Genomic DNA, 72089 nt, shown 5'->3' on the forward strand with positions numbered 1-72089 from the left:
TCTTACCTCTGCTTTCACATTGTGGAAGATTGGTACCTTTCCTGGCTAGCTCATCGACTCTGAAATTTTCTTCAATAACTCTATGTCCCGGAACTCATATGAGGCTGACCTTGAAGACGGTGCTAATACCATATACAGCTGTCAGGCATTTCTGTGCAACCTTTGATATTAGCATTACCATGTTCATTGATTTGATGGCCGCTTGGCGATCCGAGAAGGTATACATCGTAGTTTTCGTTACAGTATGCGTATTAAGGTACACAGCCACCTCTTTTATAGCTAGAATTTCTGCCTGATAAACGTTGCAGTAATCCGGCATTCGAGCGGATAATTCCAATCTTAATTTTTTAGAAAAAACTTCAACCTTGTTGTCTAGCTTGGATTCATCCGTGTAAAAATTTATTTGCCCCCTTCTCCACGGTCTTGGTGTTTGCTACTCTCTTTTTGACGGGACGCAGTACCTATAGTATGGAGTATAGAAGCGTGGCCGCACCGCGAACGTGACGATTGGTCTGACTAAATCTATGTATATGCAGAATACCATACCCGCTCTTAGACCCCAACTCTTACTAAGGTTCTCCGACACTGTCCTCTCGATTTATTTTCAGCACGACGTAAGTTTTCCAAATGAGCTTCATATCTAGAGTTACCCCTAGATATTTTAATTCTATGAGAAGACTTAATTTGTCTTGCTGGGGTTGACAGCAAGATCCTGCAAAGTGCATCACTCATTCATCTTATTTAAGATTCTTTGTTTCTTTTTTTTCTGATGACATTGTACAAAAATCCTTTGCGTAAACTGGGATGTGAAAGGAGTCTTGCCTTTCTATTAATAGGGAGTGCACGAGACAAGAGGCTCTGAGGGCATCCTCTCCCAATCTCTGCCATGGTTCGAAGGCTAGCTTCACCCTCAGCAAAGCTTAACAGCCAGCAAACTTCGAGATAACATGAAGTGAATCCACCTTGTGATTTTTTCGTCCACTCCATATCTTCCGGCCGCAGACCACATACTTAGTGCGAAAGTTAACATTGTCAAACGCCCCCTAAATATCAGAAAAGACTTCCATTGTATAACCACCTACTTCCAGCCCCATTTCGATCTATGTTACAAGGTCATGTATACCTTATTCACAGAACTTTCCGCTTTGGTATGCATGTTGGTGAACACCAAGGCGCTGTGCACCACCAAAACCCTTGCTTTATCCAATACAGTTTTCGACAGATTGAATAAAGACTACCATTATCTCTTCCATACGACCTCGTTTAAATGAGTAAACCATTTTGATAAAATTTTTTTAATAATTTTTTTATTTTTATTGTGTTTTTTTCATGGTTGTTGGTTTTATGCAATTTTTTGCTTAGTTTTTATATTCAATTTCATTCTTAATATTTTAGTTTAATATTATTATTATTTTTATATTAATATTTAAATTACCATCATACATACATATATGAATTTTTTCACATCACTGTATATAGTGTAATTTAGCTGTATACATACTAGCTTTATATGCTATTTATGTCACTATTGTGTATACATATATGTTGGTGTATGTTTTATTTTTAGCGCATTTTCCTGTTACACTATGCATCTTTAATGTGTTCGTTCGTTTTCAGGAAAGTATGACATATGTATCTGTATGTATGTATGTATTTAGGTGAGTTAAAGTGTGTGTATGTCCTTTTTAATATTTATTTTTTTACGTTTTCTTTTATGTCTTGCATGTGTTTTGTTTTTTTTTTTGTTTTGTTTTGGTACAACTATAAATGGAGTGAGGAGGGGAGTTGTTTGACACTTTCATGTGTCCAAAGTATTCGGATCGTCATTTTCTGAACGCAATAATTTACACATACAATTTTTTATTGTTTTTGTTTTTAGCTACCTTATATTAATTTTTAATCGTTCATTTACTTGCTGCTAAGACTGCTTAAAGTGAGGGAGGCGCTGCTTTATTACACTGTTGGCTGGAAAAAATGCATACACGGCGTGCTTACTTACATATATATGTACACACATATGACGACGTATAAAGTAGGCCGGGAGCTATAAACTTTATTTGTTTAACAATTTTTTTTTTGTGTGTGTGTCGGACATTTTATGTTGGAAACGTGTTTTTGTTTGTTGGGGGAAGGGGGGTTGGGCAGGCGAGCGTGGTTTGTGGTGACTTAGCTGATGGACATTTATTGTGTTTAGCGCCTATTTTTTTAACTACTCCCTCCTTTTTTTCATTTACTATTTACTTGCCTGTTTTATTTTGCATTCATGTAAGACATTGCGTGTGGCGCATATCGTTATCTTAATATAGAAAGGCCCTATCTCACATTGTCGCTGAAATGCAAAACAGCCGTAATTGACTAAAATTTTTTATTGCTTTAAACGCTGTGGTATTTATAATTCGATGAAATGCATCACAATCAATCAAAAAGTGAATTTTAGATTTTTAGTTAGTTACGGCTATTTGTATTTCAGCGACAATGGTGAGATAGGACCTTTCTATATTAGTGTAACGATATAAACCCTGCATTGCGTTTCCACCTGTAAAATTTTAATACTATTCAGTGTTTTTTTTTTAATTTTTACTTTTATTTTATTATTATTTTTTATTCTATATTTAATACAGTTACAAGTACACATTTATCTCTGGCTAACTCTGCTTTTACGGCATTTGAAGTTGCTCAACTAATTCTTCTTTTATATAATGCATTTCTTTTTGCCCTTAAGAACTAATATTTAATTCGTATGAAAAACGAAAAACAATTTGTTTTTAAGTAAACGCAAATAAGTGTTTACATCATGTAAGCTATTTTTTCACAACAATTTGCATCTTGTTTGTGGCTGCGTGAAATGATTTTTGTTTTCTTAATTTTGCAAATTGTTCACAATTATGTTAAGTTATCTTCTCTTTCAAAATTTGCTTTCTTTTTATAAGTATGTTTGTTATGTGTGTGTGTGTGTGTGTTTATTGTATGTCATGCTTGCATTTTGCATTAAAGTTACATAAATTTTCTGAGATTTCTCTTTTTCGATTTTCCTTGTATCAGTCATAATTTTGGTATATTTTTTGCATTTTTTCCTTTACGCATTTTGCTTAATTTAAATTAGCTTATTTTTTAAGATTTTTATTTTGAAGTTATTGCAATTTTTACAGTACAGTTTTTGCTTAAATATACAGTTTTTCACTTTGTTTCTTGTGATATTATTTAATCTACAAATTTATTTTAAATTTTCCATTTTCAACTTGCGTCTATTTACTGTGTTTTCAAACGTACTAACTTATGCCCGTGTAGTGTTGTCGTCGGGTATCGGATACCCTCTTCGCAAGCTATACGGCCATATATTTAGTTTTACGAAAAGCATTGAGTGTACATATCTCATTTTGATTTTCTCCATTCTGCGCAGGCTTGCAACTCTTACTCTTACTCTTCCATGTCTTTTGCTTAAAAAATATGCTTTTACCTTGCTATTCGTAAATCATTTTTTGTTTCCATATTTTTTTAAATTAAAATTACTAACACATTAGTTATTCACTATGCATTTTACATAGCAGTTTTACTATACCTTCTTGTTTGCATACGATTTTCGGCGATTTACTGCAACTAGGTTTTTATTTAGCTTGTTAAGTTTTTACTTCCACGCGCCAACTGTCTTCAATTTATGCTTTTAACCTGTTCACTTAGCACCTAACAGTAATTAAGGATATTGGGGGTGTATGTCTATTTTACAAGGTGTCCTTATCGTAGCTTAAACGTATTTATTCTATTCCTAATAATTCCTTAATTGGATAACACTAGAGATGCGATTAATCAATAGTCAATAATAATTGGCAATAATATTAATAATGCTCTCAATTCAAAATTTACACATTGCCATAATTAATATACACATCATGTTGATAATAGTTAATAAAAAATGCATTAATGCTAATCATAAATCGTTGATAATATAGTATTTGTGTAGATAGAATAAGAGTATTAAGTTCTAAGTTGCGCAAGTAGACTCAGTACGATAAGTATAGGATTAAAAGTGAATTTAAAAAGTGTTTGTTAGGTAGGCGATAGCTTTTGAGCAGTCACATGTGCGGGGAAGCTTTCACGTAGACCTAAAGCAAGGAGTTGTTTGGGCTTTCAATAAATATACATTCCTAACGAATGTAGGAAAGTATCAGCAGTACATATTTCGAGCTTTTACATTTCTATGATACCATTACGAGAATTTACTTGACGGAAAGAAGCTTTAGAATATTTTTAAATTCCCCAAAAGCCGGCATGAGCCAGCGAAAATACCTAATCCCCTTCATACTTGGGATATAGATTGTTTCTGAGTGAACTAGGGTTTCTACATTAAAAAAAAAGACACTGAATGCCAAACCTGGCTTATCTCCAAACCAAATTTGGCAAAGGATGACATATTTAAAAGTGACAGTGAAGCCAATTAATATAAGCTCCTCAGGCGGCTGAGATTGCCAAGCTTTTACTTTGAACGGCAGCTTTCACTTTGTATATGGAAGCTTTCACTTTATCTCGCTTTTCCTTTTTGTCTGAAAATTAAAAAAAAAATCTTATGTTTAAGTTGAATAACTTTGCCTGAAATCAGTTGCATTATTTTTCAACATTTAACAAAATAAAGAAGGTTTTCGAACTTTGGTGTGTAGATATACATATGTATGTATATACATTCACCGTTTTCTAAGTAGTACCTTGTCGCCTGCCAAAAAAATAAAAAGCAGAGCTCCCAGTTTAAGATGAAAATTTATACAGTTTTATTATTTATCTTTGTTTCTTGTCCATCGTAAGAATTCTCTTACAGTTCACTTATTAAAAAAATATCTCATTTGAAAAATGTGAGAGAATTTGGAAATAAATCGTGTTTTTTGGACTGTAAGCTTCTATACAAACAACAACTACTACCACAGTGTTAAAGCTTTCTCGGACCAACACTTCTTTTATCTTTTTCAAAGCTCTTTTTCAAAAAGATCGTTTATATGCCTTTTAAGCTTCAGTAAGGAGTTGAAGCTTTAAATTTTATTATTTTCTCAGATTCCCACACATTGACCATTTTTACCGTCCTAATGGCTATGCTAAGAGCTATTAGGAGGAAACGGGAAAACAATATATTAAGTAAAAAGCTTTTATGGGTTAAAAAATATAGTACGATAAGCTCGTGAAAAATTTGAAATTTTCAACAATTTTTTAATTTTTTATTTGCAATGAAAGAAGAACGCAAACATTTAACAGAATTTTTTGCATTCAAATTATTTATTAATACTAAATTTAAAGCAAAAAGTTATACAGTTTTTAAACTACATTTTTCAAGTGTATTAAACGACTATTTTTTTATGAGATTTATAACAGTAAAATATAGATAAAAATTAAAATAATTTACAAATTTAAACACTAAATACGCTTGATAGAAGACTTGCATGACATACGAAATTAAAAAAATAAAATTAAGGGTCTCATACACTTGAAAAACTTTGTATAAAAAAATTCAAATTAAAAATATATATAACTCAATATTGTTTACTTAAAAAACGTGTACACATTAAAATATTAAAAGTATAAATGGCATTTGTAGACAATTAAATATACTCTTTTACATTATTTTTGTAATCAATATCTTATGTTAACGCCTTTACAATTGCAGAGTAATATAAAAAAGTGTTAAGCGACTTTAAGTGACGAAATTTCTAATACCGCTTGTATAACTTTTATTGTTTCAACTGAAAATAGTGAAAATATAAAATATTCGAGACGAGAGTTTGGATTTGAAGAATAGTTTGTATGTATATCACAATTTTTGAAAAAATGTTTTGCTTTTCAGTGTCATTAAGCTCCTTTGCGAGTATTCTGGAAATTACTCCGAAGTTGTGGGTAAAAGAAAGCGGGTGGGCAATACTCGAAAACGCGTAAATTTTCACGAGTTTTTAGCGGACAGTTTGGCGGCCACTGTGTGCGAAATAAGTGTTGAAAATTTAATAAATGACTTTGTTTTGTTTTGCGAAGAGCGAGAGAAAAGGAATTACTATAATTTAAGAAAAGCTTTCGTTTGGAATGAAAATTAAATACAAATTTTATATTTTAATTGCAAAATGAGTATTTATGAAATCAGGAGTTTTAATTGCATAGTAAATGCATTTGGCAGTTCTAAATGAGTGGTGAGTATGAGTGCATATTTTAAGCAGTCCAAATGACGGAAAAAAATTTTTTGAATAATAAATTAAAAAAAAAAAAATATAAAACTATTGCATTTTTCATAGAACGAAAACAAAGTTTTAATATTTTTCGCAACCATTATAGAGAAGAAAGGAGAAACCGAAAAGTTAGCTTTACAGAGAAGAATTTTGAAATAAAAACTTCAAGTTTAAATACTTTGGCAAGAATTATAAAGAAAAGTTTAAAAACCGAAAAAATAAGCGTAAAAAATTAATTGTGATTCGTTGCGAGAAAATACGTGAAATTTCATCTGCCAGCAAATAAATTATAAAATTTTACTAATCTATGCCTGCTTTTTAACATTTTTAGCCTACTTTTCTTTCTATTTTGCACCAAATACTTATTTTTCTTTCGTTTTGTTTTCTTAACTCTGCAATTATACAAAAACATTCAGTTACACTAAGTTTTTTCATTTTCTTTTTTATTCCTCCTCTCTAAGTGTTTTTGCCTATTGTATGTGTGTATGTATATGTATAATACTTAATTTGCTAGTCATTACTGCACCGTCACATTTACCACTTAACCTTTTAGTTACATGGCTCAATGAACCGCCTTGATTTGTTTTACTTTATACAAAAATTAAATATTTTCTTTCTTAATAATTGCACGCCAAATGGCATAGTATACAACTTCAAACAAAAAAAAAACATTCGAGTGATGTGTCAGCCTATTGCCTTTCTATGCTGATTTCTTTTTGCTGCGGACTTCGAATTTCTGCTTTCCGATTTGTGATCTCTAACCGTCCCCATTTTGCCTTTTTTTCCGCACGCTTTAGCTCTTTCTAAAAAATGTTTCTGATCTTAATATCTGTCTACTTCGCTTAGCTCCTAGAAGCTAAGTACTTTTATTGTTTTATGCTAAATGATTTAGTTTTCGATTACTCAACTGCATGTTCCTTGCTATCCTTTGTTTTTACAATTTTGCTCTTTTCGTTCGATTTTCAATTGAATTTCAATATTCATTGTGTATCTAGTGGTGTATTGATTCTTTTTCACACACATACCTACACTTAGTATTGTATTTTACTCGTACTCACACATATGCTTTTCTAAGTAATACCCACTAAGTTTTTAATTTTAATTTGCTTTTCCCATTTCTAAATGGTAATAGTATTTGTTGGTTGGTAGGTATCGCTAATAATATAAGTCGTCTGTCTCTGTGCCTTTGCTGCGATAATAGTGCTGATCGTACTTGTTGTTATTGTAGTAGTATTCGTCTTGGTAGTTGTAGTCTTCATCATCACTAGCATTAATTTCGTTTAAATCGTGTTGACCACGTTCGTGTATCGGCTGCACGTCGTCGTCGTCGCCATCGTCATCGCCATCACTACTGCCACTGCTATTGCTGTCGTTGTCCAGATCCAGTGTGGTTTTATCGGTTTGCATTTTGTTTGTAGTTGTGCCTATATCCCAATCGTCGTTAAATGCGTAATCATCACTGAACTTATGCCCAAACTCCTCCCCCACACCATTCTCTAATAGCTCGCGCTCCGCAGCAACACTAATTTTTGTCACAGTTATCTCCTCACTACTCCATTTGTTCGCCTTGTTGTCACTCGTATCGCGTACTCACGCACTCAAATCCATTACACGTAATTGTTGGTGACGCGCTTTCGCCGTACGATGTCCATTGCCGATCTTTCTTCGCTTGCGTTTTGCATCGCGCTGGAACGCCACATTGCCTGGATCGTCGGCTAGTTGTGGGTACTTATGTATGCTGTGTATGTCGATGCCAATCCAGCCATCGACATCACCGTGCGACACCAGCTCTTCTTTCTCCTCTTCGGTCCAGTCGCCACGTCCCTGGAAACCGGCAGCAACCAGCTGTTTCTCTAGCTCCCACGCCCGTTCGACTGCGCGCTTGTGCGCGTGCTTGAGTATGCGATGTCGCTCCTGATCTGGATCGACACCATACTTGATAATCACCACCGCATCGGGCCCATGCAGCCGCAATTCCTTTGCTGCAGCGCCACCATGATCGGTCACCTCGTGTGTTGATATGTTGAACATGCCACCGAGCCGGCGCAGTTCTTCGTTGTCGTCGCGCAATTTGAGAACATTGTCCTTGACAAAGTAGAATACATCTTGATCGTGTATACTGAAGTGCAGGTCAAGGAAGTAGGAATTGTTGAAGACGGATGAGACCACATCTTGCACCACGCTGTTCGAACCATCGACAACGCTGACAAGTGCACGTCCGCCTATGCGCGAGAGCAGCACACCCTCACCGAAGACGCCACGGCGGTAGCTGATGCGTGGCAGCAGATTGCGCATTTTCGGTTCCATCTTCAGCAGCGGCTTCGGCACGAAATCAAAGTCGCTGAACTTCTCGTTGGTCTTCTCTACTATGCATTCAAGGCCGGAAATGACGCCGAACTCGGGCGCTAGGGTGTTGGATTTGATAGATACTTGTGGCACATATTGCGCTTCTTTTGTATACTTGGAGCTCTGCATGTTGCGCAAGTCATAGCCGAAGAGTTGCAGCCACGACTCCAAGTCGATCATGTAGTTCTGCGGCTTGTTGGGGTTTACGGGGTCGTTGTTGTGGTAGCGGTAAATGAAGACATCGGTTGGGTTGGACATCTTAGTGGCCAGTGTCTCCCACTTGGGTGTCATCCACTGACCAACTGTGGGATCATAGTGACGTCCCTCGGTGTATACCAGTTTTGTGTTGGGATCCAGCAGACCACCATGGAAGTCAATGGGTATGAACAAGTCTGGATTCGTATCTTTGATGATGCGTCCAAATGGCGTGCGTCTCACATCTTTTATGATGCTGCCATTCGGGTCGAAGAATGCTAGTGGTGAGCCATTTTGATCGGTGGCCACGTAGTAGCGCTGATCGCCGTTCTCCACTACAATTAACATATCGCGGTCATCGTAGAAGAAACGTAAAGTCTTACCGACTTTGGGGAAGTGTACATGCGTCAGCAGCTTCGGTGTCTTCGGATTGGCATAATAGTATTGTGTTACGTTACCTTTGCTGTCGTGCCAAGCGATCAAGCGACTTCGGTCGTCATAATAGTACCACGATTGGAAGCGATCTCTTTCAAAGGCGTGTATCAGCTGACCGCGGTTGTTGTAGCGGTATTTCTGCTCACCACGACGCACTACAAAGCCACGCGCATCGTAGTTATTAAACTCGATTTCACCGACTTGTATAACGCGGTCACCAATGTCGTAGCCGAGATTGATTTTCTCTCCTTGATCCACTATGCCTACAGTATTGCCGTTCTCATCGTACAAGTACTTCCAGTTGTTGGTGCCGAGTACTTCAATTACGTGTCCATCAGCGTTGTAATTGATTTTGTCGAAAGACGTGGATCGGCCCAAGGTCGTCTTCTGTGATTTGATGCGATTGCGTAGATCGTAGTCCAACTCGAGACGGAAGACATCGAAGCTCTTAATGTTCATGAGCACACTCTTAGCGCGGCCATGTTGATCGTAATCGATGATGGTGAAGAATTGCTTCGCGGAGTCTTGGATGACGGTGCGATTGAAGGCATTGCGTGTTATCTTCAGATCCTGCACCACTTCCAACTGACCCAAGTTCTGGCTGTACTTATAGCGCGCTGTGGGCACCTCCTTGTCGTCAATGGACATCTCAATGCCACTCATGCGCGCATTACCATCATACGAGTACTTGTAATGTGCAGAGGCTAGTGAGTTCTTCGAGCCGAAACGTACCTTCTCATCCTTTAGAATGCCAGCGTGATATTTGAATTCGCGACGCAACTCAAATCCGGGCTCTTGCACCTCAACCGATTTAATAAGGCTTGTGGTGTCTTGATAGGTGTAATGCGTGCTCGAAAGCCCAGCTAAAATAGTTTCCAAACGGCCAGCGGAGTCGTGAACAAACGCCACTTTACCAGATTGATGTGGATGTATCTTCGCCAGAATTTGCCCCTCATCGTTGTAAAGTATTTCGAAGGGATGGCGATTGATCGGCGAGAAGTATTGATACTTGAAAAAGCCGAGTGACGTCTGCAGGGAGAATGCATGTATGTGGCCTCGTGGCGTGGTCAAGCTTTGCAGTGCACCAGCGTCGTCGTACTGTAGTAGATAGTCCGAGCGCCGTGGTGTGGTCACCTTCAATGGCAGCGAACCGAACATGTCTTTGAAGGCATAAACCATAGACGAACCATCGCCGTACTTGATTTCATTCAGCCGACCGTTGCGATCAAAGGTGTATGCTTCCTGCAGCACACCCCACTTCCAGCTAACCAATCGACCAAAGCGGTCATACTCTAAATCGACATCAGCATAGTCGCCTGATTGTGGACGGAAGCTCACTGGACGTGCAGTGCGGTCGTAGGTCACGTTCAAAAGTTCTTGCTTATCATCCACCAACACCACAACTGACTGCGTATCGCGGTCATATTCGAGTGTGAGCACATTGTCGCCGTTGACGCGTAGCTTACGTCCCACCTGTGAGACTGGACGCGGTCCTTTGCCTTGCTTGCCTTGCTGTATACGGCGCACAAAGTAACGCCACTCAAAACGATTAGCCAGATCGCCAGCGATTTCCGTACGTTGTTTGGCTGGAACTGGATAGCTCTCGCCAATTACTGGGTTGATTTCAGCCAATATGGCGTATGGCACCACCTCCACCTGCACGGTATGACCCCACGGCGTCAGACTTGTCATGGAGCCATCCATCTCAACCGACGTCTTCGATTCGGCAGCACCATTGCGCACCATGACTGTGGAGCCTTGTATCAGCATCGACTGCTCCTTTTGCGCATTCTCGGAGATCTTCACTTGTGCACCTTTAACGCTCAGATCGAATACCAAGTCAATGACGCGACCGGTGGGTGTGACCGCCGAAGTGAGGCGCCCAAATTCATCGTAGTTGTAGACATAGGAGCGGCCAGTGGAGTCAAGTTTAGTTTTTAGCAAGCCAGTTGGGCCGTGGTACTCGAAAGTCACGTTGTAGTTATCTGGTGTGCTAAGTTCGTGGAGCATCTTCATGCGTGTCATGCGTAGGCGGCATTTCTGACCCTTGGTATTTTCGATGGAGTTCACCTGTGAGGTGTAGTCACGCAGCAGGAAAACCTTATTGCCCGCCGCATCAGTCACAGTGCTCAGTTTGCCATTGGAGGTGTTGACATTGTACGTGAAGACGTAGGTGGTTTCACCAGTTAGAATGTTCTTCGTGGAGACATGCTGACCGAAGCGGTTAAAGATGTAAATTTCCTGCATGTCGGGTGCATAGATCTCATACTCCCGTGACGTGCTCGCCTCAGGAATGCTGGACATAACAGAGCGTATGCGATAGTTTGCTTGATCGGCGATGTGCACGTGACCGTCAGGAGTGACTGAGAGCGCAGCGATTGTGTTAAATTTGGCGCTTGTCGCAAGGAAGTGTTCGGCCTCGAAGCAGTCGCAGCCGCGTTCCAAGCAATTGCATTTCGATTCAGCGCCAGCGAACGGAGCAATACGCCCATCCGTACCAATTACACGCACGCGATTAATACGCTGCGAGTCGCTCTCCGCCACATACAGCTCGCCCATAGGCCCGAATGAAATCGACTGGGGCATGACCAGTGTGGCGTGTGTTGCCAAATCGGAGTCGTAGACGGTAGAGGTAGTGGCGCAGTGCAGAGGCCGGCCGGAGATGACGCGCACACGTCCATCGGGAGTCATGCGTAAGATCATGTGGTCATCGATGATGTGGAGCGTATTGTCCAATGGACTCACGGCCAGCTCGGTGGGCCAACGCAAATGCATCTCCTCCAGCTTCAGTGTGCCCTCGCAGGGAATAGGTTTCCAGTGTGACTTGTGCATGTGATTGCCAATCAGCGTGGTGACTATGCCATCACGATCCACCATACGTATGTTTGTGCCATCGGCGAAGTAGAGTATGTTGTCGCTGGATATGGCGATGCCCTTGGGATAGGCCAGCTTTGCATCCTTAGCCAGCGCGCCATCACCACAATGCGCCTCATCGCCCGGCAGACAACGTTCGCCCGAGCCGACAATGGGTTCCCAGTTCTTTTCAGGTTGCGAATAGTCGTTGGTGTCGCGTACGCGTATGATTTGATGTGACTCTGGATCTGAAATGTAGAGCGTGCCGTCGAGTGGACTAAGCGCCATGTGATAGCGATAGGAAACGCGCGTGGCATTCAACTTGACGACAGTGCGTATGCTGCCATCAGTCATGATGCGGCGTATGTAGTTGAAGTCGCCAACATACAGGCTACCATCAGGTGAGGAAGCTAAAGCGACCGGTGCCAGCAGGCGTTGCTTGTAAGCTAAACCTTCGCAATCGTTGCACTCGAGCGGCCGCTGATGGCCATCACCCATTGTGGTGAGTATGACACGCGGTTTGTTCTTTAAGTAGATATTAGAACCATCGCCCTTTTGTAGGATACCTTCGTGGAAGTTGTAGCGGTGATGAATGTCCAAATTCCAACCACCCACCTCGGATATGGACATGTCGTGACCAGACAACTTGGTGGTTTGTATATCCCAGATGATGTCCTTGCAATCGGTGTATTGATAGCCCACTTTTACTACTGCCGTTGTCACACCATATACACGCTGCCTATAGATGTTCAAGCGATTCCAAGCATAAGTGAATTTAATGCCCGGATCAGCTTCGAAAACGCGTTCGAATAAAATGCCTTCGATTGTTATGCGCAGATGAATCAAGTGAAGCGTTTCAGGTATGGTTTCAGGGGTCAGCTGCAGCTTTATTGTCGAAAGGTAGCCAGCGGCGCGCGACGAATGATACACCAAATTCAAGCCCGTGCCGGGAATCTGCAGCGACTCCTGTATCACCTGCGATTCAGCCAAGATGGCAGAGCGATCCGGGCAAGCACCTTGGAAGCCATGCTTCCACGAGGCCAAGACAACCGGTTTCATGAGATCGTAGTCGTGTGAGAAACACGTGTGTGGTATAGGCACCACATTCTTCTCCTCCGACATGGACATCACCACCACATCAATGATGACCACCTCATTCCAGGGCACTTGTACGATGCGCGACTGTGGACGGAAGGGCGAGCGGCCGAATTGGAGAGTCACAGCGCCACCGCCATTTACCATTAAATCGAACCAACCATCATCACGTGTAAGCGTGAAGCCTTCGAGGAGTGTTGTGGTGGAAACGCGCACACCCACCAAGCCCATGCCGAGTGAGGTGACAACGCGACCGCGTATTACGGCCGAACGGCTGTGGGAAAAGAGAGCGAGAAAAATGAGAGAGTTAGCACACAGCTTTAAGTAGAAGTGGTGGCTACTAGATATTGAAAAATACTTGGTGTAGTAGATTACAATTAAGTATTTAAAATATGTTTAAGAGAGTACGAAATATTTACTCATATATGTACATATGTATGTATGTAGCGAACGGTAATGAAAAATATAATTAACAAGCAGTCGAATAAATAAAAAAAAAATAAACTATGGAACTTGCGCTAAAAACATATTGACATATATTTAGGAATGTAATTGAACTACTTAAATAAATAACGGTAAATTGCTAAATTAACAGCAAATAAGGTGGAAAGAATTCAAACATAGAAGTACACACTCACATGGAAAAAGAAAAAAATGGTTTTTCTCAACACATAAGAGACACAATTGAACGAAGTTTGAACGAGCGAAACAGCGAACGAACGAACAAATTTTTTACAAGGTGTTCGTAAATATTTAAGCGAATTTTGTGTTTTAGTTGCTTATAGCGGTAGTTTTTAAAAAGTTTGGAATATTTTTTTTAGTCTTCTATTGTAACTAAAATTTGATTTGTTTGGGGGATTGCTTGGAATATTTTTTTTTATTCATTAATTATGATTGTTGAAGTGAAGCGCGAAAAAATGTAAAAATTTAAAAAAAAACACGTTAAGTAAAATTACGAAAGAAATGCACTACAAAGAGCTTAAAAATGGCACTACATAATCTCAAAAAGATTTATATAAATGTGAATTGGGGGAACTTAGTAAAAAAATAGTTCCTGATGGGGTTAGTTAAATGGTTTATTGTTAAGAGAAAAAATGTAAAGCGTTAAAAATTGAAGCGATTAAAAAAAGTATTGAAATAATTCTGGAAAATTGTGCACAAAAAAAAAAAAAAAAATTACAAAAGGAGAACTTAAAAATTGAAAGTCAAGTACCGAGTGTTAAAACGATTAAAAAATTACATAAATAAAAATCCAACAAAAAATAAAATGGCACCACATAAACTCAAAAAGATTTATAAAAATTGAGGGAATTTATGTAAAAAAAGGTTCCTGAATGGGTTAGTTAAATGGTTAATTCTTAAGAGAAAAAATTTAAGGGATACAAAATCGGAGCGATTACAAAAAGTGCTAAGGTAGTTGTAAAAATTGTGCACAAACTAAAAAAAAATTCAAAATGTGAAAATTAAAAGAAGTGTGAGTTAAGAGAAACTAAACAATAATTAAAAAATGAGAAATAAAATGGAACAGAAAAATAAAATGAAATTTAATTAAAAGCGGAAAAATAAAATAAAAAAATCAAAGAAACAAAAAAATAGAAAAAAGAAACCAATTAAAATAAATTAAAATTAAGTTAACTAAAATGAAATAAAATCCTATAAAACAGGATAGAATAGAAGGATATATAATATCGATAAAAAGTAAAAAAAAATTCTCAAAAAATTTCTTTAAAAAGTGAAAATGTGAAAAAAATTTTCTACGCAAATATTAAAAGGGAATATGATTTATATAGCATTAAAGTGGTAGACTTATGCCGGATTTCCACTAGGCATTGAATTATAAAAATTTTAATAACAAATTTGGGCATTAAAAAATACCTGTGCGTTAAGAAAAATTGTCATTAAACTCGTTTCCAGATGGCATTTTTTAAATGGCACACATTTTACGTCGTTTCAATGCCTGGTGGAAATTTGGTATTGGAACAGATATTGAAAAAGTTAAAAAATAGTTTCATGTGAAAAAATTAAATGAAAATGAGATGGTTATAGCATCATAAGATTTTGAAAAAAATAAGGTTACTAAAATGATAAACAAAATTTAAGCAGGATTTTTCGACCTTAATAAAGCAAGAACTTAAAAAAAATTATAAATTAAATAAGAAAAAGTAAAAACTAATAATAAAATGAGTGAAATTCCATAGAATAGAAAAATTTAGAAAATCACTATTATATAAAATGCAAATTTACAAAACTGAATAAACCAAAGACGAAAAGCATCAAACAACCATCGAATTGTTTTAAAGAGTATTTTTAAGTTAGTTATTTTAGTTTGAGCGCTTTAGCTTTTGCTTACCTTGCATTGAAATAATTCCAAAAAATGCTGTTAGTGTTTAATGAATTTCGATACGGATTTTGTTGGTTACGATTTGTTTGTTTTGAAATTTTTTGTAGTTTTTTATTTTGAGCGAATCGAAAAATGCCGAAAGGTATGCAAATCGAATGCATTTGAATCGAACAAATCGAATTATTAGTAAAATTGGTTATGTGTTCGCAGTAGTAGTAGTAGTAGTAGTAGTAGTATTGGTAGTAGTGATGTTGGTAGTAGGTTAGTAGTAGTATTTTTTTTTGGTAGTAGTTTGAGGGCGCGCGTGTAAGAGAAGAGAAAAGAGTAGAGAAAATTAATTGCATTAGCTTTGAATTGATGATTGGATACGTTGAAAAATTTGTTTGTGTTTGGTTTTTTTTTTTTCAAAACACAAAAACTAAGACACGTGACATTAGAAATATTTCACAAAAATATATATGTATGTAAACCTAGAAGATTTGTTTTTAACATTAATTGTTTTAAAGCTATAATTTAGCAAGCGACGCCTGGTCGGCGCAATTATTGCGCGCACTTACAGTTTAATTTTGTTTTTGTAAAAACTTTAAAATTCTGTTACCTATTTTTGGGGTGTTTTTTTCAGGTGCAATAACAAAAGACAAACAGTGGGAATTATTTACACATAATTGACGTTTCACTTTTTTCACATGTATGGAATATTATTTTGAGGACGGGAATTTTGAGACAAGGGCACGATAACTTAAAAAGACCAAAATTTAAGAACTGAAAAAAGGCAAACTAGTTATTATTATATGCATTAACTGCAATCTTTTGTGTCTATCCGGATATTTATATACACTATATACATTCAAAAATCAGGTTTTTGGTCAATACAGAATTTTTATTTTTTTTTTTTTTGAAACAAACGAAAATATTTCGCCAATTGCATATTGCTTGAATTAATATTTTTTTCTAGTTTCCGATCAACATATGTAACTAATTTTGAAACCGAATAGAAATTATATAAAATTAAGTGCACAAATTGGCAAACACATTTGAACAAACCTTTCATTGAAAGTCTCGAGTTTCGCATAATTCTGCAGGCTGCTCTCATCAATTAAGAATTTCATGCGTTCGAAGAAAGAAGCGGTAATGGCTGGCGGTTGCTTCCTTAGCAACACATCGATCGGTTTCGGTGCGGATACGCATAGCTGCGACGTCTTACAGACATGGCTGGCACAGCACTCGGGATCCTCGCAGTCGACGAGACCATCTATGATCGAAAAAAAACAAACAATTAAACCAGAATCTGCAATTAATCTGCCTTTACTCACCTTTGTCATTGTCCTTGCTATCGCCACAGTTCAGTTCGAGCGCTATGCCGCAGTCGGGTCCATCCCAGCCTTCGTAACAGCGACACTCCCATTGTCCCTCGCCGCTCACACGACACTGGCCATGCGACGAACAGCCATTCGGGCAACCCTCGATGGTGCAGTGCTTGCCATTCCAGCCGGTCACACACAGGCAAGTGCCATTCTTGCACTGCCCATGCTCATTGCAACGCGTGTCACAGAGCTTCGTATTGCAATACTCGCCACCCCAATCGGGATCGCAGGTGCAGGCATCGCCGACGCAGCGGCCATGTTGACCACAATCCAAATCGCACAATTCTTTCGAGCAATCGTCGCCACTCCATTTCGGTTCGCAGGTGCATGTCTGCGTGTCCAAATCGAAGGTGCCATGGCCAGAGCAATCGGGCAGGCATTGTAGCGCATCTTGATCCATAGTCGCACAGTCGGGACCCTTCCAACCCTTCTTGCAAATGCAAGTGCCATCAGCGCAGAAGCCATGTCCCGAGCAGTTTGGATGCGGGCAGTCAACTAGAGCGGGATGAAAAAAGAGAAAAAATTTAAGAATTTAATACCGGGCAATGAGCTGCTGTAAAGCGCTGCGATACTTTGGGATTTCCCTCTCACTAAAGTGCAGAAATTCTCTAGCAAATCTTCAGTCATTACCTTCCTCACAGAATTTTCCCTTATAGCCGCGCATGCATTGGCACTTGCCGCTCACGCAGTGACCATGTCCATTGCAGTCGGCCACTTCGCATTCATCGTGACGCAGCGAGCACTCTTTTCCCTTCCAACCCGGATTACAAATACATTCGCCATTGATATATTCGCCATGTTGTGAGCACAGCACTGGGCATACGCTCTCGCTGCAGTCGTCGCCACCAAAGCCGGGATTGCATTGACAATGTCCGAGCAGGCATTGTCCATTGCCGGAGCAGCCATTCGGGCAGTTCTGTGTCATATCTTCGGCAATGGCGGCATAGAAGGCGACCTCTTGGGCATCGCCATCATCGTTGTATAGCGAGACGAACCAATGACCGGGTTCCATGTAGCGTGTGACTTCGCGTGTTATCGATAACTGTACGCGCAACATCGATTAAGAGCATGAGAAAGGGAGCGCGTAGGCGAGCGGATATGAGTGAATGAGTCAAAATCATAGGCGCGGTTGCAGCGTAGGGAAGCGCGCAGCGATGATTGATGCCCAGTGATGAATTCAAATGTGTCGACATGATGTTGGTATGTGTTTGTGGATGGTGGAACATTTAACGCATGAATGTGTACAGAATTGTGTGTATGTTTTGGTGTGCGATCGGGATGAAAAACAAGAAAAACACAGAGAAACAGTTTGGTTAATCAAGCATTAGTTGTATGTTAATCAGTTTGAGGCAACATTTAACACTAAAAATAAGACCTTTAAATTAAATACCCAGCTTAATTGATATACTTAAAATAAAAAAAAAGTATGTAAAACAAAAACAAAACTACTCACGTGTGCCGCTCGTGCTGTCCTTGTGCTTGCGCTAAAACCACTTAGCACTTCTTTGAAGTGATACTGCGTATGCGTTGGCAGCGCATTGCGCCTTCCATAGACACCAATCGAAGCGCCACGCGGTATGGTATAATCGAATTTCACATAAGCCGGTTCCGATTGATAGAATTGCATATTCCAATAGCTGTAGGGTTGTATCTCCTTAGTCAACTTTTGTCCCAAAGTAATTTGCCCGAAAGTAGTGCCATCTGGTGGGAAACTGCGTGCTGGAAAAGTACGCGCGCCTACACCGCATTACGCGAGCATTGAGTGAGTGCGCGTGAGCAGAGAGCGAAAAAAATGAATGCGCACAAATTGCAGCAATGAGTGATGGTGTGAGTAGCCGCCGAAGTGATGAGCGCGATGCGAGTAGAAAGACATTTGCGAACACACACATAATGATGAGAGAGAGAGAGAGAGAGAGAAGAGAAAAAGGGAAAACCACGAATTGTTTTTAGACATTTACATGGATTTTTTTCGTTTAAATATGAGCAGATTTATGCTTAAATAATTAAATATAGGCGTAATTTATACAAAATTTACAATTTTTGGGGTAAATTTACAAAATCCAGATCTTCTCTGCTAATGTGTTTTCTGAAGATCTTTTGGTTCTACACACAAATGAAGTATGAAATCGTGGTGTTCTACATATCGTCGTTTAAAGTACAAAACGGCGTATCAACAAAATGCAAAACCGCGTATGTGAGGTTGCATAAATTATTTTCTAGAGAGTAAAAACACTCATATTTCAAAATGGTTCTCTTTTTTATAAGGCAATCGCATTTCTGGGTAGTATATTTCAGGACCACGATTGAGAGAAATAGAGGTTGCGCCAATCACGGTACCGCTATTCCTCTCTCAGTGAATTTGACAGAATCGTTGTTTGTATGACGTCACACTTGTGTAAGTTGTTTACGTTTTCCTTGCAACATTTTTTCTTCTTCTTCCATTCTTGCTCACGTTTTGGCATTTCTCTCTCGCAATCGCACCAGTGTGACATCACACAAAATTTATTCTCAAAAATCCTCTCTGATAGGCGCAATCTTGTATTCTATCATTCTTGTTTCAGGACGAATGGATAAAGATTGAGCCAAGAGCTTGTGTGAGCAAATCCAGTTTTTGGTAAAAATGTCAGTTATGCGGTTTTGCAGAACGACGATATGCGGCTTTGTACTTTAAACGACGATATCATTTCTTTATACTGTGAACTTGCAGAGTATGTCAATTTAAGTTGGAAAACGATTCTTCTACCTAGAAGGTACTACACATTCTGTTCATTATGTCAGAGCTTCCCTTGCTGATGAACTCTATACTTTACTGTGAGCATTCGTACTAGTGTCGATTTGTTTTTCAATAACAGATGAGTATGTCGTTGGTTTTTATATTGTTTAACCTTCATCGATCATCTATATGAAGGGCATTGTTCCTCTGCGCCCTTGGCTTGCTCTTTGCTTTGTTCGAGGTAAGGCCATACATATATATACTTAGGAGAGCGCTTGGTGGGATTGCAAATAGTAAGTTTACATGAATGAAAGAGAGAGGCTTTTTAGCATTAAGCTGCACTGGCAATTCATTCACCTTTGTGTTGCCTAACTCTCCCTGCATATATGTAATTTTCAACCAACTTATTTTGAAACGTAGTCATATTCCTAATATCGGTAGATGTAAATTTTTAGTCTACGTAATATGAAAAAATTACTTTGAAATAGACGCGAAAAACTTTAACGAAGAACCAACGAATTGTGACTGAGCTTTTATTATGAAAATTGTATGTACATGTTGGGTATGATTATGAATAGCAATAGTGAATAGGTGGTCATGATGATTTCAATTTCGCTTTTGGATGATGTCATGATTTGGGTTTTGTTTTCCACTGCCAATTTCTGTACTCCAGGTGATGATTATGGTATTAATGCATATGAGATAGTTAGCAGTAATGAGTATTCAATTCAAATAATTTTTTCTTAAATACTTAATAAGTACTAGAGAATTGAAAATTGTAATACTTATATACATATATGTATAATCTATTAAGCACTCGAATAAGTTCTTGATATTTTTTGGAGTGAGTCCTTGATGTTGGATCTATCGTCTTTTTTTTTGTTTTTGAAGGAAGTACGGATACTTATGAAAGAGTGACTTATATCTTCTGCTTGTTTATGGTAAATATTTTGATATTTATTTCACTAAGTCATTGAGCAGTATAAGTTAAATCAAGTGGTACTAGTAGGACGAAGTTTTACGCATTTAATGTAGTTATGTGTGTACACTAGGATGCGTCATCCTCCATTACAAAAAAAAAAAATCGCTGCTGGGTTTCCATCGGAATTATAAAGTTTATTATATTTTAAGACTTGGCAAAAATACTTTGGTAACATATTAAGATTTACGTGAGATGGAACGTTCTAAAAAAAACCGCAAACAATTTTTTTGAAGTGAAACTTCTTTAGTGGCGGTTGGTTGGGGTTGGGAGTAAATGGGCAAATTCAACGGAAATTGCACACGGAAATGGTGCAACGGAAATGGTTGGGGCTGAAACAAGAGCTTCTTGAGTGTATGCAAATGGTATTAATTTAACAAAAACATGCTAATAAAAGGTTAAAGAATAACACTTAGAAAAAGACCAATACAAGAATGAAAGTAAAGGAGAGTACGTACATAGATAAAGAGAAGGATAAAGGCAAAGGAAAAAATAAAAACAAACACAAAGATGCGTAAAGATAAAGGCAAAAATTAAGATCAAGGTAAATTTAAATTTTTGCTATCGATATTTTTATCGATTTTGTTATCGATATTTTTATAGATTTTCCAATCCATTTTGCTACCAATATTATTATAGATTTTGCTATAGAAATTTTTTATGAATTTGTCATCGATTTTGTTAGCGATATTTTTATCGGTTTTGTTATCGATATCTTGTGGGATGTTACTATCGATTTTGTTATCGAAAGAGTGTAAATATAAAAATTAAGATAAAGAAAAACAGAATAACATAAATGTAATTAGAACGAACAGGGTAGAGGTAGGGATAGGCAGATAGAAAAAAGAAAAAAAAATATATTCTTAAGAAAAATTAGATGTATGTATGTATATTGGTTATGAGACAAAATAGATATGGAACGTAAGTTTCACTTCTCCAGTGTGGCCCAGGCGCACTTACTTTTTTTTTGCAAAAAATCACCTCAGATGATAGAAGAATTTATTCTTAAAAGGTCTCCATAAATATGTTAGAATATTTAATTTTTTCGATTTTTGGAGGTATTTAAAAAATTTTTTTTACACAAAATCTTCAAAAATTTAGTTGGTGGTGGCGCATAGCATCAGGCTGCCGCATGACCAAACGAATAAACGATCTGTGAGTTTTGACTAAGTCTACGCCCTGAGGAGTCCCTCAGTTTGTGTAAAAAATTCCTTCGATCCTCAAGTTTTTCACTTTTTTTAGAGTTTAAAGCATTGCTTAAATAAGAATTCATTTGAATTGAGCACCGGCTATACTTCGCCGGAATATCAAACATAATTGGTTTCAGTGAAAATTCACGTACAGCGACTCAAACAAGTGTTCACATGTTTTTTTTTGTTTTTAAATATCTAAAATTTTATGTTATTTTCTTGTACAAATGTTGTTTTTGCTTTAGCCAAAACCATACAAATCAAAGTTTTAAACCCTATAAAAGTTTAGAAATCCGTCAGAAAAGAAAAAAATATTAAAAATCCACCCGATTTTTCGGCGCTTGAAACTTACTAAAGTTTAATGCGCTATTAAACTATATACCCAAAAATTTTCTAAAGAGTTCTGTTAAGTTGTACGAAATTTTGATGAAAATTTGTTGAATTTCCTAATTTTTTTCGAAACTTTGATTAATTATGGTTTTGGTTAAAGAAAGAAGAAAATTTCTATATAAAAACATTTTTTTTTTAAATTCAAAAACATTTGTATGGAATTTATAATTTTAAAACGCTTATCGGCAGTTTATCAATATGAATATCTTTATTATGAGTATTAAAGAAAATCAACATGTGAATACTTCTTTGAGTCACTGTAATTTTCAAAAATAATATAACTTATTCGAGTCTTCAATAATTTAAATATATGATACTAATAAATAAGTAAGCGATTTTATTTTATAAAGGCTAACTTACATATATAATTTTGTATGCCTTGTTTACGTTATATTTATATATACATATGTATATATTTATGTTTATGTAATTTAACCAACCCATTACCGTACCGTATTAACAAAATTTTATACAAATGTAGCACTGTAATAAATTTAATGAAAGTTATGGTTATTACTTTAGAATTATGAAAAGTTAAAACTTCCTCTACCACAGTGATGGGCAAAACGTTGTACGCGCGCTTAGCCATTTTAAGCTTTTTATGCATTTTATGAAGACCAGTAACGACCATCACATAGCCCGAGGGCAAAGCTTACAGTAAATTTTATATGGGCGCCCCCCACAAAGGTAAAATCTCTCTCTGCCCATCACCGCTTTGCCGCCATAGCGAGACAACTTGTTAGATTTCAAATGATGAGATTAGTAAGCCTCGATGTACACGAATCACTGATATATATATTTTGTTTTAATCTACTTTGTTAGTCTACCAAGCATGTGCCAGTGAAAGAGTTAGTACGTTCCTTTAGTTACCATATACCATAAAAGACAATCACCTTCAAGTATCAGAATAGGCATAACATCAGGACATGCAATTTTGCTGCCATCACCAACAACAATATGATCATCAAAACCAGCGCCATGCGACGCATCAACACCAAGCAAATTAGTAAATGAAGTGGTGGTAGTAGTAGTAGTGGTAGCTGTTGTTGTTGCAATGATAGAATCATCGGTAGCGCTATCAATATTGGTTAGCATAGCAGTTGTGATTGGTAAGGGTGTTGGTGGTGGTGGATGTATGGAATCGTCATAAGTAGTGGTCGAAGCAGCAGTGGTAGTGCGATAATTATTTGTGGCTTGCGTGCTAAAATCGATGTCTGCAGCGAGATCACCATCATCGAAAGCGATCGCTTCTGTGTGTGTCAAAAAATCGCTACATTTGCAAGGACATTCTGGTATTGGTGGCGGTGGTTCGGGTATGCAATATGGACTGCTAGTATGGGAAGGTGCTGCTGGGTGTTCATGCCCTTCGCGATGTTGCTCGTCACTTTTCAAGCGCTCATGAGTGAGTACCTCTTGCAGATCATGCGATTGGCCACCTAACGGCACGGCGACATGCAGAGTATACACTGAGTTGCTGTCACCCTCGGTGGCTATCGTTACATTGACCAGTATATGCTTGCTTGGTGGATCATAATACTCACTCACTATGGGCGCTTTGAGTGGAAAGTGTGGTAGTTTTTCAGCATAACTGGCAGGTGCATCGACGTCATCGGCGCTTTTGAGTACTTCGTTTTCGAACGCATTCGGCGCGGGGTGCATAGGCGTAGGCCGACTTGTGACCACTACCTTACGTTTGCTATATATGTGATGCGCCTTATCACGCGCATTTGTATTACCCTCAATAGTTTTGTAGATTTCATCTTCGCTGGAGTGTGTATCCTCTAGCTTGATGATATCGATGTCGTCCGCAGCAGCAATACGTTGAGCATTGAGTTGCGGGTAGTCATTAGCAGGAGCATTCGAATTTAAATTTGAATGTAAATTGCGTTGTATGTTGTTGTGGTTGTTGTTGTTGTTGTCATTGCTGAGCACTTGTGTATAAGTATTTGTTTTAGTATTACTGTGCAGCGGCATTAAACCGTCATTAAGCATCAGCTCATCATCTTCAAAGTTGCTTTCATCAACAGCTGTTGACGCACTTTTTGTCTGGATTAAATGGGTTTTGCTTGTTGTAGCTTCTATTTCAGCTACATCTTCGGTTGCTTCGCCTTCAAATGTTTCATCTTTCTCGTTACTGGCTTCAGTTTTTTCTGCGGGTTGCGCAGTGGGGGCTGCTCCATCTACTACTTCTATGTCGGTCATTTGCGAGTAGCCTCTTTCTGCTACGGTTTCCGTTTCTGATTCTGTCGCTGCCACTGGCGCTTTAACATTTGCTTGGTCTTTAGCTGCCGCGACATCTTCTTCTACTTCCGCTCCATTTTCATTTCCATCTCCACCCAAAACCTCTAAATCACTTTTTCGTCGCTCGCCTCTTTCGGCAGCTGATTTTCTTGCCACTGACGTGCGCTCATTTATCTCCATCGTTTGTCGTTCATCAGCTGTTAACATTATTGTTTGTTTGGTTGTGGTTGTGGTTGTGGTGGTTGTCTCAACGTCATCAACGCCATCAGCGTCGACATGCACACCAGCAATTGCTGTATTTTGCTCAATCGTTGTAGCGCGTCCATTTTGTGTTTGACTTCCGTTTAGTTTAATTTCCAGTTCTCGTCCAGGCGCTTGATTTTCTTGCCATTCCGCGCGCGTGCTCTTTGCATCCTGCTCTTCAACATATTCTCCGTGCGGCGGCTGCTGTTGCTGCTGTTTGGGCTCATTCCTTTCGGATTTATCAATTTTTATGACATTTGACGTGCCTCCGGACAACTCTAGTGCCGGCGATGGTGGCTGTGGCGTGTGCGCGTCATAGTCGCCATCATCATAGCTGTCAACTAAATCACGCTCATTATTGTTATCATCAGTTGCAGCTATGAGCATATCGCTTTCACTATCACTCAACGCGTCATTTGCCGCTCTATTATGGCGATTGATTTGAAAATCATTTGCATCATCAAAATCATGCGAGTGGCTGCTGCACGTGGTAGTTTCTGGCGCGCTTGTTCTTTCTTTCATTTCGTTGTGCGACTTTTGTGTCGTGCCGCTGCCTATTTTATTATCACCATTTGCGGCGACGATTTTGTCTTTTTCCGCAGCGTCGCCGCATTCGTTATTGACTGACACTTTTTCTGTGCCTTCTTCGGCCACCTCATCCTTTTGCGCTGCCATTGCTGGTGGCCTGTCAATTTGATTATCATCATTAATAATCGCATCAACCAATTGCGCTATCCTCGATGCTGTCGTCAAAACGTGGTCAGGTGCGTGTAGCGCGCGCCCCATTTGCTTTTTAAGTTTCTTACTATGTGCTGGCGCGTACACCTTGCGGCCATGCAAATTGCTCCTGCCTGCCTTGTAGGCTTTTTTCCACTTTTCAACTGCCGCGCCACGCATTTTTGCTTCATGTTTGCTAAATGGCGCGGCTGTTGTCATCGATATCTCATTAATTTCAGTCGTCGCTTTAAATGGACTTAGTTTTCTTCTGTTTACTTTGTTAACAAGCGCCGCGCTAAAGTCTTTTCCTTGTCGCTGCGTGTTACCTTCAACGTAATCAATATCACTATAAGCCACATTATAAATGTCACTGGGGACCAATGTAGACGCGGGCGGTGTTGCCAAGGTAGCGCTTTCGTCAGACGCACGCCCAGCGGCTACGTTTAGTTCTCTTTGAACTGTCTTTGATGGCATTCTCCCTGCCGCCTCGTATAATTTCGCGTCATTGTCGTGCGCCGCGTCCGCCTTCTTTTCTATCAACATTGCCACTTCATTATTTTTATCCTCAAAAGCCTTTGATAAAACTTTGGCAATGGTCGTGAATGTCTCACCGCTATGCTGTTCATCAGGCGCGTCGTCATCATATTCGAAAGCGCTAGAAGATGCTTCTTCATCAGCTTCAACTTCAATGGAGACAGCAATTTTTTTGTCATTATTAGTGCTTTGATTGAGACCTAATACGTTATTGATTTGCAAAGTTTGTGCTGTGGCAACGCCGCCAGGTTTTACTGGCGTTTGATTACTGTTGGGTGCATTCTTGTTATTATTGTTATCATAATCACTTTGCGCGCTGTAAGCGCTCATGTCTAGGACATGCTTACTTTCGCCTTTAACTTCATCTTCGCGCTTTTCCGCCGTCGTCACATAATTACTTTCAGCTTTGATGTCAGGCAGCGCGTTCATTTGACATTTATGTTGCGCGCCTGCTTCTTCTGGTGTTTGACAACGAATATTTGTGGCTGTTAATAGATTTGTCGGAGGCGCATTAACTTCATCACTTGCTGTAGTCTGCGTTGCATTGATATTCGCTTGGATTGAATGCGTCAATGTTGCGCTGTCACTAGACTTACTCACCTCAGCGTACGTCGAAGGTATTTTGCTTAAGTTTCCGCCCTCAGCGTCAGCCGCTGTATCGCTTACTTGCCTTTGTGCGTGTGCATGAATGTCAAAATCTTCCATTTTCCGCACTTCCGAGAGCCGCGCGCTCACATTTGCAAGCATTTCTTCCTCTACTGGTAGCGCTGCCAACTCAATCATCTTTGCGTCCAACTCCAACTCCGGCGCTATGCGCTTTGCGTTTTCAACAACTTCAATGCTGTCAGCGACCTTCTCACTATTGCCGACAGTGCGTGTTGCATTTTCATCATTTAAGCCACCACCATTTTCCCACTTGCGTTCAGTGACTTTGTTATTTTTGCCGTTATTGCCTTCGTCGCGCTCATTCATATCATCATACTCTTCGCGAGTTTTTGTAATTAAGTCGATGCTTGCGAAACTTTGGTCTGTCATTAAACTCCGTCGATAACGTTTTTTGCGCGCACCATGTTGTTGTTGCCGCGACAGCAATGGCGTTTGGAGTTTACGATTTTGCTGCTGCTGGCGTTTGATGTGCTGCTGGTGTTTTTGCCACTTGTTACCACCGCTAGTTGCCACTACCGCTACCCAGTCATCACTGCTTGCGTATTTTTGTTGTTGAAACCCTTTGCGTTGTGCGACAGTTGACAGGTGTGTCACTGCCGCTGTTGCTGGTGCTGCGTTATCCTTTGTTAAGTGCTTCCGCTTTTGTTGGGTTGTTTTGTGCGCGTCCACGCGCTTCCAGAGCGACCATGTGGCGCGCATATCTGCTGCTGGCAGCACTTCATATCTGATGCCTAGAGACGTACAGCGCGTATTTTTTCAGAATTTAATTTGATTCTTAGTTTTTAATTTTTTTTGGTATTAAAATTGTTTCGTGAATTTTCGGAATATTTTTGGATAAAACACATTGCTGCTGTCTACCTATATTTCTTCCTCATTAAACTCTAATGAATACCACTTGTGCGTGCTAAGGGGGAAGGGGCTCTTGCGTTCTCTATAAATTACGCAAATTATCTAAATGATTTTAGACAAGCAGGCGACAAAGGCTTTCGTAGACTTGTCGCAGAAATTATGTGTAAAATGTGTTTATTATGCGATTGTACCAATGAGTGCAGCCCCGTCCATGAGCTCAATGGCGGTTGAAGGCATGTAAGGTGAAAGGAATCAACCAAGTTTTGTGGGGACCATGTGCGCTCTTTCGTGCGCATTTCAATGGTAAATTGTGGTAATTGTTTGTTGTATCACTAGAGACGGCCGTATCGGCTTTATTTTGGCTGTACAACTCTACACAAGTATTTATGAGTGACTGTGGTGTACTTGTTTCTAATGTCTCTAATTTCAACAAAGATTTGATACAATTTAACTTGATTTTAATTCGCAGAATTTTTTGCGAATTACTTTTGAACATTTACTTGTGCGCAGGAATATAATTTCATTACTTTGCCAATGAAATACGAATACTTCACTTCTCAAATTCGTGACTTGTGTTGCGGATCAGACTCCGGCAATACTTTAGCTTCATGTTGCCTTCGAAGAGCAGATATATTTCATTGAAACCTTTTTTATGCAAATAAATTCCTTTGGAAGTATAACGGATGTATTAAACAAATTTATCCAAGCTGAGCAGGCATCAATTCTGACCTGATGCGTGCATGTTGGCTGCAATAAGCATAAAAAAAATTTCGTCAAAATCCTGAGCTAGAACCGACGGGGCTTAGTTAAATTATCACTCAGTAATTTTTGGTTAGGGTTGACACATCCCTCAAAAGTAGGACGCTGCCTTCATACAGCTTGGGGCTGCAGGTGACCAGACGTGACAATCCTCTAATCCGGAGAGTAGTAAAATTTTTAGCCAGATGGTCGACAGCGGGCATCGGCATACTAACGGCCTAGGAGCAACTTTTAGAACACTCAGTTCACTTTGTTGGGCAGTTGGTCATAGGATAAAATGTTTAACAACCAGAACATCAAAAAACAAAAACAAGAAGGAAAGGAAGTCTGTGTAGAGCTCCCTAAGCAAAAGCGGTCCAGCGACAACTCAGGCCGCGATAACCAGGGAAGCTGTCACCAAGCAGAGTGCGCACCAGGGAGGGCAACGCTAGCTATCATTCCGCGTTTGGAAGTCTTAGTTGATCTTCCATGTCTGCAGAGCGAAAACTTAGCGCGAAAGAGACTGCTAAATCAGATTCAAAACTCAAAATACGTTAATACCTTTAAGAAGAAGCAGGCAAAAGTTATGTCTAAAAGGCAACTATCAATAGACGGATTAAGACCAGAAAACGGACGGCGAAAGACCTAGAGACAGTTTAGCTTAGGTGTGGCGTACTGAAAGAGAAACCTTTGAACCCAAATAAAGTTGAGCCTCTGCCACAGACTCTTTATGGACAGCTGAAGGAAAGAAAGGCCGAAATATGTAGCGGGGGAGCTGCTAAGCGCCCCGGGAAATAGGACGAGCCTGGAAAACCAAATCCCTTTTCAACGATGCGTATTGTTTTTGCCTATTAAAAAATCAATAAATGGCAGTGCTTATCGTTTGGATCCCGCTGATCTACCGTAGGGCGCAGTGGCTATCTCACGTGGGTTGGGCCTCAACTGTAGTGCCTCATTTAGGCCTCTTGAAATGCGTTAAACATTGCTTAGTCTTCAGCAGTCGTGTCTTTGAAATTTTTGTCGCAGTGAACTTTGTGTTCGAGTAAATATGGGGGTGTTTTTTTTTTTTAATGAAACTGACCAAATGTGAAAAACTTTTCTTTCACACTTGCAATTACAAGTTCCAATTTTAAAAATTACTAGTTCTTTTGTTTATTTAATATTTATTATCTTGATGTAAAAGTATAGCTCCATTATCTAAGAAGTTCATATATAAAACTTTGTGAAAAAATTATAAAAATTCTGCAAAGTTGCATCTAATTTTTCGACTTTTTAATTAGATTTTGTACTTGTTTTTGAGTATGTAGTTTTATAGCTCATTAAATTTAGTGCAAGTTTGAAATCCTAAGAAATCGCATTGTTTTTTAATATATTTTTTTCTGAATGTATTATGCACTTTTTTGCATAAAAAATTGCCAAAAACCTTTTACTTTAAACTTAAACTTTATTCTACTATAATTTAATGGGCTTTAAAACTTTAAAAATTGAAAATTTAGAGGCAATTTTGCTAAATTTTTATAATTTTTGCATAAAGTAGGAAATATGAATTTATATGGGGTTTGCCAGACATTTTAAAAAAATAATAAATATTAAATAAACAAAAGAAAAACAGGCAAAATTTGTTAAAATGCTGTGGCCCCATTTATTTTTCCACCACTCTATATAAGTACATATACAGGCTACGTCCCATTACATCGACGGCGATTTGCGAAAACTTCAATTAGCATTAAATTACGAAAATTCGGCGCTCATTCAGAAAACTAATTTATTTCTCCTGAACAAGAATAGCAATTGTAAAACGAAATGAAAAACAAAAACTATGTAAATAAATTCGAATTTCACTTTTGCTTTTAGTTTTGCCGTCTTAACTTCTCGCCATCAATTTCCGGTGTACAAGGTGTCTGCATTCAGTTTCACCTACCCCACTTGCCCCACTTAATACTGATTTTCCGCTTACTATTCATTTGCCAGCTAAAAGCGAGTGTTTTATTTCACAACAACAAGAGAAGTAAGCAATTTTTCTCTCGCCTTTGTCGTCGCCAATGTCGTGGTCTATTTATGGTTAAAGAACTTTGTCGAAGCTGTCAACAGCAGACGGCGGTAAATAAATAAATAAAACGACAGTCCAAAACAAATGAATTGAAGTGGAAAAAAGAAGAATGCAAAGTAAACATTTTTGGCTAAACAAAGATATCCTTGTGCCAAATGCAATAACAACAAGAAAAACAACAACAACAAACATAAAACAGTCAAACCAAGCAGTCTAATGGGCTTGCACTTAAAAAAAAAAAATAAAGCAGACAACGGTAGCCGGCAACTAGCCAAGCAGCCACTGAGTGGAGCCCCTTCCCGCGCTAGACACGCGGTTCAAGTGACAATTTTATTCATTTGATTTCGTTTAAACTTCAGCCTGTCTATGCTATTTATTTTATTTTTTCTAACGCACTTCTCAGGGCGCTTTGATTTTCCCCTGCCTCTGCTTAATTTTATCATTTCACAATTATTTTTCGCGATTTTATCATCTTACGCTTCTTCGTTGATTCGTTGTCGTCAGTTATGTACGTCGCTTCATTCAACGCTATAATCAGCGTTGGTCCTTAGCGCTCAAGTGAAACTCATTTAAAAATAATTAAAAGTTGAAAATAATTACCTCCATTATTGGCATTTGCCAGCGATGAGGACAGCGATGATGAGGGTGAAGATGCAACTGCTCCTGGCGTACCAATGGCGGCTACAGCTGAGGACGCTGATGCTGGCGATTGGTAGGCAGTGGATGATGGTGAGGTGCCACCACCAATACCACTACCACCATTAATGCCACTGCCACCCAACAAGCCACCATTACCGTTATGTGCCGCTGAAGCCGCTGCTGCCGCCTGCGCCGCTGCCGCTTGTGATGCCGATATCGAAGATAGCGATGAGGTTGCCGTTGATGCAGTGACCGTGGTGGGTTGTCCGAATTTCGTTAGATCCGTATTAGTGCTTTTGGCGGCCGTCACCTCGGATGCCTCATTGCCGACTAGAATTGTGCGTGGTTCGTCGATGGATAAGTGTAGCACACCGGAAACTGTGCAGAGTTGTTGCAGACGGAGGAGGAAAAGTGGAATAAAATGGAAAATTTATGTGAATAATTGAGTATTAATTGAAATAATTTTAATTGATGCATGAAATAAAACTTAATAAACTCTAGAGGAGAGTGGTAGAGAGCACGGGCAGAGTGAAAGGATAACAAGCGCAGTGTACGTACCATATAGAACTATTGAAATCAGGCCAAGTAACGCAAATACAGCCAAACAAATGTTGAGCGCACATCGCCAACGATGCCAGCGCGCCGCCAAACCTTTGCGGAAGTTCATCGGTGTCGAATAGTGATGCGCGGGCAGGCCGCTCATGACGCTGCGCGGTGGAAGCACGGGTCCCATGCAATTGTTCGTGCTGCGCTCGTAACCTTTGAGTGTGTCTTTTGTGGGTGTTGAGCAGGCAGAGCCGCTTTTATAATCGATGGGTGAACCTTTGTTGATATCTGTAAAGTACATTTTGAAAGTTTAATGAAAGTTTTGAAATTTTTAAAGTTCCATGGAATATTCTTTTATATATATGTACATATTATTTTTTTAAATAATGAATGCGAAATTCAGCGTATGTACATATATGGGAAAATGTTTTGAAATGGGGACTTTTCAACAAAAAAAATTTGTTTTTCAAAATAGTAGCACATCCATAATTTATCACTTGTAAACCTAATTGAGGTACTTTGTAACCCGTGTAACTAGTTATTTTTAATTGCTACTCTATTTAAATCATATAACTGTTTCTTATTAGCCGAGTCAAGTTAGATTTTCAAGATTGAAATAATTCGCATAAAGCTGATCACGTTCACCACTATAAACGAAGTGTGCAAAGTCCTCATCGATCGCATATCTGTAAAAAAAATCATTCAAGGTCAAAGGTCACATAAATTGATTTTTACCATTTTTCAGCTGAACGGTGAGGTTTATAATAAAAAAAATAGGTTAGACAAAAGTGTAGATCATACAATTAGCTCTAAAAATCGTTATGACACTTATGTTCCCAAGAGTCATCCTTTCTAGGATACAACGACTTGATCGACATCCATATTGTAATAATTAATTTAATTTATCAAATACTTTGAATTGAAGCAAATTTTTTAACATGGGCTGGTATAAAAAATTTAGTATTATTTATATGATATTTGTTAGATAAAGAGCTATACTTTTATATAAAAATAATGAACCTTAAAGAAATCAAAAGAAAAGTACTCAAATCTGTTAAATATGTTGATGTGCTCTCTTTTGCCGCTGGACGTATTTTATCATCTGCCACGTGTCATCTTAATATTATTGCTAACTACATGTTATCTGTCCTTTATAAGGAATCAGCGATTTGTTTCGCTATCATTTGTTATTTGTCAACTTTTAATTTGTCGGCTGTCATCTATCACCTGGCATTTTTTCCTTCTCTTCTCAAATTTTCTCTTTGTCATCTGTCAAAATTCATCCATTATATAACCACAGCATACCGCTTAGAATTCAGCTCCCAAGAAAAGTCACAAGAAATATGTATTTTTAATTATTTCTATTGCTTGTATAAGCACTTTGCTTTTGCCGTACATTTTCTTGAAGAAACAAATATCCGATAATTTGTTTCTTGAGAGCTGCAAACTAATTTAAGAAATTTTGATAGAAGCAAATTTTTTTCCATTTCTTGTGGGGCGTTTTATATGAATTTTTCGTTTTTCTTGAGAGCTGGAAACACTTCTTTATTTATAAAAAGCTATTTTACGCCCTCAAAAAAAAAAAAAAACTGTTACCAAATGTACTCATCAAATTCAAATTAAATTGCCTCAGCGGACGGATTATGAGGTTTTTTATGCCAGCCATTTAGGGCGTTTCAATTTACTTTAATGCAGTATTAAGACTATTGCAAAAATGAAAAAAAAAGAAAAAACGCAAGCAAAATCAATTAAAGCATTTGACCATGAAACACGCTATAAAAGTCCCAGCTAGTAGTAGTAATGTTAAGCCGTAAAAAGCCGACAAAAAATAAACACCCCGAAATGTGTTGTAATCAGAACCTAGCCAGTTCAGTAAAAAATAGCAAAGCAAAATGAAACTAAACGACAACTGCGGCAACCATTAAAATCACACCTAATTTTCCATGCTCGTTTTTCTTAACGAAGGAGCGAGAGCTACAACCGAAACCGAATAGCCAAATAAGCAAGTAAACTACAAAAAAGGGAACAAAAAAAAAATAAAGAAACGCGGATGGATGAATAACGAAAGGGATTACAGAAAATAAACGCGGCGCTGTCCAGTAAAGCCCTTTCTCTTCGTGTTAATGTCATGTACGGTGGCAAGCTTATGGGGAGATGGAGCTTGCGACTGATTTGCCAGCTTTGCAGAGCTCGCGCTGATTGAAGTTTTGCTCCTCAACAACCAGGGGTGTGAGATATAAATGTGTTACGTCGACTGCGTCTAGATGACAGCGTCACTGCGTCATTGAGCAGCCATCACAGCCCTATGAGTTAGCTTGTGGCATTTTCGGTGTACGGTATTGCGACGGGGCTGCTTATCGCCTTTTTGACTCGAATTTCATTTGTATAAAAGGATTTGTGCAAAAAGAAAAACGAACTGACAACGAACATAACCTCACCACCACAACAAAAAAAGGACGCCTGGATTTGGGCGGTGAAAAAAATACGACTGGATATATGGATGAATGGAGCATGTAAGGACAAGCCAAGGGCAAGAGCAAGTAAAGGGCAAGCTGAATTGTATGCAAAAATTTGCCAAATGGAGTGCTCTATTGCTCTGCCATATCCTTTTGCATAAGTATACACATTTCGTTGCAAATCAAATGGATTTGCAATCAAACAAAATTTGTGTGGCGATGGTGGTGGAAAGCTGTAGTGCGACACTGGACAAAAGAAAAATAGATAAATATATATATATATATATATATGTATACATATATTGCATAAAGAAAAGAGCTGCAAAATAAAGCACAAAATGAAGGAGTGTCTGCGGACACTCTGAAAAAAAAAGGAAGCCAGGATAATGTTGAACAACAGAAACAAATCATTTGTTGACGCTACGATGATAATTCGATTATGTGATGTGTTGGGTGGGGCAAAAAAATATAAAAAATAAATAAATAATAAGAGAAAGGAAAAGCAAAATCAAAATCAAAAGGAGTAAATCGCATCAGCACAATTGGTAGGAGGAGCGCTACATGGCAGAACCAGCGCAGGATAGTTGAGCTGTTGGAGGTGGTGGTGGTGGTGGTGGTGTCAACTTAACATTTGAATAACCATGTATGCGCTATTTAAGTGTCAAGCTGCTACCGCTGCTGCTGCTGGTGTGGTGCTGAAACGAACACGTGCAGACGGCACTGATTTGTACGACGCAGTCTTAAGACACGCAATGGAAATCCATATGTATGTCTAACCAAACGTATACGTCTGTGTCAGTCTGCTAGGCGTATGAGCGACCAAGTGGAAATTCAATATCGATAACATTTCACTTCAAGCAACAGAACTTTTGCATAATACAATAGTTTAAATGCATGTAATGCGAATAAAGGAATGAGCGATTGGCAGCTTTTAATGCCTAATATGTCTGTAAAAAATAAAGAAGGCGAAGTCTAAGTGAGCAGAGTTAACAAAAGTTCTAGCAAAAAAGGGGGGAGCGCATGAGTGTTACGAGCATAATTAAGTGTGGTTAATGAAATGATAATGAGAATGGCAATGAGCGAAATAAAAATTAAAATATTTGATTTGAGTGGATGGTAATTACATGACTGGCAGTAGTTTTCAAAGGATGAGAATAAATGCTGAAATGATGGAAAGGAACAGTAAAATGTTGGATGTAATGCAGAAAAGATGCAATAAAATGAAATGAAATGTAATAAAATGAAGTGTTGAACGAAGTAAATTGGGAATGGCTTTGAGTTTCATTAAATAAAGTATATAGATTGTAGACTGGGGTGGTCCAAAAATGCAAGTGAAAAAGTAAAGTCGAAATCTTTATGCTCTCACCCCCTAGGATTGTTCTTTACAGAAAAAAAATATACTCCTGAACGACTGACGTGATTTGTGGAACAGAGCCACATAAGAAGAAGAGGAAGAGATAAAGATTAAATTTAAGATTAAGATTAAGATTCAGATTAAACTAACGACTAAGATTAATATTAAGATTGAGATTGAGGTTAAGATTGAGCTTAACATTAATATTAATGTTAAGATTAAGCTTGAGATAATACCATTTAATATGCTGAGTAATACGGGTAATATCATGAAGCTTCTCTTCAGTTGCTCTTTGAATCCGCCCACAATTTTTTTCATCCTACTATGTACAATATGTGTGAATATCCGAATTTATTAACCTGTTTTGGAATGTCGATATAAACGCTTAAAATGTCAGTAGCAATAAAAAAAAAACACTTTCAATAATCCTTTTTGTATGGACAAAACCTTATTAAAAGCTGTTTTAAATATTCTTCTTAGTTGTTATTTATAATGCAAATCCTAGACCACAATCAGCCAATTTGTTTTGCAGAGATTTTTTGTAAAACGGTAGTTTGTGAAACAAATTTAAATTAACTAATTCCCTTAATTTAAGTTGAACTTAATTTGTAAACAGGTGGCAACTCTCTTCAAAATTTTTTCGAACCACAACCATTTTTGCCTGCCACTCATATCATGAAATATGTTTCGATTTTCTAACTGCCTTAAAATAAGTTGAACTTGATTTTTGTTCAATAAAAAATCCTTTTCAAAACCATTTCGATCGATACCTACAGTATAATAATTGATTTAACTTATTAAATAACTAGCAAATATCCAGGTGCTTTACTGCGCTAAAAAAGTATTTTTGTAATATTTTATTTATTTTATCAGTAAGGAAGTAAAGTAAATAAAATTACATATAAAGAGACTATCGACCATAAACTAAATAAAAAGCATATTATTTCAGTAAGCTTTTGAGTTTAACTAAATGTAGCTAGAAACATCGATTTTACGGTTATTTTTTATAAATTTTGTTAGACCAGAAATAAACCAGTATTTTATTTTTATTTTTTAGACGCTCGTAAAATGTAAAGTTAACCCCTGAAAACACCTTTCAGCAAGATAATTCCTGAAAAATCTCCGCAAGTCTGGAAAAAAACACGAAAGACGCCGAAAATCTACGAGAAACCGCTAAAAAATTATGCATTAGTTTATATTTTTTTTTAATACCTAAATGCCGGATTAGCAAAAAATATTGGATGTTCTGAAATATAACTATTTCTTGAATCAGTATTGTCTTTCAAAGCTCCGAACTGTCTCAACAGCTATTAATGTGTGTATGCATAATAGGGTGGTCCGAAAATACACAGGCAACTCAAGTTTTTGGGATTTGCTTGCTGCCATCCACCAGAATTATAGAAAATGGAAAATAAGGAGACCCGTGTTTTTATTCATTTTGATATATGTAAACAATTAACCGCGCCGCCGCGGTTTTGAAGTTTGAAGTTTATTTTTTTCGTAGAATTGCTATAAATTGTTAAAAATATTTTTTGATCGAATAGAATTATTACCCCTCAGATATCTGAATCTGAATACAAAAGACCAAAAACTTGCTAAAACATGTATTTTCTTCATATAAATGTTAACCGTTTTTAAAATTCGGGTCTAATTATTTTCGATATTCTTCAGTTCTGGGGCATACATGTAATATGTATAGTTTCCTTAATATAGTAAATCCGTATCTGATTTTATTTCGAAATTCAAAGTTGTACAGAAGTCGGTAAATTGCTTTCTAAGGACCTAATAGAATTAAAAAAAAAACAACTAAATAATAAATTATTTTCAGTGTTTATTAAAAACCAGTGTCGCAACTGAACAACTCCGCAAAAGAAAAACATTTTTAGATTTATGTTTATTAGCTAGAAAAAGCAAGCCGTACGGTTGGTCTTTTTGGCGTATGTCTATATACCAAATCAGTATTTCAATGCCGGTACACACAAATATAAAAACGCACACACAAACATACTATGTATGTTGTAGGATGGCCTTGCTGGCAGTCAAAACTTTTTGCGATTTTCTTATGAATATCACTTAATATGCATGCATATCAATTTATATACATAAGTACATATGTACTTCAATATAAAAATTCTGCATATGTATATACACACCTATGGATGTACACAAGTGTATCTCACTTAAATCAACCAAATGCAATATCACCACAATAACATGACTTTTACATTTACCAAGCAATGATATATGTATTTCGAGGATTTTTGCTCTCTACCAAATGTTATTGCCATTTTTGCTGCCAATGTCATGGTCTGCGGTCGGGCGAAGCGCACACATACGCGCAGGCATAGTATACGCACGCATGGCAGACGCACATATATGAACTTTTTATATAAAACGATATATTTTATAGCAATACAGTATGACAATTTTTCAATACATTGACACATACATAAATCGTTTTTGGGTGCCTAGACAAAGTTTTATTATTGCACTTCAGCAGCAAACCCATACAGACAATCTACATATATGTATGTACTTATACAAAATATTTTAAGCCGACTACTCAAATACAAGTGCATACAAACGCATAGCAGCACGAGAAAGGACAATATATATGCATACATACAAATGTACATAGTAAGTTCCAGCAAAAAACAAATGACTCAAGTCGATGGCAATAAAATGCCTGTGCGATTTGCTATTTGCAGTAAAGATTTGAATTTGAGTGCAAGGCAGCATTTGAGGCGTTTTTTGTGCTTTGCAAGCAGACGCAGACATTCAAGTTAAGTTTTATTTAAGTGCAAGCGCATTTAGTTGTCTGCGCTGAGTACTTTTTTGATTTTTGTAGTAATTTTGCAATATTTTTTATTTTCATCCCTTTTTGCTAGACTTTATTTTAACTATGTAGTCGGTATACCCATGTCTATGCGCACATTAAGAATAGTATCTCCATTTCTTTTTTTTTTTGGACATTTTGTCGGAATTTCTCAACTGTTGAAATTTTATTGCCAAAACGTGTTCAAGTTACTTATGCATGCGTGAATAATTAAAATCCTACGGCTTTGGCGCATTGCCACTGCAGTGCTTTTTGAGTAATAGTTTTCGCATACACAGACACACAACTTCAATATTTAGATGTGTAGATACAAGTAAAATTTACTACTATTTTTGGCTACGCAATCACTAGTGCGCACACATATGTACATACATATGTATGAATGTATATACATGTGCGCTTGCTTTTGGAACGTTGCTTCGTTTTGGATTGTCTTTCTTTAAAGTTCTAACGCTTACTTATGCAGTATTTGTGTTTCAAATAGTTTTGTGAGTACTTTTGCTTAAGGCCACATTTTCGCACTTTACAATTTGCACACTGAAAAAGGATTAGAAATGTTGAGTGGCATTGGTTTTTTTTTTTGTGTTCTTGAGGAGAATGCTTACAACAAATGCAGATGTTAAAAATTTAGCAAAGTATGTACTTATTTATGTATGCGAGTGTACATATGTATAAAAGGAAATTTTAAAAAGTAAGAAAAGCCAAATTTTCCTTTTATTGATTTAAAAAATGTCTAAGTAAACTTTTAAAGATTAAAGAGATAATGATTTTATTGCAAATAATTTCTTAGCAAATTTTTTAAAATAACTTTCAAAATTGTTTGCTTTGTTTTCGAGATATAAGCGCCTTCTTTCTTTACAGATAATTATCACTAAGTACCACTAATTTCTGCTGGAAATCGTTTCCTAACCCAAAACTTTTACGCTCTTCTTTTCAGGCCTCTAGTAAAAAATTGAATGACTGAAACTAGCAGCTGTCACAGTTGCTTTTACTTGTTTCTTTCTGCCTGCTTTTGCTAGTTTGCGTTTCTTAATATTCCCGATAGAAAAGAAAAGAATCAAAGCTACAATTTTGAACACTCCTTGTCTATAATTTGATAGTTAAAAAAAACCGCAAATTTTTCTGCTAAAATATTGTTGTGGCAAAAAAATTCTCGCTGCTTATTTTTTTGTTTAGCGATTTTATAAAGGTCGGAAATTTTTTGTGAAAAACGAAAACGGCCTCAAGCTCAATAAAGTTATCGAAAATGAATTGTTGGTAAAACTTTTTAAAGGCAAACAAAATTCTACACTTTCAAAGTGTTTTCATTCATATAAAAAAAAAAAATCCAATATTCGATTGCTGAGGAGGAATAGTATATTTCGGTATAAAAATTAAAATATTCCTTTGCAGAAGAAAAATGTTTTTTGTAATGTTTTCTTTAAGTTTCAATGCGTTTATATTGATTTTTTTTGGAAAAATCAAAAAATTGTAAGAAGTAGATTTTTTTGTGAGATAAAAGGTTGAAATATTTTGTCTTAAAATATTCCAATAATTAAGTTAATATCTCGGTTTAATGTTTTCTTATGGTTTCAGTCTATTTATATTTGTTTGAGTTTATAATTTTGCTATTAATTTGTTTGGAAAAATCAGAACCTAGTAAAAATAGTTTTTTTTGTTAAGATCAAATCTATCTGAGGCAAAAAAGTTGGTTTCGCCGAAAATCTTCTTAGTTTTTAGGAATAAATTAAAACAGAAAAGAAATGAAATTTTTTTTCAAAAACTTTTGACTTAAATTAAGTACTTTTTAGGAAAAATATTTTTGAGTAAAAAAAAATAGAGTTTTCATTAATTTTTATTAAGAAATTTGGTTTTTACTGAGGTGAAAATGCAAGTGGATTTTTCCAATTTCAAAATCACTTTTTCGGATAAGTGTTTGGTAAACAAAAAAACCCTTATTTCTAGTAGATAGTTATTTTTATTTTGAAGGATTTTTTCAAATAAAAAATAATGTCTTTTTAATTCTCTAAAAATGTTAAAAAGTGACAGCTGTTTTCTTTATACAATTTTTCCAAAGCAAAAAAATTTTGAAAGCGTTCCAAAATTTTTCACTACCAGCATGGAAGTTTAATAAATAACGAAAAGTTAACGTAGTCAATTAATTTACGGAAACAATTCGTATTTTTTATGACGGAAATTAAATAATAAATTAATGAAAAAATTTTTTTTAAATACCATACAAATTTCTATATCTAATAAATAGCTACGATTTTTCAAGTTTTCGTAGTAGTTATTTATTATATTAGGATATGAAAGCATTTATTTCCAGAGAGGTGAACGGTTTATTGTACATACATACATACTGATGAGCACCCTTCTTTAGTTACATGAGCTTTTATTTTAGGTAATGGTGAGTACTGGCTGTTTTGTGACCAAACTCTTAGCAAGCAAACGCAATTATTTCGAAGGCCGGTCGAGAACTGCACCAAACAAAAAAAGTAAACTAGCAAAAACATGTAATTTTCTTAGCTTTTGTTAGCTCCAGTTTTGCACATTTAGTGCATATCCGGAGGCATACACTATAGCATGTAATTATAATTTCTTCTTCTTCTTCTAATTACTAAACTTTTTGCAATTTTCTCAACTTCACTGCAATTCTGTAATTAACATTTCTACCATATTTTCCAATTCAACTTATTGCAATCCAATGCGCACTAACTTCACGCCAATGCAACGCTTAAACCGAAAAATTATTGTCAATAATAATCAAACTTTCACCACGCACTTCGCTGTCAATTTCCACAAATGAGGTCAATTATTTCTTTATTGGTGCTGTCAATTAAAAACTTTGAAACCCAATGACAGTACCTGACTTTAAATGGCATTTGTTTCTGTAACAATATTTTATTTTTATTCTACTCCTACACGAAAGAGTTTGAAAGTTAGGCTTGGAAAATGAAATGAGCAGCAATGTTTTCTTCAAAGAAAGATGGGCTTAAAATCAAAGGAAAGTAAAAGGGAGAGAGTAAGAGAGTGCAGAATCAGGAAAATTTACAGCTGCCACAATTTATACAATTAGCCGAAGCAATAAGCGAGAAAGAAACTAAAATTTAAAAAAAAAAAAAAGCTGGCAACGTTTGCCTCAAGGAATTGCTGTGCTTGCTGGGAGGTAATTAAAAACTACAACGAATACGAAACTGAACTAAAATTATAAACTTTTCAAACTGCAGTTAGGACAGAAATTGGCAATATTTGCCACATACTCTTGGAATTGCACAGTGCGCACTTACATATACGTATATGTATAATACATACAAACATATGTATGTATGCGCGCAAGCCTGTAGTTTTATGCCAGTAAGTCATACGCAGTGGTGTACCGGCGTAGCTAACTTTTTTTCGTTCAAACTTTTATAGAACACAACTTAAATTAACCATATATAGTAAGTGTATCCAAGCAGCGTTTGGAGAAGGTTGGCGGGATAGCGAAGGACGCGAAAAGCAAGCAAAATTTGATTTACCACTAACTCAGCATTTGAGGCAGCTGGTTTTTCTGTGTGAATAAGCAAAATTTTCGGTGGTTCGGCGCTGCTGCTGTGTCATGAGAGAGGCAGAAGGAAATTGCCGAGTACCACTCGCCATGTGGCGTGGGCGTAACTTAACTGTTAAACGTTCGATTAGCGCAAAAAGAAAAAATAACTTGAACATACACCTGTTTTTACATTAGGGTGCCTAACCCAAGAATTATAAAATTTTATATATATTAAAGGCTTTCGTAAAATATTTCGGGAAAAAATGAAAGTTTACATGAGCTGAACGATTTGTTTAATAAATAAATTTTGTTTTTAAAACTTTTCTTCAAAACTCATCTCGGATTATAAAACCATTTAAGCTTAAAAGATCTGCATAAAAATGTTTGAACATTTTATCAACGGAATCAAATAATTTTTGGAAGTACATATTTTTAAATCGAGCTACCACATGTAAATCTTAATAGTTATATAAATTAAGGCTGGATTTTTCTACTATTCGGATAAACCGAATATTCGAATATCCCGAATATCCGGATAATTAAACAAAAAATCCGGATAACCGGAGTTTTCATTAGGTCTCCGGATATCATATATCTATTAATAAAATGCAACATAGGGCAAATTAACAAAATGTGTAATTTTCCTAAATTTGCGTATAGAAAACTTGATACTTCATGTGCATGAGCGCCGGGTATTGGGAAATAAAAATACCGTTTCCGAATAATTGCACAAACGAAAAGTAATCGGATATCCAAACTATCCAGATTTTATCCGTGTCACCAAATAATCTGCATGGATATCCGTATATTCGAATATGCGGGCCAGTCCCAGCACCAATATCAATATTTCCGAAATATTTTGCCGTTTTTTTTTTGTATGGAGAGTGAGGCACCCTAATGTACATATCTTTCTACGCTTCCCAGCTAATTTAGTACTATGCAATGTAGAAAAGTTGTGCGAAAAGTTTGTGCTAGTGCAAGCAATTAACTATTCGATAACTGATAAAATAGCAGTTGGTTTGGTTTTGATTCTGAAGGTTTTGGTAAATGTTGAATTTGGGGGCGAAGCAAAATTAGAATGGTTGGCAATAATTCACTTTTAAATGAAAATACTTTTCCATTAAAGTAATTTAAGCGAATTGCGCATGCAATAAGAGTTGCATAAACTTTGCTACTTATTGAGCTAAGAGTGCTCTTTAAAGTGTGTTAGTTGCTTAAGTGATTTCTTCGTTTGTGATATATGTATATGTACATACTTCTCAAATGGCAAATACTATAATTGTTTGAAGTTGTATGTTATCTCAATCGCGATCATAGCATCGTGGGTTTCTCTGCTAAGGATACAATTTCGGGACATGTAAATGCTAACACTGGTCACTTCACTGAAAACATAGCATAGCGACTTTTTCCTAACGACAACAATATTTTTTAGAAAAAATTTTTTGCTCTCCTAAAAAGTATCCGACATGGTAGCGACAATATAATGAGCAGCCTTTAATCTCAGTAAGTTTTTCAATTGCGTCCACTCAGTTTGGCCTTAAGATTTTGTAACTTTATCTCATACTTCTCAATAAACTTTCGGTTTTTTTTTGATGGCTTCCCTAAATATTCACTTTTCCATGTCACTTTCAAATTGCTGATCATTACCAAATCCGGGATGTGGCCGGCGAGGCGAGGAAACTTTTGTGGGCGAAAGTCTATCTGGGTTATGTTTCGAATTGAGTTATTAAATATCTCAGATGCTAACTAATGGAAAATATGCAAAAGGCGGGCCGAAACTTGAAGGTGCATACTTTATGATCAAGTAGTAATGCCAGAAGTCTCTAATCAATGACTTTGCATTTCCAAAATTCAATTAGATTTGTATTTGAAGAGTTCGAAATATAGTATAAGTATGTACTTGAATCTAAATTGGAAATCTGCGAGCATGAACTCCACTATTCCTAATCTCCAGCAAATATACTCAGCAAATATACTCGTATTTGCAGCCAACCAAATTATGGAAAAAATGTCTGAGAAAAATTAACGCCATTAAAATCACTTGGTACTTGCAATTCCCAATGAAAAAATTCACGAAATACATATACACGCATGCCAGCAAACATCCTTCATTTCTGCTCACCACCATATCTACCGTATTTATTCGTTTGGCAAAAGTTCAGCGTAGTGTTATTTAATTGCAATTAAGCGTGTTTAACAAACTCGATTGAACGGGGCAGCACAAGCAACAAAACCAACGCCACAATTTGGCTTTGAGTTGAAGACGTTTGCCGTGTTCGGCAGAGCGTTTCACAGCTGATACTCAAGTACAGAGCAGGCAGCTAAGCAGCTGGCACCACTTGCGCACTTTCTTACTCTTCCAAGCACTAAAGCTGATGCCACATAAAACGTTTGCTTCGCTTTACGTGACAGATTCGCTTTGACAGCTAAGATGAATTGTATGAAAATGCACAAAGCATGCCACATAGATCATTGAAGCTGCAGCGCGAAGCGAAAAGATGGCCAACTCCCATCTTTTTGCGCGCTTTGACAATCAGCCGGTTTAATATTTATTTTGTTTCGTCCAAATTCGAGTATTCATGCTGAAACATAAAACTCAATTACATTGCTGATAATTTTAAAGCAAAATATCTTAAATCCACAGCAATTTTGACGAGTAAAAAAGCAGTGCAAAATTGATTTCTTGGCGTTCATTGTGGCATACCTTTTGCGTCTGGCGCTTTGCTGGCAAATTTATAAATGTCACGCAAAGCTACAAAGTTTTATCTGGCATCAGCTTAACGCTATCACTTCAGCCAGCGCTAATTGATGTGATTTGCGGTTAATTTCAAAATGATACGATACGATTCGATTGCGTTTGAGTTTGTGAGTTTGAGTATGGTTTTGCTTTTGCGCGCTTGCATTGGCGAATATCAAAAGAGAATCGCTAAGTGGCCACACTAGTTAAGCGTGCTGTGGCTGTGCTGCCACAATTTAGCACTAATAAGGCGTCTACTAATCGAGTGACGCGCATAATTTACACACTTTTAGTTGGTTGATTTATTTGGCAAGGGTTTGAATTTTTACGGATGATACTTCAAGCACAGGCAGAGTTGCTGGTGTGTACTCGTGCGAGAGGAGTTTTTTCCGAAGCGCAATAATATTTTTCTAAATATCAATGATTTCTTGCAGCAAATATCTTACGCTAATGAAGTCACGCATATATACATCTTTTAATAAAAATTTCCTTCACCAATTAACTTTTGTCGTGAAATTTCAATTTTTTAACGTCCATTAATAAATATAGACCGCAAATTGGCAAAAGGGTATTTGGATTAAAATTGCAAATTTAGCAAAGCAGTGCAAGCAGTTTTAATTAGTGAACGGGTTAGAAAATTCCAGGAAGGCAGAGAGGTAAGAAAAAATTAAAAGCTAAAAGTGTTGCGGAATTTTAATTAGCTTTATGAGGTTTCGGCGCAAAATTTGATTAGAAAAATCATTTACACAATAAATTTTTAAGAATAAGTAATGGAACAGTTATTTGGAAAAAAAATTGCACTTCTAAAAAGGAAAACTATGTTGCTCAGCTAAATAAAAGCAACATTGGCCTTTAGGAAAATATTTGTTGAAAGGCATTTTCTGTTGTGAAATATTTATATTTTGAGCAGAGCTAATGCATTTTCAAAAAATCTTTTAAGGTTCTTATAATAGGGTTGCCGTGAATAATTTTTTGAAAAGAAAATAAATCTCAAAAATATCTTATTAAATATTTCTCACTATTTTGATATAAACTCTTCATATTTATGAATTTTAAAACATGGAAATGGTTTAAATATTTTCGCACGGGGTTGCCATTCACAATATATTTTCCAAAAGTTTTAGTTTTAGTATTTATTGGGAATTTTATAGAATACAGCCAAACTTAAAGTCAGAAATATAGAAATGGATAAAACCATCTTGTTTAGAGTTGCCACACTTATTTTGGCAAGATTATATAATGCACGCTGTAGTATTGTATCGGGGAATTTGATGAATTTTAAACTGAAAATAAGAGCCAAAAGTCAATTATATATATACAAATAGTGTTGCCACACGAAATTTAATTTAGAAAATTTCAAAATTGAATTGCATGAATTAGCGTCAAATAATTATATTTATATTAATTATTAATTAAAAACATGTAACCATAAGTGGGCGTGGCTACGCCCATTTTCCAAAGATTTATAATATCTAAAAAATTATTGTAAATATCAAATTTGAGTGAAGAATCTTTAGTAGTTACCAAATTATCGCAGTTTTCGTATTTCTGAAAATTACCGTTATATGTACGGTGACCATCCGTCCTTTAAAGGACAGCCCTTTATTTTAACCCCCTGTCATTTATTTTAAAGGACAGTCCTTTATTTTAACCCCCTGTCCTTTATAATTATTTTTTTCAAAATAAAGGTCGCCTTTTGTTTTTTATTTCTTAAACTGTCCTTTAAATCGGCTCTGCATTTTTCAGAGGTATTTTTTAACGGAGAATATGAACAATACAAATATCCCTTATAAAATATAATGAAAACTTTCCCCAGTTTGTTTCGCACCCCATTTAAGGGTTTCTATTTAATCGGTTATCTTTGCACAATCTATAAAACGCAGGGAAAGTTGTGCCCACGATGGTGTTGCACGCTGAGTTTCCAGTTCCACTGAAAGATAACAATAAACCCCCTGCTGCACAGTGGTTCAAAATTGGCATTTAGTGTTCGTAATTCACTGGAGCCTTCATTTGAAATTCTGTATATGTGTTCAGAATATCTCATAATTTTTTCGTTATTTCTTTTTACTTTTTGAAATTTCGAAAATTATCTTTTCATTATTTAATATGTAGAAACGAATGTGCAAAAGTATTAATAAAAACCAAAAAATTATTTTCAAGAAATCTTTTCGATAAGCACTGCAACACTAAGCGCCGCTCACTAAGTTCTAGCATTTGTACGGCAGCTGAACCGCTTGTGGTTTAATAAGCAAATTCCGCAAGTCAAGAGCAAAACTTAGTACATCTTATTTTATTTGCGGCATGTGCTTATAATACGAAGCAACAAAAAAAAACAAACAGAAAGAAAAACCAAATAAACTTTAATGCGCTCCAAACAAGTTTCAAGCTCGCGAAACTCGCGATGAAAACTTGTCAAAGAAAGCGAAAAAAAAAACAACGGAAACTAACCAGAAAATAAAACACAAATTAGTAATAGTTGCGCAAAATGATGAAATGAAATTTCGCTCGAAGCAGTTAAGCGGCGAAGAAGCGAAGGAAGCACTATATAAATGCATCTGAGCGAGTGCTCACCACGACGCGTCTCTTCAACTTGCACTCGCTTCCATCCACGCTAATTAAATTAAAATCCTTACGCGCATTTTCCGCGCAAAATCAAGCGAAGAAAATTGTAGCAATTTTCCAAGTGCTACGCTACAACATTTCGCACCACCAACTCTCGAAAGTTACACGGATACATAAGTTTGCGTTTTCGGCTAAGTGCAGGCGAAAAGGCGTAGTAAAACCATCAATGAAAATGAAAAGAAAATGAAAATTTAACAAGCCTCGCGTAGAACAGCAACTCGCAATTAATTTCTACAACAACACATGAAACATGAAACTACATGCATACACAAACACACCCACCAAAGCGAGGCAGCCAAATAGCAGAGCGAGAAACTATTTCGTGGTGTAGCGGCTTAAGTACTTGTTTAAGTAGAAGTAAAAGCGAACGGTGGCGAGACGTATGTACATGTCGACAATAAAATCGCTGTCAAGCGTTCAAATGTTGATGATTAAGAAGGAGTTGAAGTTGTGGTAGTGCGGCGTCCTCGCTGGGGGCGAGTGTGGGAATGCATGTGTGTGGGTGTAGTAACCCAAAGTAGTTAGGCGGGCTCTGCTAGAATGGGCGTGATACAGTACTTATTACACAGCATATTAAGTGCACACTTTTAGGCGCTGAAGCAACAAATATGCTTTTGCCTGCGGGCTATGGCAAGCAGCAAATACATAGTTATGGATGCAGCAAACGGTTTGCAAGGAGTGTGTTACGCGCACGCTCACTCGTTCGCTCATGTGTGCTGCGAGATGAGTTTTAATTTATTTTCCAATTGAATGCACATTTTTATGCGTTTATTGGAAATCGAGTGTCTTAAATTATAAGAGCGTGATTTTTTTGCTTTTTTTTTTTTGGCGACAGCGAAGCAAGTATTAGAAGGGAAAGAAAGCAGTACATATGTATGTACATTCTAGTACATTTTCAGGACTGCAAATAAGTATTTAACTACTAAATAAGACAAGCATGAAATGCTGCGTGTGTAAGCAGCCAAGCGTAGCACGCGCAGGTGAGCTATCTTAAGAATGCCGATTGTTTCATTGAAGACTAATTTACTACCTCAAAGTAAATAAGCTTTTGTTTTGTTTAGGCAAGAAGCAAGCTTCCTCATTCGTTTTTCATGTGTTAAAAAGTTTCTTTTATAATTCTTAAAAAAACCGTTTATAAAATTCGTTATTCATGTCTCCGTTGGCTGTTCACTGAGCATGAAATGTGTGAAAATTATTATTAAATTGTTATTATATAGCTGCAAGGCGTAAACGGATTAAAATTTTGCACCGCCACATGCACAAGAGCTCGCGCCAAGACAACCATATGCCAAGGTGAGAAGTTGTGTGGGAAAATTACAAATTAAATGCCACAGGCGGCAGTTGTTGTTGTGAGGTGTAGAGAGTTGGCATGGAGAGGGATTGTGGATGTAATGCACTGCAAGCTTGTAAAGAAACATTTAAACCGACGAACTAATATCGCTAGCTTAAAGTGAAAAGTTGCTAAGTCTATTTTATAAATTTTACAGGCGAAGTAAAAACTTCTTATAGTATAGCCATTTTCTTCAAGTATTTCGCAAAACTTTGAGTACAAAATTTCGCGCCATTTAAATAAAGAAAAACTCCATACGAATCAGAAGAGTTCCAACTTTATTAAATGGTTTCGTATTATTTTAGCCTTATCGCATTTTCAGTGCCTCTTTGGATTTGTAAAAACTTGTTATTTAAAAAAAAAAATTTAAAACTGAATTTGGCTTTTATTCCTTCTTGGTACACATTTTTTGTTTAAATTTTATAGAGACGTTTACTTTGGTTGCATGAAGTTTTTGCCTGAGAAGACCCCTAGTAGAATCTTTCGAATAATTATCCTCTAACGACCTTGCAAATTTACTTTTTGCGGGGTTTCTTCAAGTGAGGGTCAAAATGACCATTTTAGGCGCGAGCTAATGGGTTAAAATGTTCTACGAAAATTTTTTCCATGAAATTTCACTATGTACATACATCTTTACGTTCAATTTCGCTCAGACATTTATTTTAAAATTTTTTTTTGAGTTTTTTGAAAACTACTTAGGCCGAGACATCGAGTGTTTTACTTCTGGATGAGCAAACTTTCAGAAAATATCAGCAAAGTTTTCAGAATATCCGAATAATTATTGTCGTAGATTATTCGGTAGGGTTTCTAGTACTTTTGCGTGTCCGAATCTGGGGTCCTCCGCGGCTGAATTGTACTTAACCTGGCCTCACTGCCGCCGTCCCAAAATGTGCCATAATTTAATATTATTTCTAAAGATTTGGTGGATGTAGTGGACAGTGCTCCCGTGACGATCAAGCAAGCCGTCCACTGCACTCGTTTCACCTTGGCTCTGGACAAAGTCTTGTTTAGCGCCGACCACAATACGGTGTCCCTGTAGAAAAAGATGGGTCTTTTCACAGCTGTGTACATCCAGTGTACTGTATGTCATTTTATTCCCAATTGTTTGCCTATAGCCGTCTTACAGGTGGGTATTGGCCTTCCTGGAGCAGTCTTCGATGTTTCACTTGTTGCCAAGTTTCTTGTCTAGCATAATTCCAAGGTATTTAACCTCAGTTGAGAGAGTAAGTGCCACCCCGTTAAGGGTGTGAAGTTCGAATAGAGGAGTTTTAAAATTCTTTGTGAAGAGTACAATTTTCAAGTCTTGATTGCTCAAGTTTACGTGTATCAAGTTTTATTTCAAAATCTTTGCCCTATTTAATTTCTAGCAAACTATGTATCTATGCATGCATGCAAATGCCAGCCACAGAAAATTCTTTATAGTCTTGCAGTTATGAAAACATTCAGATGAAGCAATCAGAGCCTCAACGCGTATGAATGTTTATAGTCGTTTTTAGAGTTTTTCTATCCTTCCCTTTATGCCGCAACATTTTTATAACTCCTGCTCTTAACCCCTCTACTTCCTGTATTGCGCCATTTTATGTGCTGTTTTTTTATGCAAGTAGGCGCATAAATTTTTATCGCTTCAGCAACACACAACAAAAGCCAAATTCAAAAAGTGTTAATCAATGAGAAAGCACAAGTATTGTCGTATTTCATGCACCGTTATGGCGCTCTATTGTATCGTACATACATATGTATGTATGTACATATAAGAGTTAACATATCCTTTTGCTGGCCTGTATTTGCCTTTATTTTCCGTTTGCGCGCAAAATTTCTGAAGCAATTCGAGCCGAGCTGAGCTGTGCTGAGCTGAAAAGGTTATAAATTTAATTGATATAAAGTGTTGGCGGCCATAATAATTTTACGCCTTTAAGGCGCTTATCCTTTTGAGTTGGCGCGTGTTCGAGTAAGCGCCTCCGTGTAATGCCTACTACACATGTTCTTTTGTTGCTCTTTCTCTGCGTTTGCAGTCATTTTATGGGGCTATAAAATGCGTATGCGCTTTGTTATAATTTTCAATTAAGCGCAAGCATTTTACATACAAATGTATGCACTTATTACACAAGTGGCGCATTTTGTTTTACAGGCAACACTTTCTTTCGAAAAATAATTTGTTTGAGTTTCACACTGACTCTGGCTGGTAGAGTCAGAGTTACTTGAGTATTCTCTTAGAAAATAGATTCCTCTGAAATTGTAATGCACCAGAAAATCGGATATCGAAATTCTGTTAAATCTCTTCCCTGTCGATCTTCACAGTAAGCCTCTGGAAATATAGAGCGATTAAGTGATAAAAAATCTATACATCTGCCCAGTTAAATTCAAGCTTTCAGATTACGATGCAGATTGCCTCGAAGAACGAACTAACAAACAGAAGATATCTTACAGAACCGACATGCGGGATAACTCGTCAAATATTGACCAACCTGGACGTCCAGAACTTTCATTCTCATTACACACCCTCAGCTGAGGATGATTGTTGCCTTCATCACTGGGTATTGCAAAACACAACTGCAACAAAAGTTTCTCCGTTGCGTAAGTTAACTTTCGACTGTGAAAAAAATAGCCGCCAACGGTTAGCGAGTGGAAAAACGAATGAAATCAATGAGGTACAACCAAACTTGTCATCGTTTATCGCTACTAGCTAATTTTGTTCTTGCTTTCATATACAAATTTTTCGCTAAGCGAGCGGAACTAAACCATAGCGAGCAGAGAAGTGGCTGGTCGAAGGCGGCTTATCTAAAGAAGGGCTGATTTGAAAAAATCGGATAAAGGACCTTCATTCGTGGGCGTAATTGAGATATAATTGGTCTCTCTATCTGCTTTGTCTGCTAATTTTCTGCCATATTGCAATAGTTTATTTAATTTTAAGACAGATTGTTTTCTGCACAGACAGTCTTAGCTAAAGATTTTTGTAATTTTTTTTTTCGTTTCTTTTCATTGACCTTTTTTAGCAATAACACCTCACCTCAAATTACTGCCTCATTCCACCTTATCTTCAATGCATCTTTTAGACTTTTTTATGAATCAAAATTTAACCTTTTTTCTTTATATGCTGAGTTTCTTCTTACAAATCAGACAGAAACGCCGACGCACGTTGCCATAGCTGCCCATAGTCTGCCTTTGATAAGCTGTCTGATGGCTATTTGCCGTACAGGTCTCTCTGGAAACTTAAGCAGCAAGGGCGAGAAGTGAGTTAAAGAAAATTTACACGAAAGTCCTAAGATTGATGAAAAGTCATTAAAAGTCACATAAATCAAGTTATTTCGGTAAGGTAGAAGACCGTAAAGTTAAGCGAAAAAATAAAAAACAAATACTAAAATTGAAGTCAGCGTGAAGAAGTGTTAACCCTCTAAGGACCATAAGTCTACAGTTGAAAGAACTCATGATTTGAATTGTAAAATGTTATAATCGAGGGCTAAACAAAAAAATCCCCATTTAAAAAAATATTTAAAATTTAATTTAAATCATCTAATAATTAATTTTGTGCTAAATTTTCGTTAATTTTATCAAGTTTTCCTATACAATTTTTTTCCAAAACTATTTTTTTACTATTTTTAATTTTTTCCCCAATAAATTTTTTTCAAAATATTATGTTTGCCAAAAAAAATAATATTTTGCCCACAAATAACATACAAAGCTTTTGTTTTTGTGTTTTTTCCTAAAAAATTAAAAAAAAAATTAAGTTTTTCCCCCAAAGATTGGTTCCTCAAAACTAATACTTCTTATTGCCCCTACATTTTTTATCCTGAGAAACTATTTTATTATTATCCAAAAAATTTTTTTCTAATGTTTGGTAATTTTTTTTTTTAAATTTGGGTAAACATATTTCTTTCTTAAAAATTGTTTAAATTATTTTATTTTAAATTGACAAAAAAAATTATTTTGTAAAATTTTGATAAAAATAGTTTTTCTAAAATTTCTTCATAAAAATAGTTAACTCAGCACATGCTAAAAATAAAAAATACTATCGAAAGCTAACACAATATCCATATGAGTGGAATAATTTTTTGGGAAGTTTGGTTATAAAAGAGTTAAGCAATGCCGAATAAAATCTCTGGTGAAGCGAATCATTTCAAGAAGACTACAGTGAGCTTAAAAAGTAGGCAAAGCTCTAGTAGAGTGTTATGTACTTCGAAATGATTTCTCGAACTCAGCCTTAGTTAGCAATCAAGTGTTTGTATATAAGGGCTGTGTGTATGTTCTCGCGCCTAGAGACTTAACCACCTATCTCTACGGTGACCATCCGTTTTGTTTTTTCCAGGACCGTACTGTTTTTCAAAGGTCGGCCCTGCGTAGTTTTTCAAATCTGAAAAACCTGAAAATGTACTGATTTTTTCCAAGTGTCCTGCATTTGTCCCGCATTTTATTCGTTATTTTAAAATTATTTAAAACTATGGATGGCTTTAAAAAAAGTGTTTTTTGGTACTTTTCGTAGCTTTTCTTCAATATCTCATGAAAAAATCTGCAAATTAACGTAAGCGACTTACAGCTCGAAGGGTATTGATGTGCCTCTTACCAAAATATATATAACTTGTGGCGACTTCAATGAAAATTATTAGTGCTACAGGCGAAAAAGTGAGATTTTCAATCAAATACGCAGTTTCATTTGATTATGTTTTTTCATTATTTAAAAAATTCGATAAAGAAGACATATCATTACAGTAAACTTTGAGCCAAAGATAATGAAAATCGGATTAGAAATGTAGATGCTATGGCGCGCAATCTGCACAAGTTATATATTTTTGTAAAGGGCATTTTGTAACTCGTCATTTACGTCGATTCATTACGTCGATTTTTGACAAATAACTGCGAAAAGTACAAAAAAAAACCAAAAAGTAAGGGTATTGTTTTCGTTTTGAACGACTCAAAATTTGCATATAAAATAATCTTTTAAAGATTTTCACTTTTCGTGCAAGCTATTGTAATTATAATATGTTTTACTATACTTTTATAAATATTCATGTAAACAAAGATTATTATCAATGAAGAAAGCGTGATTCATTTTTAAAGTTTAAAATGTATTAAGAATTTAGAATCATAAATACTCTTTTGATATTTTTATACTACGTAAATATATGCAGGCATATTATTGAAAAATTGTCCTTCATTTTGAATCCATATTTATGGTCACCGTACCTATCTCACTTTTTATGTAGATTTCATAGAAACTTTGAAATGATTTGCATGCAAATTAATTGCCTGCTGTCTTAGCACTTCTTCCGGTCCGCAATCGAGTAGCAAGCGCCAACCGCCATTGAAGGCAAGTGGACACAGAAGTAAGTATATGAAAAGAAAGAAGTAAGTAAGGCAAGCGTTGTGGCAGGGTGTTATGCCGCGCCGCAGGGCAGATACTTGTACTATGGCAAGCGGAAGCAAGTGCAAAAGCCGTGGTGAAAAAATTAAGTACGGGAGATAAGTCGTATAAATTATAGCAATTTAATAAGTTCTAAATACACGCATCCGCATCCGAGTCATAGTAGCCACCCTTGCAAGTGAACCAACTATCCTTGCAGCAACCTTTGTAGCAGTATACTTAAGAGAGATTGCGTGCAAAGCGAGAAATAAATGCTGAACTCAGGAAGTTTAATGTTAACCTTTTTCGTTTTGCAAATGCCAAAAAGCAAGAAACTTTGCATTGCATTTCGAGTAGAAGATTTTGTAGTGTTACTGTTTTCGTTTTTCTCTCTATAGCTCCACTGTAAGGTGCCATGCTGAGGGGGCAGAGTTAGAAAGGGGCGCAAATTGCCAATTCAAAAGTGTAAATGAAGAAGCAAGTGAAGTAGTGAAGACGCTTGAAGAGTTAGAAGGTACGAATAGAAACGTTAAGGGGTTCTAAGAAAAAGCACAGCAGCAGACCACTGCAGCAGGAAAGTAGTATTTCGTTGGGTTTAGTTGCGCACCCCTTTGCAAGAACTTTCTTAAACTCACTTTGTCACATATAGGGCACACGACGAGTGTGTGTGTGTGTGGCTCCCCCGCTCGCTCGTTCAAGGCAAAAATTTTCGCCGATTAAAATTGTCGGTCGGGCATTAATTTTATGTCATCGGTGTTGGCCTTTGCAGCAATAACAACAATTACTTTAGTAAACAAAACAACCAGGAAGTGCCCATTTGAAGCGAGTGGAGGCAGGGGTTGCTGTTGCTAGTTTTCCTCAAGGAAGTTAAAATGTGACCAACCAAAACTTTCTATGCGACAATTTCATTTGAGCTACATACCAGCAGTAAAGTTGTAAGACGAGGGCAGGCAAATGTGAAAATAGAAGATTTGCAAGTTAGGCAAAGGTCAAAGGGGGGTGCTGATGAGAAATTACTTAATGCAGCATAATGAATAGAAAAGCATAGAACAGCAAAGAATAGTGGGCGAGTATGGCAGGCGAGAGGAGATTTAAGTTTTGTAAGATTTTTCAAGCAACAACACACACACACACACACATACAGCTATTAACAACTGTTTTGCAAGTTATTTTAAATGTTAGATTGCTATTGTTTTTGCTGCTATTTTTTGGTGCAGGATTGAGGCGGCTACTAGCATGAATACGCTTTCATGTTTGTATTGGTTTTTGGCTGGTTGCGTACCATTTTGGGGTTACTCGGCTCATTAAGACGCAAGTAAGCAAGTAGACGCGCATACCTGATTTTACAGAGAAATAAAAGGCAGTTAATGAGTTGACATAAAGTTTTCCTATATCGGCTGTTAAGATTTACAATAATTGAAGGGGGCTCAATGAGGAGTAGGATATTGAAAAATTAAACGGACAGTTTGTGCGGGAAGGGGTGGTAAAGCAACTTCGGAGAGTTAGGTAAAAGCTTTTGTTGGGCAGAAGAGATTTATTTGTTTTCGATGTGGTGATGGAGAATTTTCTAACAAAAGGTAAATTGGAAATATGCTCAAAACTGAAGGAGATTAAAACAGGGGTGCGGGCGCGAGGTACAACTGTAAATAGTTAAAAAGTTTGCCAGTAGCCTAGTCGTGGATACGTTTACTGATGTTGATAAAATTTAAAAACCATAGTAACTCGGTAGGCGTCAGGGCCGGATGAAATAGAAAACACAGTAAATTTTAGTGCAGGATCAAGGTAGATGCACTAAATTGAAGGCGCAGCGGTTCGCCCTTTCACCTTACAATTAGTTGCAAAAATTTTTAAGAAAAGTTGCTACGAAGCTTCGCTCGATGGAAAAACTAGGTTTTTCTTCTAAAATTTTACAGAACAATGTTACCTGAATTTCGCCATCAAATGTATTCTTATATGTAACAATGACAAATTGCTTACCTGCAAAGAGAAGAAATAAATAAAAACAATTAGTAAATAAGAAAATTCTAAAGCACTTAATTTATTTGAGCAAAAATGCTTGAAATATCTTTTGGTGTTAAAATTATGAATACTTTTCCAAAAACGGCTCAGTTTTGACCATTCTTATGATAAACTGCCTCAATAATTTTAGAATTGCTTTGCAATAAATTCTTGCTTTACTTAAAAGAGCTAATTTGTCTATTTTAAAAAGTTAATGTATATATATAATAAAGCGAAAATTGCCCAATGATCTCTTGGACTCCAGTGTAAATCAAATAAAATACCTACCAAAAATGTATGCTCGAGTTTTGTAGGAAAAAAAATTATGTTTTATTTTTAAATGTCCAAAAATGTATGCCCAGTTTTGATATGATCAAAAAATTATGTTATTTTGAAATGTACACTTTTTATATTACCATAAAATTATGTCCAGGTTTCAAATTAAAGAAAATTTATGTTTACTTTTTAAATTACAAAAAAATTATGTTCAGTTTTAAAATTACTAGTAATGTTTACCCTGTTATTAAATGACCTAAACTTTAGTTTCAGTCCAAATTAACAAAAAAAAAAATAAAAATATATGCAATTTAAAAAAAGTGTGTCCAGTTTTGAAACTACCAAGGTCTTACACCTGTTCAAAATCACCAACAAATTATGGCAAATTTTTTAAGTGAATTTGTATGCCTAGTTTTGAAAAAATTTTATTTATTTTTTAACAATTTTATTATGAGCTCGAGGCCATTTTTTAAATGAAAATTTATTGTGGAAAAGCAACAATAATTTGAAAAAATGGTAGAAGTGATAGCTATTTCGGAAATCACCACATTTCCTCATCAGACTTCTTTCAGTAGGATTCGAACCGACGATCCCACTGACTCAGCCAGTTGCCTATGCACCGTGCTAAGACGCCTTGTAAATTATCGTTTGCTTATTTCCATTATTTTTTATTTTTTAACTACATGACGGACGGCTGCCAACGGCTTGAAAAATTAAAAATTAACTTAAATTAAGGAAATTGTGTAGATAATTAAAATACAAATCACAATATGGGTGCCAGACGAAAGAGGTTTAAGAAGGTTTTAGTATGAAAATATTTTGTAGGGGGTAAAAAAAATTCAAATCAATTTTTTTTCGAGGGTTTACATACATATGCTAATTACACCTATTATAACACGCATACATTTCATACACTCAGCGAAGTGGGTGAGCGCAAACTAGTAATTTTGATAATTTAAATCAGTATTAAAGAAAACTTTTTTTAGCAATCACAGAAATACAGACATTTCTTTTGAAAAATTTCTTCGTTATATGTACAGATATGAATAAGTTCAAGTGCATTTAAATATAATGCAAATATTTTGCTGAAGACTAGTGTGAGAAAATATATACGCACTCATTTACACACTTGCCCAATGGCTATTTTCACACATGACTGTCAGTTGCAAAAGTTGGCGCAATTTCAAACCGCCACAGAAGAGTAGACCAAGGAAACCTTGAAGTATAAATGCGCATATAGAGGATATACAAAAATGAATTAAAATACAGGCAAATGTTTACAAACGTACTATGTACGCAAACAAGTAAGTACAAAATTGCATTAGTGAAAATATGCGACTTTCGTTCCGCATTTCCAGTTAAACAAACACTACAGAGACATAATGTATTTTTCAATGCTGTAGCAAAGTTATTTAACTTGATTAAATGTATGTACATATGTGTGCATTTAATTGGTAAAAATTTCGCATATCAAACTCGAGACAAGCGACTTGACACCATGACCCAAGGCGACTATTAAATGGTGAATGCATTTGTGTGAAATACACACAAACAAATGCGCAAAAGGGAGTAAATACAAATGCGAAAGCACCACATACATTCATACATATTTATGTGTTCATTGTACTTTTTGAAATGACACTTAAGGAAGGAGTAAATTTTTATTTAAAAACTTTGCTGTTCAACATTTCGGCCACATTTACAGTTTTGTTATTTCCGTGCACAAGTTTCCACATGTCACATGCATACATACATACATATGTACATCTGCAGAAATACACTCAACACCGGCATCACGGTTGCCAGCAGTTCCATTTTCGGCGGTACTGTACCGGATTTAAGAGCTATGTTCCGGCCTCGGTACCAAACCTGTCGAGACGCAAAATGTCCTTATTTTTGGCAAGGAAAGAAATTTTGACATTTCGTTGTAAAACAAATTAGAACTCTTCACAATAGACCTACTGGTCACAGTGTCTTATTCAACTATCAATCTATCTAAGAACGAAATGCTCTCACAAAAGTGAATAAGCTGCCCAAAACTACGGAAACGCAAAAAAGAAAAACCGATGTTAAACCGTAAACCGTGTCAGCTGACACGACCTATCTTATGGGATTCGCGTGTTAAGGAAAACTCACCACCGCATGACGGTGACGTTGTCGTTCCTTCTCTCTTTCTCTATCAACAGCAATTTGATAGTTGATACGGACGACAGCTACGGAAGGGCTCTAAATGTCAAATCGCATAAAATTATAAATTTAAGAAACACAAATTGGACACCTTCGCGTACCTGCGGGCTAGCAAAAGAAAAACAGACTTATTCGATCCGGTTTTAAGAATGCAAAAGTTGGCAACCCTGATCTACATACATGCATACATAGACGCCCTTGCTTGCTAGTGAAATAAAGAGAAAATCTTTATGATTTTCTTTATATGTGTGTGCGTATCTAGGATTTTCGCATATTAGCACAATGCTGCCGTTCCAATTGTATCTGGCCATTTGTTCGTTAGATTTTGCTGCGTTAACTGGCACACAATATGTACATATTTGAGTTTTTTTTGTCGTCACTGATTTTATTGAAAAACTTTTACAAATACTCTTTTCACTTCATTTTCATTTATGTAGTTTTATTTTTATGACATTTTGTCGTTGCTATTTTGCTTTGTGGACAAGGATATACATTTACTTCAAAACAAAGTTTTTAGTTTAGTATTTCCAATATTTTCCATGGTAGTGGTTATTGTTATTTGTGGTTGCTGTATATGAATGTACATATGTCTGTACATACGCGTATTAATATGTATTTATTTAACAGTAAAAGCGGGCTCCTCCACACATGTTTACATAAATACCAATCTTTCAATTAATGCACATTTTTTTCATGATAAGTTATATTTTCTAACTAAAAAATAATTGTTTTTTTATTTATTGCCTTCCGATTTTTGAGTTGTGCCCCTTTGAATCGTCAATGTGATGTGTTGTGTCAAGCGATTTGCTTAACTTAAAAAATAATATATATTGCAAAATTTTTGTATACCTAAATACTAACTAAGTACCTAGTCATTCTTTTATAGTTTTCGGGCGAAAAGTGGCAATTATCGTTATTGATTATTTTATTGTTATCGTCTTTGTTACCAAAATCGGCATCGTTACGTTTTTTTTGCTCATTCATCGTTATATAGATCAAAATATAATTATCGTTATCAAAGACTTTTGTATTATCGATAAATATGAAAATTTGTATTATGGAAATCGTTATCGTTTCGATTTTCTTCGCTTATTAATCGATGTAAAAATTATAACTGTAATAGTTATCGTTATCGATTATTTATTGTTATTAACAAAATTCTCACTTCCCTTATCGAAATCGCTTACATTACGCTTGTTTATCGATAGACATAGATAATTAATTATCGTTAATGACTACATTATCGTTATTGATAGTCTTATCTTTTTTGGCATTAAAATCTTTTTCGTTGTGATTTTATTAATTTTTTTATGATATTCATACCTGAGTATAATTATTGGCATTGATTTCTCAACCGATAACTGTGTATTGCCATAGGCTTACCAATGTTGTTATCGCCAGGACTAGTTTTAATTAGTTATCGATTTCCTTTCCCTATCTCTTTTCGTTTTCGTTGTTATCGTTATTAATATTGTTATCGTTATTAATATATTTATGGTTATCGTTATAGATTATAAACTGGTGTCGAAACCTATTTATCGATATTTTCTCAGCCACTGTAATTCTCAATATCATTTTTAAACGACTACGAAAAAATTAGGCTGTTATCAATTCGTCAGAATATTTTTTTTTGTATCTTATCGCATAACTTTGGACCGCGTGAACCGTTTTCGCAAGGTGGTGCCTAAAGGGTGGTCCCCTCCTAATTTGGTTTAGTTCCGATAACTGGATCATGAAGAAACTAAAACTTTTGTTAAGCTGAACTCATTCTCGATAAAAAATTTCTAGACAACACCACTCTGTGACTGCCAAAATGAACAAATATGTACAAATGTACAAATCGTGTGGTTCCTGCTTAACGGTACCCTTAAATTTTTACATACAGTTTTTTTGCTTAAAAATACTTGTAGTATTTGTGGTACGCATTCGCATACCTATTTAAACTGGTTATGGTTATTCGCAGTCGTATTCGTACTAAAATTTTTTTCCGATTACTGCTTTATTGGCTGTGGCCTTTACAGCTGTTTTAATACTCTTTGCGGAGCAAACTTTTATCTTCCAGAAAGCAGTACATTTTTGTGGATATAAAGCTCTATATTATTTTCGCTTTCAACTTTTTAGTTTCCAAAAACTTTTCGCTTCCTACATATTTGCGAAATATATCTAACTAATCCTAATCGCCAAATAAATTCTTTCTATGGCAGCCTATCAGTTTTTCAATCAGATTGAGTGCACATAAAATTTGCTAAGTTTTTTATCTGTTTTAATATCAATACTTTATTATACATATATACACACACTGTATCTATTCTTAACTAATCCATCAAATATCCAAAAGCAAAATACCTAAACTGGTGTGCACTTGCAGGGTTGCTTTTAATTAAATTCTCTTAAACCACATGCTGCTAAGCGCCATAAACTCAGCCAACTCACTCTCTTACTCTCTAAAAGCGACGCCGCGACTCATTACTGTATACCTGTATGACTTGCACGAAAATCAGCTAACAACAAAATTTTAAATGAGTTACAACCATAGAAAAATTCGAATATACAAAAAAGCAACAATAACAAAAAAAAAACTTTTTAATTAACTCATTACAGTTGAGTGGCTACTACAGAATTCATTATGCAATTTTAGGGTTACAAAATTGCGAATTTTATGCCACAAAAATGTCATAAACGCAACGCTGCAATAATTATCGAATATAAGCGTTGTTTTTGTTGTTATAGCAGTAGTCATTATGACATATTTGTCATGAAAGTATGTATGTAAATATATTTGGAAGGTATGCAATTATGCAGCTATTTTTAATAGCATATTAAAATGTTAGGCACGCGAAAAATGCGCTCGAGTGCGGCGCCTAAAAGCTAGAATGTCAATTACGTGGACAGGCTGCAAAAAAAAAAACACACACACACATATGTACACGAAGGCATTGGCGAATGGGTTAATTAAAGCTTCAAAAAAGTGTGAAATAAACAGCACTTCAATTAGAAAATTACAATTAAATTTATTGTATACAATTTAATTTAAATAACTAATTTAAAAGCGCTAGTAAAATTAAGTTTAATTACAATTTAATTTAGAAATGGCAGCGCTTAGAAAGCGTATCTTTCTTTTCAAACTAGGAAGCTGCAGCAGGCGCTCATTGAAGTACTAGTACAATTGAACTAGTGAAACACACGCTTATGGATCGCTAACTGCCATCCCTAAATTGGCGCGTCAAGCGCCAAGCAACTGTCAAAAATCCTCATGCCCATACAATTTGTATGAAACATCCCACAATAACGCGGCGCTTACTNTCCCACAATAACGCGGCGCTTACGCCGAGCAAATGGAATTTTCATTTTTGACAGGGCGTTACGTGTTGAAGTTGGATGCAGAAGACGGAAAGAAAGAGAAAGGACAAACAAGTGAAAGAGGAAACGAGAATAAAAACGAGAGGACCTGAGAAAACGTCAAAAAATACGACGCGTTGATTTGGGGATAGCGCGCGCTGACACTGGTTGACAATGGATAACGTAACGCTTAGCGCTCCAATTTAGGGACGGCAGTAAAATGCGTACAGCTGAACTTGTGAAACAGCAGACGAAAATAGTCGTGGTCGCAACTTCTCACATGCTTTTAACTCGTAGCAGCGGCGTAACCAGGATTTTGCGAAGGGTGGCGAGGGCTTGGGGATGAAAAAGAAACTTCATCGATAGCTTTAAGGTTAGACCCTCAATGGCTAGAGGCATCGAATGTGTGTAATGGTTCATACATACAGTGGTGGAAAAATCAACCAATTTTTCCTATTTGTCTTTGTTTAGTTAATGTTTATTGTTTTTTTTTTTATAAAAGCATTATCTAAAAACATATAAATACTTATTTCAAACTTTGTGCAAAAATTATAAAAATTCTGGAAACTTGCATCTAAATTTTCAAACTTTTTAATCAGATTTTTAGAATTTTTTTGAGTGTACACTTTTATAGCCCATTAAATTTTAATGTAAGTGAAGTGTGAGTTTTAAGTTGCTAAAAAATCGCGTTGATTTTTGGCAATTTTTTGTAAGGCATTTTCTTCCATAAAATGTATGTTCGACAAGTTTTTTGTATGGAAAGAAGTGCGTAATACATAAAGAACAAAAATTAGCAAAAATCAACGCGATTTCTTAGGAATTTCAAACTTGCATTTTTTCTACAAAAATTTATTGGGCTATAAAACTCCACACTCAAAATAAATTCTTTAATATCAGATTAAAAAGTTGAAAATTTAGAAGAAATTTTGCAGAATTTTTATAATCTTTGCACAAAGTTTGTAATACAATTGTATATGGTTGTTGTTAGATAATGGAGTAGTGTGTGTAATCCAATAACGGATAATCTCAAATACATTTTTAATGTATTTTGTCATAAGTCCGCAATAAAAAAAAAGACAAATCAGAAGGATAAAATGGTATTGTCTTATTAAATCAAAAATAATAATAGTATTGGTTTATTGACGAAGGGGTGGATCTATCCCCCCCAAACCACCCTTCTGGCTATGCCACTGACTCGCAGTAAAGCATATTGAATCAAACTTGCCAATCACTCGCGTGATTGAAAACACATTCGAACTTGGCAATTGCAAAAAATGTTCACCAATTAATTATTTCGTAACTCATCATTGCATTCACTCCAATTTGATAATAAAAAAAAACTAATTAATTAATTTGTGTAACTTTTCATCCTCTTATGCCAGCACATTATGTATTTAAAATTAAATTTTTTTATGAAAAAAAACCTGTTAGTAAATAAAATGTTTCTATTGTGTATTTGTAGCTTTCAAAACATTTTCCGCGAAAAACTTTTAACAACATTTTATGTAATTGGCAGCTGCATAATTTGTTTTTCATTCTATTAACTAGAATTTATGCACATTGTTAGTAAATGTTAATAGAATTCTTGGCATAAAATTAATAACATCATGAAACAGTCAGTAAAGGCGGCGGAAAACAAGCGCCAAAAAAAAAAATCGAACTGAAGCGGAAAATGTATTTAACAAAGAGGTAATAATACAAAATTGTATAAATTAATGCGTTGTGAATGAGTTTTAGTATACTGATAATTACAGCATTAATTAAATGCGTGGAATAAAATAAGCAAAAAAGTAATATAATAATCAAAATATTTTAAGTTTTTTTTTTGACAGTTGCGCATGCATAATAAATTAATGATTGTTATAGCAATCTCGTTTACGACTCATTTAGCAAACTTATTACGACAGGTATGATAGCTTTAATTTATTTAAAAACCAAAATTTTTATGCTCTTCGGTCAACTAGGCACTTTCATACTTATCATGCTTATCGTTATTAACATACAAATTTCACTGGAAATAGTAGGAAGTCATCAGTATGGAATTAACGTTAACACCTAGCTTTGCAAAATTTATGCGAATTTCGCGTGAAAGGAGGTGAAAGCAACATCCAAAAAAAGTGACAGAAAAAGTTTTTTTTTTTCTAAACAAAAGTCGCCTCTCGGCAGGAAATAGTAGATTTTTGGAAGTCCAGTCGGTTTCCAGCGCCAGCAAATATAACTTACATAAGTACCTCGTAAAAAGTAGAATTTCAGTGGAATTGGGCTGGATGAAACAGTGTTCCTTTTAAGCTTGAGGCGCAAATGGCTCAACAGACTCAGATGCGTTGAAAAGTATGTATTTCAACATTTCATAAAATCATTTGTTGATCATTAACATAATTTAAAATTTGCTTAAGTACATACATAATTACTTATGTACTTATGCGAGAAAATTGAAGAGCTTGGGCAATTGCATATCAAATATCATACCGCCAACAATGTGAAGAGCTGCCAATTAAGGGAAAAATGCAAAAAGAAAAAAAAAACACAAAATAATAAGATCACAAATGAAAAATGAAAATGAGCGAATGCGCTGCGATTGACAGCTCAAATGTAATTGCAAATGTAAAATGCATAAACACTTAAGTGCGTAAGTAGGAAAATGTGCAACGATGCAAGCAATCAAGCAGCAGAGCTGCTGCAGAAGCACACGTTAAGTGGGAAGGAACGGTCTGAATCCAGAGGCAGGTGAGTCCGTGTGAGAGGTCATATGTGTTTGAGTCTGTGTGCTCATCGTGTGGTCAAGCAGTCACGCACCGCGCCTTCGCAACTGGACGTACAACCGCTTGAGGAGCAGCGTAAAAAGCAAAGCGCAGCGAGCAGTGCAAATTTTCACACAACTGCGTGTGCTTGTGATTTTTGCACCTCAGCGCACGCCCAGGCACACAATCGCACGCGCGTGTACACAAGTGGGAGTGCTGTCAAGGAGTGAACAAAAAAAAGCAATGCAGCTTGGCTTGCCGGCTACTTCGACACTTGTGACAGTTGAATGGCCACTTTTTCTCTTTGCACAAAAATGCACGCAAATTTGCATAAGCGTGTGCGTGTGTGTGCTCATGCAACTGTCAGTGTCACTTAAAATGTTGAAACGCGCTGCGCTTTTGGTGTAATTTAAATGAACAAAACAAATGCAAGTAAAAACAAAAACGAAACGCGATGTTTATAAGGTGCTGGCGCCTAAGTGACAGTTGGCATTTGTGTCAGAACATATGCCGCGCGCTTTAATGAAATGAAAACTTGCGTCACAAATATGTACATACATATATACAATTATAGGGTGGACCGCAAATGCATTTGGAAAATGTAAGGTTCGAATTTTAATGGTATCTCCGCCTATAATTGTTCCATATAGAAAAAATAATAAAAAATAAAAATAATACCAATATCTTAGTAATTCATGTGACTTGTTAAATAATTTTAAATTAACTTTTTAAAAGGGGGCAATTCTCTTTAAACACCTCAAAAATATTCTTAGTGTTGAAACTAAAGATTTCTCAACACTATTTTGTTTGTAAGCTAACAAAATTCGACTTTTCGAACAGGTGGCAACCCTCTTCAAAGTATTTACAAATTACTACGTTCGTAAACCTAACGAACGGTACGGGTCTGACAATATTAATTATTAAATAATTTGAATTTAATTGTTCAATAGGTGGCAACCCTTTTCAAAAAAATAAAACCAGTTTGCACATCTACAGCCCAAGCGCAACGGTGCAGATCTTTTACCCTGAACAAAAAATGCCTTCGCGTATTATACATATATATAGATTGTTTATTTAACCAGTTTTTAATATCAACTATTGTTTACAGGCCCCCAAAAAATCCTAAAAATGAAATAGGAGTTATCAAAAAAACGGCAGTATTAAAAAAATGGTAAAATAAACAATTGGACTTTCTTAAGAGAAACACAGTTTTCCGATCGAAAAATATTGATTTTCAAGAATTCTATAACATTTCTATGAAAAATTGTTTTTTTTTTTAAATGTAAAATACATGAAAACCTTTGAGTGACCTATAAATATTTTTTAACTTTAATATAAAAAACAGGGAATATATTTTATCGGTGTAAAACAGCCTTAAAATTCGGACTTTACTTCTTTTGGACCAGCCTAATGTACTGGAACACGTGTCCAAAAGATGCTGGGATGTGTGTATGTGTGCGTGAAAGTAATTATTTATTTATTTATTTATTTATTTAGTCTACAGAAAAATGTTTTCTTACAGACAGTTGAGATAAAAAGATTTAGAATATTTAAGTATGTGTGATACATTACAGAGTGAAATAATTATAAATATTAACTTGTAAAGATAACAATGATATTCAATAGCAATTTGGGTAGCTGGCGAGGCCTTGTCTCCAGTCTACTTTTGTGTGCGGCGGGCGGAAAGACCTAGTTTCCGCTCCGCCCTGTTTACAGGCCGTTGATCATGGTCGGAAAGGCCGAGCTTCCGATCCATGTTCCCGTAGTCGTTACTTTGTAAGTGAGGCAGGCGGAAAGTCCTAGTTTCCGCTCCACGCTATAGACGAACTGTTGGGCGAGGTCGGAAAGGCCGAGTTTCCGATCCCTGCTCCTATTGTCCTACGCGGTCGCGGAAATATACGAAGCCGTTACAATTGTACTAAGCAGTCATAGATATTGTGTAATTTTTTCGTTCACGGTTGCAGATATTAGTTTATTTAGTTAACTTGTTGAGCAATGTTTTCTTTATTACAAAAAGCGATTCAGATATGTCGATGCAATCATAATGCTTGTTAAAATCTTGGCATAAACACCGAAAAGCATCATGCATTTCAAAGTTTGATTTACAAATACTCAACACAATAGGTTTAAAATGTCTCGTGGGTCTTGTAGGAATACAAAAATTTATCTCACTCAGTAAAAAGGGACTACTGACCATCCCGTTCATTAATTTAATTAAAAAAAGAACACCAAGCATCTCTCTACGACTCTGAAGCGTCGGCAAATCTATAAGCTTCAGGCGATCCTTGTAGGGTGGGAGATTTTTAGACGAGTCCCAACATAAATTTTTGAGGGCAAATAACAGGAACTGTTTCTGCACTGATTCGAGCCTGTCACTATGAATTTGATAGCTAGGATTCCATACTATAGATGCATACTCCAAAATCGGTCTAACTAGAGAGGTAAAGAGAACTTTAGTGACATAAGGATCGTTGAACTCCTTGGCCCAGCGCTTAAGAAAAGCCAACAATCCTCTAGCCCTAATCACGCAGGAGTTTATGTGAGACTTGAATTCTAGTTTCGGATCCATAGTTACACCTAGGTCAATGAAATTGGTCACTTGCTCAACATTGTGGTCAGATATCATATACGAATTTGGATAGAACGATTTTCTAGAGAAGGTCATGAATTTACACTTTTTCAAATTTAGTGACATGGAATTTGCTTCACACCATTCGAAAATGCAGGTTAGGTCAGCTTGCAAATGCTCCCTATCTTCTGCAGTACTAATGTACTTAAAGAGCTTAACATCATCAGCGTACATTAAGCATTTCGAGTAATTCAACACCTTAGGAAGGTCATTTATAAATAAAATAAACAAGACGGGACCAATATGGCTGCCCTGAGGTACGCCGGATGTGACATGTATTGGCCGGGAGGTACAATTTTTAAAAATTACTCTTTGTTTCCTATCCACTAAGTAAGAAGAAAGCCAGCTGAGAAGAATAGGAGGGAAGCCAATTCGATCAAGTTTATATATAAGGGTTGAATGAGATACCTTGTCAAATGCCTTGCTGAAATCAGTGTAAATCACGTCCGTTCGAAGATTGTTTTTAAACCCATTAGACACATAAGTAGTGAATTCAAGAAGATTGGATACAGTTGATTTACCTTTGCAAAAACCGTGTTGCGATAGATCAATAGCAGAAGTAATAGAGTGAGATAGTTCTTCCGTAACGATTGCCTCAAAAACTTTAGCAATAGCACAAAGCTTCGCAATTCCTCTATAGTTTACGATGTTAGTCCTACTTCCATTTTTATAAAGTGGCAAGATAAACGAATCCTTCCAGGAAGATGGGAAGACACCCTGTTTTAGGGAAGCATTAAAAATATTTGCCAGAGGCTTATACAAATACTCTGCACAACTTTTAAGAACACTTGTGGGTATACCGTCTGGGCCAGCTGTATATGAAATTTTCAAACAATTCAAATGAATGAGGACGTCCGCAGCAGATATCGATGGAATTCGGATACAATCAAATGATGGCAGATCGAATGGGTAGCTAGATAGATTCGAATTCAGTTGGGAAGATGTAGAACTGGCAGAGTAGTTTGACTCGAAGAAACCAGCAAACATATCGGCAATAATATTTTCGTCACTGGAAACTAAGTCATTTAACTTCAATGTTGAGGGATAACCGTTAGTCTTACGCTTTGTGTTCACAAATGCGTAAAACGATTTGGGATTAGAAACTATATTGAGTCGAACCCTGTTAATATAATTATTGTAACACTTTTTGTTCAATACATTGTATTTATGCCTAAGAATGGAGTACGCGGAGTAGTGAGAAGACAAGCCAGATTTTTTAAAAAGCTTAAATGCTTTGGATTTTTGATTTTTTAAGCGTTTCAATTCGCCAGTAAACCACTGAGCGTTAGACGTTACGTTAGCTTCCTTAACAAGAGGAATGATTTTACTGAAAATGTGGCGTAAGGAATTGCTAAAATGTAAGGCACTATCTTCAGCATTCCCATCATACTGGGGCCAAGTTATCTTCGATATCTCTAACCTAAGTTTATTATAATCTGCTGTTTTAAATGAGTAACGCTCCGCTCTTGATTTTTTACTGATAAAGCAACATGAGTTGCGTGAATTTATCAAGGACAATTCTAGTGGTGGGTGGTGAGAATCAACAGGGGTAATCAAAGCATAGCTAGGGGCTATTGTGACGTTGGAAACATCGTCCACAAAAACTAAATCCAGACATTTACCTAAGTTATTACTAACAGAGTTGATCTGGTAAAGACTAAGATCTGACAGATCGTTCAAAAATTGATTGAAGAGATCACGAGAGGAATTTGGTACTAGAATACCATCTATTAGATCCCAAGAAACACCCGCAAGATTGAAGTCACCCAGGACAATAACAGTATCGGAGGGCTTCACCATGGCACGTAGAGAGAGCAGTAAGGAGGAGTGTTTTAAATAAACAGAAAGGCTCGAGTTAGGTGGTATATAAGCAGCAACAAGATATGATCGCATAAAAAGTAATTTGTATTTAAATCAAACAGCTTGTAATTTCATTATGTTAATAATAGTTATGCTTTTATACAAGCTGATAAATTATTGCCAACTGGGGCAACTTACTATCTATTGGTAATTTTTTCACAGCACTTCTTAAAAAATAAAAGGCAAATTCACTATACGTTTAACAAAAACTTGTATTGAAAAGGTGCAACCAGCAATTATTTGTTGCTCTCAATTATGCACTCAGCTGAACAGAAGTGGTGCCAGATCTGCAACGGTAGAATTTGGTTATAAAAAATATTGAACCAGCTGAAATTATGGCAAAAATTATTTATTGTAAAATTTATTGTTTTCTAAAATGTAGCAGTTCCATTGAAAACCAATTTAAAAAGTAGGTAGCCTGCAGTCTCCTATATAGAAAGGATCCAAACGATATGATTTTGCTAAAAACTCTCTAGGCTTCATTGACAAGGACTTCGTCTATTAGAGGCAAAGAAACAGAAAATTGTCAGTATTATTATCGATATCGATCGATATGGATGTATACCATGTTGGTATTCGCAATAGATATAAATTCTTTAATCGCTTAAAGCCGTGTTACGAATCTCTCTCTCTCTCATCTCTAAAATTCTGAACAGTATCAAAGGCAGGATTGCGCAAAATATGCAGCAAGAGAGAAATACAATATAAAATACACCAAATCTGGCGGTATAAGTTGGCGCTAATGCTATGTTGCATAATTTTAGGCACCCATAATTTTTATTTAGGTAACTTTAGAGGCATTTACATATTGATTTGCAGACCCTTACTGCAGGTACAGCAATTGAAACAATATAGTTGAACAAATAAAACGATACACCACTTCACTCCACTTTTTCGACACCTTAATTGAACTTGTGAAACACCTGCTGCAAAATGCATTCATTTCTTCATTGTTTGACTTTTTATTACAAAATACTGCATAGTTTTACCTTATCTCTCAGCTGTCCTTTTCACTACATTCATTCATTCATTTCAAACATGATAACCGGTTAGTAAGCATTTTTCACTGCATAATTAACTCATCTGGCTGTATGAGCGTAGTTACTAACTACAAAAAATTTAAATAGGAATGTAATAATGCGTCAGGATAATCACACATATACAGAAAAATACATACAAATCACACATAAGTATGTATGTCGCATCCATGAAGGTGTTTGCAGTTGGTGTGCATTAATTTACGTATTTTATTGTATTTTTTCAACATTTGTTTTACAAACCAGTAGCTTGTCAATTTACTGTGTATGTGCTAAATCAGGCATGCATTAAATTCAATTAAATTAACGCAGCAAAATTTTTATCATTTTTAATTAATTTTTATGACAAAGCGAGTGGGGTATAGCAAAACAAAAAAGGAAAAAATAAGTCGAAAAAATTTGCTCCGTCATATAATTTTGTTAAGCTTTTTCTGCTGTTAAATATTTTAAAATATGTTGTAGATAAGCAAAATGCATGGCTGTTGTTATAGGGGCGTTGGTAATTGCTGAACACACTGGTAAATGAGTAAAAACCAAATTACGCACTTAATAAATTACGAGTCGTTATTAAAAAATGCTGGTGTGCATATTTTTTGTGTTACAGTACAAAATTTGCTAACGAAGTTATTGACTGAGTAGAGAATGGGTAAAGGTGTAGATGGCTCTGACACGTATTGAAAAATTAATTGTAGTACTATTACCAACACTATAAAGCAATATTATTATTTCATACGTATAACAAAAGCTGTAATTCTCAAATTCTTTGTAGGATAAATATTTAATAAGCAGTCTGGTTTCAAAATTGGGTTCAGCTTTTGCCAATAGTAGGAATCGTGATCCGAAATATAACAGGCTACCTTCATAGCCAGAGATCTCTTATTAGTTCATGCGTATTTCAACTCAGCACTAGGGATGAAACGATAACATGCAGGTATCGATACTTTTATTTGGAAGAAGTGTCGTAAGAAAGTATCGAAACCCGAAAAATATCGGATCTAAAGTATCGATACCTACTCGTATCGGTACTTTTGGCTATGAAGGTATTCAGTATAAAGTAGATTGAATTTAATTTTTTTAAGTAATAAATTAATTATCGTCGGCGAATTCTAAACTCCGAATAATTTAAGAAATGAAAATGAATAAAACAACATAACATAACTTGATAATAACTTGAAAAAGTTTAGAAGAAGTTAATCTCGTTTTACCTTAAAACCGTGAGTTCAGCACTCAGTGTCCATATTAATGTTTGATGTTGAATTTCGGGATTTGGGAAGTCCAATTTAATTTTTTTTTATCATAGGCGGATATGTTGTACCTTGGTTTATTAGTTGAAAAATTATCTCTTATAGTAAAAAAGTAACGATTTTTTTTTTATGGTGAGTTCTTAGAAAGCTTAAATTTCTAGTTTTCATTAATAGAGCTAGTCTCTCTCATCCTTAATATTATTCGATAATGTTTTCAGCGCGAAGAATAAAAAACCAAAAATTTTACTTTTAAAAGTCATTTTAATGGTATGACTAAATGCAAAATTACCTTGACGTCAAGAACGACGTTCAAACGAAAAGTCTTTTTATTGTTATTCTTTTGACTTAAGAACAGCGTTCAATAAACTTAAAAACAAATAAAAAGGATTACTTAGCATCGAACGAAAAGTATCGAGTATGTACTTGTGTTTACCCGTATCGTTTCATCGCTACTCAGCACAGTCTTTCGAAAGACAAAAGTCTTTCGTAAGATAGTTGTCAATTATGGAAACCATCCTGAAAGCTCTTTACTGTCTTTCAAAAGACTAATTGAAAGTTATGCTAACGAGGAGGTCTTAGCGTTCTGTTGTTCGCCTTTTTGCAATAAGTATTTTTTTTTTTAATTAATTTAAACTAAAAAAACCCACATACTTTTCTATTTAGAACAATACAAATTAATAAACAAAAGGAGATTAAATTAGAAAAAGAAATAATTAGAAAAAAAGGAAATAGTACTTAACAATCAAATTGGATTAAAAATATTAAAAACAGACAAAAAACAATAAATAAATGCATTCAAAAAATTAAATGAATTAAAAAAATATATTTTTCTTTTTAAAACAGTAACATCTAAAAATTAAAAGAAAATGAAATTAACAAAAGAATAACAAATTAAATTTAAAAAGGAGAAAAAAATAAATAAAATAACTGCAACCAAACTCTTTCGAACTCTTTGACTTACGAATTACAAAATCCAGAATTCTCTGTAAATATATAATTCTAATCACCCCTTTTTCCAAACATTAAGTTTGTTGCATTATGAATTGTACTCATTTACCTAGAGCAAATAGCTCAGGGAGAATACATATATCAGATATAAAAGGTATCGGAAGCGTTGGAAAACGTCAGTTTAAAAGAGGGATACCAGATTCTACGAAAGATAATCAAAGACTTGCATGTTTTTAGGATCGATCTAAATAACGCAGCGCAACGATTTAAAGCTAAAAAATTCACTTTCTTGAGCCTAAAAGTATTCAATGCTTTTACAGTAAAAGTTTTACTG

The 72089-nt window shown here is 36.1% G+C and overlaps 1 protein-coding gene across 1 annotated transcript; it reads right to left on the reverse strand.

Moving 5' to 3' along the window:
- Nucleotides 1-7205: 7205 nt before the first annotated feature.
- Nucleotides 7206-31603, reverse strand: LOC108360421 (teneurin transmembrane protein Ten-m; the record flags this gene model as incomplete). The annotated part of the gene is made up of 9 exons (XM_017612693.1): nucleotides 7206-13389; nucleotides 15466-15492; nucleotides 16501-16708; nucleotides 16770-17315; nucleotides 17451-17862; nucleotides 18274-18557; nucleotides 22986-27224; nucleotides 30731-31147; nucleotides 31328-31603. Coding segments are annotated over 9 exons (12017 nt in total), but the record flags the coding sequence as incomplete, so codon positions are not given.
- Nucleotides 31604-72089: the final 40486 nt, after the last annotated feature.

The sequence above is a fragment of the Rhagoletis zephyria genome, unplaced genomic scaffold (assembly GCF_001687245.7).
Source record: "Rhagoletis zephyria isolate East Lansing unplaced genomic scaffold, Rhagoletis_zephyria_1.1 Rzeph_scaffold_00567, whole genome shotgun sequence".
Lineage (NCBI taxonomy): Eukaryota > Metazoa > Arthropoda > Insecta > Diptera > Tephritidae > Rhagoletis > Rhagoletis zephyria.